The 58,397-nt window shown below is 42.2% G+C and overlaps 1 protein-coding gene across 2 annotated transcripts; it reads right to left on the bottom strand.

The window, feature by feature from the left end:
- Positions 1 to 3,007: 3,007 nt before the first annotated feature.
- snphb (syntaphilin b) lies at positions 3,008 to 44,513 on the bottom strand. 2 transcript variants are annotated; one of them, XM_034144659.1, is made up of 6 exons: positions 44,351 to 44,513; positions 16,248 to 16,365; positions 9,549 to 9,713; positions 8,924 to 9,031; positions 7,661 to 7,810; positions 3,008 to 6,766 (listed from the first exon to the last, which is right to left on the bottom strand). In XM_034144659.1, the coding sequence occupies exons 2-6, from the start codon at positions 16,295 to 16,297 to the stop codon at positions 4,771 to 4,773; spliced, it is 2,469 nt and encodes an 822-aa protein (XP_034000550.1). In that variant the 5' UTR covers positions 16,298 to 16,365; positions 44,351 to 44,513; the 3' UTR covers positions 3,008 to 4,770. The 2 variants fall into 2 exon arrangements, with proteins under 2 accessions (XP_034000550.1, XP_034000551.1); XM_034144660.1 differs by lacking the exon at positions 9,549 to 9,713.
- Positions 44,514 to 58,397: the final 13,884 nt, after the last annotated feature.

Below are 58,397 nucleotides of genomic sequence, written 5' to 3'. Positions count from 1 at the left end.
TGACTTGGTATAACCTCTGTTTACATTAACTATCATTACATAGGCTATGGAACACATACTCAGACAATCAGACAAGGAATAAAGCCTAACATGACAATACACATTCAAATATTGACCAATATAAAGAAGCCAAACACCCACCTCCCCCCAAAAATATTCAGCATCATTATGTGTTTTAGGATATACGTAGTATATAATCACTCAGTCTCCTCCTTCCACTCAAACTGTACACTGGCACCACCAACGCTACAGCAGGAAGGACATTTTGAACTGTGTCAAACTCAGGTTTATGGCCTCCTTGGCATTGCAATCATCTTTGAATGGGTTCTGATAAAGTGCGGTATGAGATTGATGGGAGGAAAGTCAGAATATAATTTTAATAAATAAATAAATTACACCCTGTAATCAACCCTTTTCTGGAACTGAAGCATTTATAACAATGGTTGGAATCCTACACAAGGACTGCGGGCCATAGTGTTATTCATTGAATAGGAAAATGTAGGGGCCAAAATGGCTCCAAGAATGTAATCAAGTTCAGGACAAGAGCCTGCAGACACAAAGATGTTACACAGGCCTGTAAGAAACACAGTATACATTAAACATAAAAAAAGCTATTGAATACAGAAGCAACCCAAAAAGGTATGTTTTAAAATCTTATATGCACAAGAGAAAAACATATATTATTTTTTTCATTGCTTTCTTGCATGCAGAAATTATCCCTTTGGTGCAAAATGAATGTTGTGTACAAGACAATGCCATGTGCACAATGTGTTGAATGATAATTGAGTATTTTGTGTATGCAATACATTGGATTAATAACTTGTGTGAACCAGAGGGGTGTTCTATGAAGTTATTCTGAAGAAATCTGACAAACCTACGGAAGGTCATTAGTGCCAATAATGTATTAAAGATTTTTTCATTTGTTTATACGTAGACTTTTATGAAAAGCCAATTGAGCAAATAAATGTGTTTCATGATATTGATATTGAAACAACAGTTTGGTCATGTTGACATGCTATATGTTTACACGTTAACACTAAAAATGATGGAAAGCCAGCAAAATTAATTTCCAGCAAAAGTTGCCTTTTTTCATTATTTTCCCAAAATAAATGTGTGATTTGACATCCAAAATTGTGTTAACACAGCTTGGTCATGTTATCATGCTCTATTTTTAAATAATAACGCTACAATGGTTATGAAAGGCCATTTGAGAAAAAACACCGTAGAGATTTTGATAACAGTCAAATGTGTCAACATGTTGAGTGTGATCCATACAAAAATGGATGACTTAATACATTGGGCAGATTTTCAACCCCTTATGATAGCACACCCCTCAGGTATATGTCTTGTTTGCACAACATATTAACTTACACAAAATCAAAATAGCACAAGATAAAAAAAACAGGGCTTTCGGGGATAATACAATAATAACAATGCACAACAGTTTAAAAAAACTCTTCAGACACATATATTACAATATAAGCAGCTAAAGTATAGACTGTTGTGCATAGAGGTAAATAAAGGGGATTGAGATGATTGCTGCACCCAACAACAAGCCTGAACTCCTAAACCTGGATTTCAATAAATACACCCTTTCTTCTTTACATCATCCTGCGTCCAATCAAAATGCGTCCAATCAAATTACATCAAACGCTGATGTAGTTCATTTACATGACTTCTATCATCATAGATTTGTTTCACAAAACATCAAAACACATTCTCACGGGAGTATATGGCTTTTTGTAAAACATGAAATAGTTTTAGCCTCCTAATCCATTTTAGCCCAGCAGATCATAAAGTCAGGAGATGGGAACACAACTCATGACAATGACAGTGATCTTGAGGTTCTGGATGAGCAAATATGGAAAAGTGGAAGTGGAGAAGAGGCATTCCTTTGTTTCTAAGGCATTACTTCAATCGTTTCATGGATCTCAATGCATTGCTAATGGCCGCTGCAAAAAACAAACACAGACAAGGCTTGTCATGATTGTCACTGACGTCTGACTATTACATCATTTGATCACATAGCATAAACACTGCTCATTCTCTACCAGTGTGTGTTTTTACATCAGCATTTAGACTTAAATGTCCATTATTTGTACGGCTTGTAGATACATATTGTGGTCAAGAGCTGAAATCAAAAAGCATGAATGAAAGGCAACTGCTTTACAGTATTCACAGAAATAATGGCATGTATTGTATTAATATTTTTAATAAAGATCTACCTGAATTTTCTGCATTATTTTAGCTACACACCTGTTTTATTTTTGCTCTAAACATGATCAGCACTATCTGATAAATGGCAGACCAACAAAACAATCAGTGGACACAACACTTTGGATACACATACAATCTCAAATTCAAGTAATTGCTTAAAATTCATAAAGTGAACAATAGTGCAAAATATGTCAACCAAAAAAACAAAAAAAGATTAATTCCGCTTATTTCCTCACTGAATAATTAAACAGTTCAGTTGGTGTCAGGCGATTCTTGCTGGTTGTATTGGGGCGAGTCTGACATTTGGACACGTTTTGATTATACAGTTACAGGCTGCTTATTTGCCCTTAGTACACATGAACAAAAGGATATGCACAAGATCAGCAAACATAAGACATTTCGGTACCACTTTACAATAAGACTGCCCTTATAAAGGGTTTACGAATAGTTTGTAATTCATTTATTAAATAGGTTGTGAACACTTTATAAATCATTAATAAGCTTTTATAAGACATGAGATAAACAGGGCACCTGTGACCGGTTGCTTGCCAAATAGTGAGCCCACATTTATCTGTACTGCTAAGCCTTATATTGGCTACCTAGCTTACTTCGTCTTCTTCATCAGCCAGCATCCTTGGTATCTGTTGCTCACTGAGTTGATTCTTGCTAAGTAGCCAATATAAGGCTTAGTCATCTTGCCAAATAGTGAGCCTGTGTTGATGTATGAAAACTATGTTAGAACTGGTTTAAAAATGGTTCTTAATGATTAATAAAGTGTTTACAACCTAATTCATAACCTAATTATCAACCCTTTATGAATCCTTTATAAGGGTAGTCTTATTGTAAAGTGGTACCGACATTTCAAATAAAATTCCTCACATTCAAACCAATTAAACACCCTGATCCTAAAGGTGATAACAACCTAGATATCTTTTGATTTTACATTTTGAGTTCACTAACATGTACTCTGTGTCCAGAAATGCTTTGCAGAATAATCTATTAAACAATGTTGATTTTATTCGCAGTGACTGACTAACTCTTGTACAGCGGACTTGAAATACATACTACCAGAGTGACAGTTAAACTACACCACGAGAGCATCAGGTTAGCAGGAATATACAGCACAGAGCACAGACTAAGCACAACTCACTTTATTCAGATCTACATCAAAGTGTCAAACTGAGTCAGTGAGTATCTACAAACAAGTGTCCGACCAAAGCAACCCAAATGGAGTTTATCTTATTTCTCAGTTCAGCTGAGTTTGCTTTGAATGCACGCTTCAGTGTATGACTGAGGACAGGTGAAATACACTTTAAAACGTAACGTCCATGTTGTTCCTAGTTACTCTCTCTTGTAGCCTGAATCCAAGAACAAAGCCATGAAGATAAATACAAGGAAAACAACGCAAAAATATTTTAAACTTCTGTTAGAGAATCTGGAAGGTGGATAGGACAGAGTAAGCTAGCTGTTCCCCCCTACTTCTGATCTTGTTGCTAAGCTAAGCTAACCGCCTGTGGGTTTTAGATTCATATTTAGAGTACGGATATGAGAGTGTCATTGATCTTCTCATCTAACTTGCGGCAAAAAAGCAAATAACATACTTCCAAAAGTGTCCAACTATTCTTTTAATGGTTGAGATGAACAGTTTAGGAGTTGAAACTGAGTAGCTACGCAGTCAATCATCCAGAGAGATGCTGTTCATGGAGAAGATAAACAGTAAAAACAATTGTTTATTTTTTTGTGTTCCTACCTAGTTTTTGCTTCAAATCTTTCTTTGGCCAAAATCATAACCCCCAACTCATTTCTGAGGCAGTTATTTTCCTCATTTCCTGTTCAAGACAAGTCTGTATTCAAGAAGTCCTCTGTCTTAATTTTGTCGACAGAAACAGTTAAAGCAGCAGTAATCTGTAGCAACAACATAATCGATCTGCCCTCTAACTGAGTTGAAGGTTCTTAACAGCATTGTTCTAGTTGTCTTTCTTGATAGTGATAGCTCAATGTTTTTGGTCTAGAGGTTGTCAAAGTAAAAAGAAAACTGTCTGCAGTCATACAGTAGGACATGTGTGACGACTGAATTAGAGTGGATCCTCCCTTCACTGGTCAGTGAGCGAAGTGTTGTACATGGACACATTTTTATACATACATAAGATCATTAGAACATTTGAATTTCGAGACAGCCTGGTAGATTGACAGATCGATGAACCTTGCATTTAAAAAGAAAACAATCAGCGTTCAAGCATAGATCATTCATTCTAATCAGCTCATTCAGTTTTGCAGGAGTCAGTAGTGTTAGCAGACATCTTGGTAGCAACAGCAAGGACCAGTGGGTGGGAGACGATAAGGATTAGGACCAAACAGAACAGACCTAACCAGTTAGAGGTCATAAATGCAGAATTCCTGTCCCGGATGTTCCCCTTAGCTGTTAACCTTGAAGAATGCAGGACAGGAAGTTGTTTCTACCACTTTCCTTACAGGTATCTTCCAACAAGTGAAGGACCCATACCCACACAGGAGAGGTTGTAGTTAAGGACCAGGACGGACCAGACTCTCCTCTTATATCTGTGATCCACCCATGTCTCCCCCGCCTGCAGGGTAGTGCCTCAACCCACCTCCCCTGCGCAGTGAGTGCAGCGCCACAGTGCAACAGCCTCGTAGCAGCGACCCGATATGATAAATGGGCTGTCCACCACGGGCGGGGCCGCGACAGAACCACGCCAGGGTTGGCACCACGGGGATAGCCACCGCCAGAAGATCAACCAGGAAGTGACGACTCCAGTAGCTTTTCACAATTGTCCCAGAGTCCGATGACTCGTCCTCCTTGGGTGTGGCTCCCCCTGTTGCGCCTTGTTCTTTAGCTTCATCTTCATCATTGTCCTCATCATGCAACTCCACCACAGTGACACCGGCGATCTCCTCTGAAGTGGATCTCCTCGGCTGTGAGGTGTGAGGCTGTTCTACGTCTGGTGTTAATCCTGAGCAACTGGGACTCAGTTCGGCGTTCTCTACCTGGGGTGATCCTGCTGCTAGACCAACTTCTTGCTGCCTATCTTCCATGCTGAGGTTTTCTAGTGTTGACCCAACCTGTCTGAATTCTTCACAGCTTCCTCCAAACTCACCCTGCATCCCTGCTGATGTTTCTGTTAAATCCTCTTCTGTTCCCTGAACTTCCAACTCATTCCCTCCCATTGAGCCCACTTGCGTCTGCTGCTCTTCTTCTGCCAATCTGACCACCGTTGTTTCCTCCCGTTGTTCCGTTGTCACAGCTTCCTTCTCTCTGTTCTCCTTGTCTTGCTTTTCCTCTTCCTCCACATCTTCTCCACAAAGAGGACTTTCCATGGAGCACGCTACAGTAGCGGACCTTGGTAAGGAAGGGACCGGTGGGGTTTTGGTGACCGGAATCGGCTCTGTGGCCGTACTCATCATTGTTGCGGTGGTTATTGAAGTTGTGGTGGTTATGGAGTCCAGATCCTCATCGCCCTCATCAGACATCCAGGTGGAGGTGGGGCTGCAGGCCTGGGAGCGGAATGTACGTTGCTCCGCTATGGTATCCAGATCAGAGGGGTAACCTGCCATTGCCGGGATGGGGCAGCTTTCGGTCTGAATGCCGGTCTCCCGCAAGGAGTGCAGGTAGAGGTGGTGGTGGGACAGGCAGGGATGGCTCCTACAGCCCGCTCCACCCAGACCACAACGAAGGGATGCCAGCCGCTCGCCCGTGCACAGCTTCTCATAGGTGGAGGAGTGCGGCATGGTGTGGGGAACAGAGTTGGACATATTGCGAGGGAAGGAGCGAGGCAAGGTATGGGAGAAGGTGTGAGGCAATGAGTTGGGCAGAGAATGGGGCAGAGGGTTGTGTAGAGTATGGGGCAGGGAGTTGGGCACAGAATGGGGCAGAGATTGGGAAAAGGTCTGTGCGTAGGAGTTGAGTAAAGATGCTGTTTCTTCAGAGAGGAATGCGGCCTCCAGCAGAAGGTCGGCCCGGCTGGTGACGTTGCTTTCCCCACAACACACAAAACCACTGTCCTGGGTGCCATCACCTGACAAACAAGGATAGTCCGGGCCATTGCCATTCCTGTCCCCAAGGGCTTGATCACTCAGCTTAGTGTAGGTGGAGCTCCTTGTCAAAGAACGGGCTGGAGAACAGTCGCAGGAACAAGACCCCCTTCCTCCTACTGCCGGTTTGGGTATTCCAGGACTTTCCCCTGATACAGATGCTGGTGCAGAACCTCCAACACGGGTCCGACTGCCTGGTATGGCTTCCCCCTCCTTGGCTAATCCAGCCTGGGCTAGCTCCATGTTGAGCAAAAGGTTCTCAAGCTTGTGGTTCTGAGTGTTGATGTCCTGAAAGTACTTCTGGACCCCTATGTCGCCGCTCAGCCCGCCAGCATCACTGAGCCTGTCGCGAACAGTGTCCACGGCCTGTTTGAGCTGCTGGATCTCCTGACGCGCATCCTTCAAAGCCAGTTGAGTCTCAACGCGGTGACATTCCTCCTCAACCCAGTCCTCCTGCATCTTGTAAAGCTGGCCCCTCAGGTCATCTATCTCTACGTCCCTAAGAAGGTGAAAGTGGAGAAAAGAAAGGGGCAAAGGGTTAGGGTTAGAACTTGGTATATAATATAAAAAAAAAGTCATACTATAAAAACGCGGATACAAGCGGCTGAGATGGGTTTTCTCCGCAGGGTGGCATGCGTCTCCCTTAGGGATAAGGTGAGAAGTTCAGTCATTCGGGAGAGTTGAACCGCTCCTCCTTCGCGTCGAAAGGAGCCAGTTGAGGTGGTTCGGGCACCTAGTAAGGATGGCACCTGGGCGCCTCCCTAGCAGTGGCGAGCCGTCAGGGCCCTCTAGGAGGGCCTAAGATATTCCACAAAAGAATATTTAAAACCATTAAAAAAATATATTGTTTTTTTAATATATTTATTTTAAATATTTTTCATTAGTTTTATTTTTCATTAGTTTTACCAAAATAACTTGATTTAATTGTATTTAAAATAACATTTCCAAAGAAATAAATCCTTTGAATCTGCCTATTCAGTTTCTGTTGGAATGTGAAGGGTTAAATGCTGTCTCTGCGAGTTACTGTGAAGATAGGAGCTGATTGGTGGTCCTGCTGGGGGGTGTCAGAGGGCCTAGGTATAAAAGTCACGGCTTGTCACTGCTCCCTAGGGAGGTGTTCCAGGCACGTCCAGCTGGGAAGAGACCAAGGGGTAGACCTAGGACCAGGTGGAGGGATTATATCTCTTCGCTGGCCTGGGGGCGCCTTGGAATCCCCCAGTCAGAGCTGGTTGATGTGGCCAGGGAAAGGAACGTTTGGGGCTCTCTGCTGGAACTGCTACCTCCGCGAGCCGACCACGGATAAGCGGGAGAAGATGGATGGATGGATGGATGGAAGACTATAAAAACGGACTTTCAGGGTTCTTTTTTAATAATCAGTTTCTCAGTATCTCACCTGTCTTGTAGAGTGTTGATGGTTTCCTTTAGCCTGGCCCGCAGGTGTCTGATACACACCTCTTTCTGCTGCAGCGGTGTGAGGTACTGCTCTGGTGGAGGGGGCCGGATGCCATGGTTGTCCGTACATGACGTGTATTTCTGGTGACGACTAGGACACAAGCATATGGAAGGTATTTTTCTAGGTTGACTTCAGTGACATGTTTATTCACAAGATGTAACCATCAAGACACTGCATGATATGTATATATCAACTATTTTAAAGTAGCTACCAAAATCCTACCACATTTTTTTTAATTTAATTTTATTAACAAATTATATTTAATTGTTTATTTGAGAATTTCTGGATTATTGATAAATGAAACTAACAATTCCAAACATGAATTGGACGTGGCCTACTTTTAAACTTGCATACATTTTTTTTATGGCTGTCACCTGGGGGGAAGCAGCCTTACATATGCTTAATATTTTAATAATATATAATCCTAATTGCATTGTTATTTTCTATTCTTTCTTTTTCTCTTTTCTCACTCTAAATATCCCCTCATATGGCTAAAGTATTCAAATTCAAAGGTTTTATTGTTTTATTGTTTATTTATAAGCTACAGTGTCGAAATGGCAATGAAATTATTCTGACCTGAGCTCCTCCAACAATGCAACATATATAATAAAATACTAAAATACAAAATAAAAATAAATAAAGATATTAGCCCAACAGTGGCTTGTTCCTTGTTTACATCTGAATCAAACAAACAAGTATAATTACCTCACTCACATTGCATTATGCAAACCTTCATTTGGACAATCAGTTTTTTCTGTTTAAGGAGCAAGACTTTGTTATCGACTACCAACTGAACTGTAAATTCAAAATGTCTGAAAGAGAACCTGTTGGTTTGTATCTGATAACCCACCTGTATTTCGTGTTTGTATTTGTAGATGTATTTTGTGTAATGTATATGGTACATGGACATGGAATTTTTGTCTTTTTGAATTAAAGAAGCAGATACTTTATAAAAAGCCTTTATTCAAAGCCTACAAACACTAAACAAAGTGCATATCTGTGTGTGATCTGTGATATCCATGTGAATAAAATAATTTAAACCAAACTTTGTTCACCAGCTACACTGTGTGCCAAACCAGGAAAGGAAATATCTAGAAATGTCTTATTTTTTGCTATTTAGATGTTAAGGGTAAAATGTAAAGCTCTAAAGCCTGATTATCAGGCTAACAAAACCAACCATGCCGACCATGCACATTGTCTTACCCTTTGGTGGGGCTGCACTCACTGCCTTTACAAGAGCCTGAGTTGCTGCTGCTGCTGAGGGGGGTGTTGCCATAGGGATCTCTATTGCTAGGCGCTGCCGGTGTCCGCCTGTTCAAAGTAAAAGAAAACATGTTAAGCTGTTCCAAGTTCACCATGAAACCACACCCTAAACAACTAGGTGACAGTGACTCCTGTGAGCTGTTGAGCAAAACCACAAATTAAAAGACACAAATGGTCCAATTGCATGCCAATACAACACGGAAATGCACAAATATGCAGACATAATACAAAGGCCAAAATCACTGCTAACAGACAACAGTTTAGAAACCAGGACACTCAGTCATTTTGGCACTAAAGAAAAAAGACACTCAATGATATAACAGAGAAGAAGAAGCATTCATCAAAATAAATGAAGTGATTTTACTAAATGTAAAAAAGGTATGAGAAGACAAAAGAAAAAAAGAAAAGAAGGAGGGAGTAACAGGGCACACGAGACATGATGCTGTGTAAACGATTGTCAAATGGTTTCCATGTTGTAACATCATGAGCTGTGCAGCTTCTCAACATTCCCATGCTTCAGAAAGTGAACACTGACAGTGAGGAAAGAAGGGGACTCAGAACAGACCGAGAGCGGGGGGTCGAGGGAGAGTTTGTTGCACGGCTGTGGCGATCAGGAGACTTGTTAGTCGGTGACTTGGACGATGCAAGGCTTTTTGTCTGGCGCATTGAGACCATATAGTCTGTCTCCATAGGAACGTAGTCTAGCTCTATGAACCTGCAGTAGTCAAACCTGGCCAGGCAGAGACAACAGGGTGTTAAATCACAGCAGGACAGCAGAGGACCAAACCACACTGACACAATGTGCATGCTTCCAATGTGTGCACACTATGGAGGTGAGGCAAAGCTGTCTGTCATATAGCATTCGGCTAATGCAGATGCTAAATGTCAACAAGCACTCAAACATTGACGGGGCCCAAGAGAGGGGCCACTCTAAAAGCATTGCAAAGGGAAAGACAGATAGTAGTGCTTTATTCATGGGGGCCACTCTCTTTGACTTTCCATATAAAATATGTATTTGATGCAATGATGACTTTAATGTAATAGAACACAAGCTAACACTCTGAATCCTCCATGAGCAGCAACAACAGCATTAGCACTTATTCAAGATCATTATACGTATTCCTTGACTCATTTATATGATACTTTACTACTAAACTTACTGTCACGGTCAAATAGCAAAATAAACAACAACATTTTATAGCATACTATACCATTACTTTTTTTCTGATAAATTCAACATACTTGTAGTTTTTTTTCATATTCTGAAATAATATACTACGTTGATTTTGTTCTGATAATTTTGATAAACTCTACTGGTGTATTCTGTTTTAAAAAATATATACTTGATATACTATGCTACATTGTTTTTTCTGATATTTTTCTTAAACTATACTATGACTTCTTGTTATTTCTGGTAATTTTTTGGATACTTTAGTGTGACATTTTTCAATATACCATGCCATTTTGTTTTTTCAACATGTTCGACATAGTATACTGTGTTTTCTTCTGATATTTTTTACATAATATACTTTGTTCTTTATTTGATGTTTTAAACATACTAAACTGTTCTTTCTGATATTGTCAACATACTATACCACAACTTTTTTACGACATTTTTTATGTTTTATGTTTTTTACATACTATATTATTATATGATATTTTTTAGATATTATGCTATGTTTTTTTTAAATGATATTCGAGTATATACTATGTCCTTTTTTATAAAAAATGTTGACATACTATACTCTGACATTTTCTCGTATTTTCGGCATACTATATTATGTCATTTTCCTACTATGTTGTATTTAATAAATAAATAAAAATCGATAATACCATGTTTTTGAATATTTCCAACATACTATACCTTGTAGTAATTTCTGATATTTTTGACGTACTATACTATGTCGTTTTTTATAAAGAAAATTCCGATAATACTACTATTACTTTTTGTCTGACATTTTTGACATACAATACTATGACATTTTTCCGAAATACCATACAATGTCGTTCTATTTTATAATTTCCATATGATATACTATGTCCTTTTTTCTTATATTTTTCACATACTATACTTTATTTTTTTAAATATATATTCAACATACTATACTATGACCTTTTTTCTTATATTATCGACTAAGTTGTTTTTTTTCTATTTTCGACAAACTATACTATTACTTATTTTTGACATTTAATACTATGACTATGAATAAAATACTTTTACATACTATACTATATCCTTTTTATCTGATAATTTGGACATACAAAACTACGACATTCTTTTCAACAAACTACTCTTCGTTATTTTCCCTAATTTTTCGACAGACTACACTATGTTGTATTCTGTGATATTTCCAACATATAATACTATGACCATTTTATATTATATATTAATCTTCTTTTACTCTTGGTAGGAATGCAAATAAGCATTTTTCCTAAAATGGCAATCTCTCTATCCATGTCTGACACTGCAAACACCTTTGAAAACATCACTTTATCAATCATGTCAAATCACATACTGTCTAAAATATAATGTTGAGAAACAGATGAATAATCACACATTTTCCACCATTAACTATTGCTTCCATCCTGCTATAGAAAATAAAGTGATATCAGTGTTAGCAGGAGAAGGAAGGACAGGGGATCTGTGATGTCAGGACATTTGTTAATGATAATTAATATTGTCACAATAAGTGATAATAATAACACATAATGAATGTTGTAAGACCAGGTTAATATAAGTTCATGACTGTTGCCCAATCACTGGCCTCAGGAAGGGTCAGGCGGGACCAATCAGAGCAGCCATGAGGGATTTTCACACAGGACCCGATAACTCCACACCACCACACTGAAGTCCAAACCATGGACACAGTTTCACCAAACAAGAGCCTCTGTGCTCAAACTGCAACCTGCTGGAGCTCTGCCCTGACAGAATGTGTTTTTTGTAAATTGTGTAATTTTTTTAATTATCATTATTTTTTATAATTTTTAATGCATGCTTCTTAGGTAACATTAAGCTGTCTTTGGCTCTTTTCTGCTGTAACAAAGTAAATGTTCCCTCTGTGGGACTAATAAAGGTATTCTGATTCTGATTCTTGATAAAGTTTTCTCTAAATTCTACAACTTCAAGTGAGACATTGTAACTTTTGAAAGACAAAATGAGGTACTCTTACCAATGGTAATATTTATAAGCAATGCGTTTTCCTGTTGCTAAATTCATTACTTAATGCGTTTTGCTCTTAATGCCTCTTGTGGTCCAGTAGGTACGGTCTGATTTTATTTAGCTAGATATTGCCGTATAAAAGGACAGAACTATGTTTCTGTCATGAAGACATATTTGTCTTCAGGACTTCTCTCCACATGAGACACTTTTACATTTGTTCTAGCATTTAGCTGCATTTTTTTTATCAACTATTTTACCAAAACCCCAATATTCCAAAGAATGTTAAATTTGACCAAAAGCTCATTTGTTTGACATCAATGGGGATGTTTATCATTTATTATGTGTTCCCAAGGCCCATTGCTCTGAAAATACACAACAAACCAAAGTGCATGACTAATGATTATTGAGAATGACTGCAAAGGCTTGACCTGCCCTATCCTTCCTACGATTGGTCCACCAAAGTTTTTAGCCTCATCCTACCATGTACTAGCCAATAACAGACAGAGTAGGGAGGGTCATGCCTTTGCCATTGTAGGAAAACAAATCTGTCATTCTGTAAAATAATTAGCCATCTGCTTCTGTTTGTAGTAGGCAGAATATCTATTTTAAGAGCAATGGGTCTTAAACAATGGGCATTTGTTTTGGGGTAACACACTGTGGGACAAATGGGCATTCGGTCCAATGGAACATCTTTAGGACAATTGTTGTTTTGGAATAATGGGCAGTCCTCAAATTCACTTCAGGAAGGAGGTTGTGTATCACAACCTTCGATCAAATGGTCAATCCAGGTTACACTTGACAGAATGACACAATGTAGTGTAATTCTTAATTCTTTGTCAAAACATGGAAATCAATTTGTTTTGGGGGCTAATCCAAGCTTCTAGCAAGAGTTGTGCTGAGTAAGCGTGTCCTGTGTGATTCAATAAGGGAGGGGGCCAGATATTGACTGCTCGGTTCTTCTTTGAAGATCAATATATGACAAAAGCCAAGACAGAACAGAAACAGGCAGAGGGAAGCGGCTGAAGCGATGAGGCGTTCATGGACCACAGTGTTTCAGGTCTGTCCTGTTCATCTGCTGGGGGGCAACCTGTGTCTGTGGAGGGGGGGTGACAGACTGGTGGAGGCTGGTGTGGGGGAGTGTTGCCCAGGAAAAGTGTTGGTTACTGTGGGTGGGTGGAGGAATATTCCTTTACACTGTGGTTTGTTCCTAGAAACAAGGACTTCAAGATTAAGGCAATGTCGGTGCCAACTTCCTGTGGTCAGACTTTCTAGTGTTCATATCAAACATGGTGCTGTCGGTTGAGCGGCTGTGGTGAACCAGTGTGTGCTTTCACAGCACAATGATGGCGATATTTCCACCGTGCATGTAGCCTAAACACAACTTCATGCTACGAAAAATGACATGGAATATTGACCAAATTGTGTTAGAAATTCTCCAATAGCCAATGCATAGGCTAGTGCTAATGGGGAATGAGGAACAATAGACTAGTGACTGGCTTTCCATTTTTCCTGGCCAGGATATAACAGACTTGGAGGTTAACACAATATGTGCAGGTATCAACTTCTAAGATGATTCTGAAAAGTGAGAGCTCCGACTGGGATCTCAGTATCACCATGTTTAAGTGAGAGTGGTAGCGAGGTGTTGCCAGTGGGCTTGGTCTTGTTTTAGTGGCTACATAGCATGCCAGTGCCAGTGCTACAGCTACAGCTAGGGGGCATGCTCTCTGAGACTGTAACTGAGGTGAGTCTCACGCAGGAGGCACAGGGATAGCCACCGGCGCCGAGGCCCCCGCGGCAGCCCCCCCTGACCCTGCCGCGGGCACCGGGACGGGCGAGGGCGCCAGTAACTGCTGCAGGCGGCGTTTGGGCTGCAACGCCCTCAGAGGGTTGAATCTGAGGAAAAGAGACGAAGAAAGAGAGGAGGACACCACAGCCACAGATTTAAGAGTGTGTACGTTACCATAACAACCAATGACCACCAGTTGCAGTTTAGGAGGGCATTTATCTGTCTATCTACCAATGCATAAATCAAAGGCTCGGACATTTGGATGAGACTCCTGATTAAAACACTTAGAACACAATCAGTATAAGTGCATTTTGGCAATTTTAATTGGCTTGTGATTCTTCAGCTTACCAGCCAATATCAATGCCAAATAGGCTCTCCATTTGATTTAAGTAGGGGACTGAATCAATGCTGTAACAATCACATATTGTGTACATTAGGTATAAAACATACATTCTGGTATTGCCGCGTTTGCACTGCAAAGAGGGAACATTTAGTCTGAGGCTTAATGGATGTGGAGAAAGTCATCACCGGTGCTTATAGACAAGGAAAGCTCAATAACACGGCCTTATCCGTTAACATGTGTCCAGTAAACAGGCTGCGGATGTCCAGTCGCTGGAGGAGAAAACACATAAATACACTCAATAAACTGGGCTCAGGTTGCAGTAGCTGTTCACTGTCAGTGTGTAGGAGGCGGCTCACTAAATACATCTCATTGACAGTAATTCCTCCACTCTTCCATGGGGATCATTAGAGCTAAACAAGAAAAAGTATAGACAATAACTACAGTTAAAGATGACACAACATAGAGGGAAAAAAACTGTTATAAATCATTTTTACACTAAATAAAAATATAAACGCAACACTTTTGTTTTTGCTCAGCAACTGCAACAACTGGGATGTTTTCAGCTTCCAGGAATTGTGTACAGATCCTTGCAACATGCGGCCGCGCATCATCATGCTGCAACATGAGGTGATGGTGGGGGATGAACGGTACAACAATGGGCCTCAGGATCTCCTCACGGTATCTCTGTGCATTCAAAATGCCATCAATAAAATGCACCTGTGTTCGTTGCCCATAACATACACCTGCCCCTACCATAACCCCACCGCCACCATGGGCCACTCGATTCACAACATTGACATCAGCAAACCGCTCAGCCACATGACGCCATACACGCTGTCTGCCATCTGCCCTACAGTGAAAACCAGGATTCCTCCGTGAAGAGGACATCTCTCCAAAGTGGTTTCTAACCTATTGCTGCATCAGCTGTCCGGGTGGTCTCAGACGATCTTGCAGGTGAAGATGCTGGATGTGGGGGTCCTGGGCTGATGTGGCTACACATGGTCTGCGGTTGTGAGGCCGGTTGGATGTACTGCCAAATTCACGGAAACGCCCTTTGAGACGGCTTATGGTATAGAAATTAACTTTCAATTCATGGCAACAGCTCTGGTGGACATTCCTGCAGTCAGCATGCCAATTGCACGCTCCCTCAAAACTTGAAACATCTGTGGCCTTGTGCTCTGTGATGAAAGTGCACATTTTAGAGTGGCCTTTTACCAGGCACACCTGTGCAATAAACATGCTGTCTAATCAGCATCTTGAAACGCCACGCCTGTGAGGTGGATGGATTATCTCGGCAATGGAGTAGTGCTCACTAACACAGATTTAGACAAATTTGTGAATAGAATATGAGAGAAATAGGCCTATTGTGTTCATAGAAAAAGTCTTAGGTCTGAGATTTCAGCTCATGAAAAATGGGAGCAAAAACAAAAGTGTTGCATTTTTATTTTGGTTCAGTGTATAAAAAGGACCTGGGCACCTCACACTGCAAAATGCGTTCATACTTAATGAAGCCGTATTATGCTTTTTGGGGTTTTCCCTTTCCTGTAGTGTTATATAGGTTATGTGCATGTAAATTGTCCTCAAAGGCTAAAATCCCCAAATTCCCTCAATTGAACCCCTTTGTTCATTTCCATAACACAGTGACATCACTATGTAACACTTGCGCTTCTTTTGGCAAGGCCTCCACCACATTGAACGTAATAGGCCAAGGGGTGGAACATCTCTAAGCGGTTGACCAATCACAACAGAGCCGGCCAGCTAACCAATCAGAGCAGACTGGGCTCTGGTTTCAGACAGAGGGTGAAAAGAGGTGCTGCAGCACAGTATGAGAAAAATAAGGAGCTTTCTGAACATTAAAGCATGCAGACATGTCCCAGTAGAGACACTACATACTAATATGAACCTGAAAATTAGCAGAATAGGGCACCTTTAATTCCCAAACACTGACATCATCTAACAGGAAATGGCTACCTACCGGCGAGAGCCCGACCCAGACCTCCGATTGGCTGGAGAAGGGGCAGACATGGAGCCGGAATGCCTCTTGCGTAACCTTTAGCTTCTTCTGTCCTCACTCCGTCTCTCTGTTCTGCAGCCTGTGGGAAACACACACCACATGACCAGTGAGTGACCACGCACGCACATGCACGCACGCACATGCACGCACGCACGCACGCACGCACACACACACACACACAGGATGAGTTTTGCTGACTGCCTCTGCATCAGGCTGCTGGTGCTGCTGACTCAAGCTGGCAAAAATAGCTCAGCATCCAATCACCTTCCAGCACTGTGTAAGCCCTGACCAATCATCACTCATCATCATCTCTGGCTGAGGACCAGTGAGAGTGACATCAGTGACATTCTCATCTGTGTGTGAGGCAGAGGGGAATACTCAGACTCCTTACTCAAGTAGAAGTAGATATACTATGGCCTTAAAATACTCCATTACAAGTTAAAGTCCTGAATTCTAAATGTTACTTAAGTCAAAGTAAAAAAGTATTATAGTCAGAAGGTAGTTAAGGTAAAAAAAAAAACCCCATGCTGCACAATGGCCCATTTCAGAAAAAGTACAGAAGTATTTTCAGCTATATGTACTAAAGCATTAACAGTGAAAACTTCTCAGTATGCAGTATTTTCAAAGTATTATATTATTATAGATATTATATTATCTTGTTTCTATACTTACAAATACAAGTCATGTCATTTTAAACTCATTAGATCAAATCATAAAATACACACTTGATTATTAGTACAATATTGCATCAGATCATTTGAGCATAAATGTCATTTTATATATAAAAATGAACTTGTAACTACTGTATGAGTGTTAAATAAATGTAGTAGAGTAGGCAAGGGCCTCTGAAATGTAGTGCAGTAGATAATAATCAAGTGAAGTACAACTATGTCAAAATAATAGTTCAGTAAGAGTAAATGTACTTAGTTGCGTTCCACCACTGGTGTTAGGACATTTCTGTGTGTCCACATTATAAGTAAGAGTTCCCATTTGCCTCTGAGTACTCAGACACACGTGGCTGTGTGGATCCAGGGAGATGAAGACACATAATCTCATAAACATTAATCCCCATCAGTGACCTGGCAGAGCTCAGCTGCATTATGTTGCTAGAAAGACCAAATGCAAATATGTTGCTGACACTCCTTGGTATTTGTGGTGAATGTAATGAATATCTGCAAGCATCAGAGCGAGAGAGGCACAGTCAGTGACAGAGAGAAGGAGCAGGCATATGGAAGGGAAGTGAGTATTCCCATCAATAATACATCAAACGCAATTTAGCGGCTCTTCTGTGCCAGGTGTGTGTGTTTGTGTGTGTGGTGTGTGTGTGTGTGTGTGTGTGTGTGGGATTATTGGGAATAAAGCCTTATAATATCATCTCTGTGCTTTGTCACATAAATGACAGATTATGAATTATTACAAAGCTACCTGCTGAATAACTTTAACCATATCCGAGCTCTGTTTAATGTATTTAGCATTGTTCAATAATTTCAGGTTTTTACAGCGTTAATGCTTTCAATGGATTCTTAAGGATTACGACTTGTAGTGTTTTTATACTTCTTAACTCAGTTGCATCCCCTTCTAGTCTGTGACACATTTACTAAATTGAGAAACACTTTTTACGAATATATATAAATTGATTCAAATATTTTTTTAATCAAAAATACTATTCAAAAGTGGTATTTACCCATGCAACATTTGGTGTTATTATTCTCTCTTATTTCTGAGAAGAGTTTTCACAGTTTCATGTCACGCATTCAGACAATGAATAAAGCCGGATCTGTGTGAGATACTGAGTGCAGAGCGAAAGGAAATGTTGACCGCCATTTTATTTTTAACATTCAGATGTTTAGAGCTCTATTCACTGCTGTGTATGATCATTACTTTCGTCCACATCAGACACTTTATTTGTTTTAATTTAACAATAAAGGGAAAGCATCAAACTGTTTGTTTTACAGATTACTTATGATAATGTGCAAATGAGATAAGTAAGAAACAATACACATAAATGATAGAAGTTACACAATGAAAAAATGTATAATATTAAATAATGTAGCTTTTACTGGGAAGGGATTCATAGAGAAGTACCTGTAATCAATTATTTTCTATTACCTGTACCTGTGCAGATTCTCATGAGCCATGATTCAGTGTTTTTATGTTTATTTTCTGACCTGTGAATATTTTTAGTATAATTCAAATGCACACACACTGTACGTATGAAAAAAACATTTTGTAAAAATAAAAATAAATATTTTTTTTTCTTTCATGAATGGCGATTTTACAACCATCCCCTACACAGAGTGGCTCTGTGTAGGGCTGCTGTCACAACAGATGACAGCGCATCACAGCACAGCATACAGGATTTATGAAGTTAGGCCTGTTACATAACACCATCCCCAACCACAGACAGCTGAGAGGCTGAGGCAAGCTGCTCCTGTGCTGACGAGAAGGAAACCCAGAGTTACAGGGAGGGGTGAGAGAAGGGAGAAAGTGTGGAAGAGAAGGAGACAACAACCAATGAGAGCAGAGGAGGAGGCAGCACGTTCAGAGACCTTGTGAAGAGGAGAGAGTGGAGAGAGCTGGAAGGAGTAAATGAGGAAGGGATATTCGATGCAAGGGACACACACACAGTCACACACAGTCACACACAGTCACACACACACACACACACACACAATGTGTCTGCAGCAGTGGAGACACTGAGGTCTCTCTTATGAAAGATAATGTGGTGTGTCCTTGCTTTCTATGATGATATGACCTGGACTAATCTCTGTAAAAACACAACTGTTCTGCACAGTTTGTGTGGGTTATGTGTGTCATTGCACCAAAAGCCCCCCCCCCAACATAGCAGACTGCAGTGCTAATGCAACTCACGACTTGAACCCCATGTCTAAGGCAGGTGGGGATGGGAGGGGGTGTGTATGTGTGTGTGGGAAAGTGTGACTCATACCAGCTATGCTCACAAGCCTTCATGATAATCTGTTCTCTCCCACCCCCCCATAGACAGAGGTTTACAGACTGCCGGGGGGTCTGCTGCATTGACTCACTGCTGTTAATCTAGGAGAGCCAGTCAAAACACAGCGTGTAGAAATAAGTATGTGTTCTGAGAGCTGCTGATCCAAAGCAGAGATATTTTCTTTACATGCTGAGGGCAAGTTCATGAAAGAAGAGTAGATTTTGCAGATGCTAAACCTGCACAAATATAGATAAAAGCTGAAATTCCCGATGCACCTGCAAAAGGTGGAATGCAGCGCTCACTTCCCTGCCTGGTGTCAAGGTGCTCCTGTCCTATTTGTATTTAAATTAGGCTTTATGGGTAGACTGTCATCAAATTGTTATGCAAATGAGCCTCATTGCAAAGACAGACGAATTCACAAACATCAGCACTAATAGCCAACATGCAGTTACATAGACATTATTAGCATCCATCCATAGAGAAATAGTGGTAAGTGAAGCCTATTTATAAGGATGAAGTAGCAGTTAGGTCATGACAAATAAATAAATAAAGCTTCCCAAGATCTCTTCTGAAAATATAGATGTGAAAAAAAAAATGTATCTATATATAAGTGGCTCTCTGACTCTCTCACAGCTTTATGGCCATGTTAGTGTTGGTGGTATTGTCATTCAGAGGGCAACATTGTGCTGAGTCATGGTGTTGTGGTGAGTGTACATCAGCGACCTGTCATTGGGTCCCTTGCTGACCAGTCGCATTAATTGTTTGGAGTTTACGTCACAGTAATGCAATTTGAGATTTTACACACAGCGCTTATCAGAAGGGGCCTCATTTCTAAACATGGCGTACGCTCAAAAGATGGCGTATGCCAATTTCTAAACAATCTTTGCGATTTATAAAAAACAAACTTGACGGGAAAATGTGCGGTCCTCCACGCACACTCTGACCCATGCGTACGCACAAAAACGGGAGATATGAGAAACTGTGACACCGTTGGCAGAAGGAAGAATGGACAGAAACATGTATAAAAAATACAATAAATAAAATGTTACCTCATGTATCATACAGTATATGAAGAATTAATTTGCAGAAATTGATTAATAGGGCGGTTATTGAATACCACCTCGAATAGGTTGTGTTAATGTTATGAAATGTATTCTCATAAATTATGCGGTAAGCAGAAGGACAGAATTACGTCTAAACTGTGGCCGTTTTGCATTTAGTTGTATAGATATGAGCATGGTTTTATACTATCATGTTTAATCATGTTTTATGCCGTTTGACTTGATAAGTCGCTCGTAAAACACAGGAGGTATGGAAACTAAGAACACCATATATTTGGTAAATTATACAGCTGATACAACACAACACATTTGTTGTGGGGATAGAGTTGCTAAAAAACATTTTTTTGTACATTCACAGAGGGCCAGCTATAGTAACTGAACGAGAGAGTAATGTCAAATGACAGTACAATTGACCAATCATATCTTCCCTCTAAATGGGTGGGCTTTATTTTCGCGGACTTTATGACAAGTTCCGCCCGCTGTGAGGTTTATGCATGTGTATAAAGTGGTGCAGTGACGCGTCCTAAAACCCGGAAGTAAGCTGCGCTCGGGTTCCCTCGACAGAAAAGCAATGGGATTTCTCATGGATGTAATAGCTCGAAATAAGGTCTGTGGAAAACGAACCTGTTAGATAAATGCACGTTTTGTTCAGCCGGATAATATCCACATGTCTACCCTACTTTTATTATTTTCGAATCATAAATCTAATCGATAGATTTATGATAGATAGATTTATGATTAGCATAAGTTCGTTCATGATGGCTCATGTCAGTGATAGTGATGACATCGTTGCGAAATTAGTAACCGAGTCATTTTCAAGATTGAGTTACAATGATAAACTGGAGTGGCAAAGGATCAGCTGCATGACCCCGCCATCAAGTGCTTCATCCAAAAGGACAGGAGGATGGACTTTGTGTTTAAAGGTCCCATGTCATGCTTTTCCGGTTATTACCCGTCCCCTTGTGTGTTATGAAGGTTTTTATGCATGTAAACGGTCTGCAGAGTCAAAAACCCTCAAAGTACACCCTGTAGCGAGTAAAACTCTAACACAGAAAATACCTCCCCAAAACGCCTCGTTGGAGATTTCTCATGTTCTTCCTGGGCATCGTGACGTCTGGATACCCAGTAGCCACGCCCAGAGCTATGACGCGATACGGTCATGCGGTACACTGAACCAAATGGACCAATCCGCGGAGCCATTACGTTAAGCCCCCGCTGATTGGTCCAAATTGACCAATCCACGGACTTCCTCACACACACACACTCAGTGCAGGCAGCTCTGCTGATTTCTCCTCCCTGGCTGCAGGCTGATAACAGACAGTTGGGATCGCGGCAAAATTCTCTCTGCAGACCCATTCTCACAGCGTTTATCAACCTTTTTCTTACTCAATATCAAGCCACACTTATTGTTTTTACTTCGGCTGTGAGTTTGTGTGTGCTCAGGATGAGTTTGGCTGTGTATCGCTATGTATCCTAAACAAGGAAACCTCCACGGAGCTCAGCGCGATTCACAACGTCCCAACCAATCAGAGCACACTGTGCTCACAGGGAGGGTGGGGGCTAGCTATTGGAGCTACAACGAGCCGTTAAAGGCAGAGAGTGAAATTCAGTGAATACACGTAGTTTACAGAGATGCTGTATGAGAAACCAATGTGAGTTTGGAAAATTGCACAATATAAATCTATTCTAGTAGACCTCAACAATGGAATTATGATCATTGGAAATGGCCATGACATGGGACCTTTAAGTGATTTGATCATCAAAGGTAGGCCTAAGTCATTTTCAATGTGGGCCGCCGTGCCGACTTAATTCATTTTTAATTGTTACTTGGCTGTGGGTGCCCTGTTATGATAGGTGTTTATATAAATGGTGTTGTTTTGTGTGGTAGAGGGTAGCTGTCATTGATGCGTTTTGCACCCCGGGCCGCTGTTTTGATATTCCGCTGAAGTATACGCTGTGACGTAATAACTCTTCTTTTTTTTCGAGGGAAGGGGGGGGTCAGAGGGCCTAGGTATAAAAGTCACGGCTCGCCACTGTATATACATATATCATATATAAATGTTTGATAATATATTATATTATGTTATTTCAAGATGGAAAAATTATCTTTTTGATAATATATAAAAGTATATCATATTAATATATAATATATAATTTTTGGAAAATATATTATATATCAAATATAACAATCAAAACGAAATAAGTAGTAGTAAGTATTAGGGCTATACTGGCACTTGTTAGCATTAACTTTAATTCATTCAAAAAGAACAAAAGACAATATTTTACTTTACCTGATGTGGCGTGAAAATATCTTATAATATATTCTTCTTACCTTCTTATTCTTCTATTTCTCTTCTTATTCTTCTCATCCTCCTTCTCATTCGTCTTTGCTCAGACCCCCCGGTATACCCTCGTTACATCCAATAAGTGTGCAAATACCGTACAGCCAATCACAATGGGTGACGCTGTCCAGGTTGCTAGGCGGCAGTGTTATGGTGACGCAAACAGGAAGTCCTCCGTAAGCCTTTCGTAGACCGCTCGGTTTGCTGTTCCTTCACTTTATTTTTATATTTATATACATTTGTTCTTAGCGTGAGGAAAGGCATGTGTGGCGTGAGTGCGTGAGATATGTGTTAATTGCGTGACTCTCACGCTCAATGCGGCAGCCCTGGGTAATGATATATTTGAAAAGTACATAATCTATCTGTGATTATAATTATTAATACTCTATAAATGAGGAGCTCTTCATTAGCTCATAAAATACTTTCTGAGTAGTGACATACAGCCTGTGTTCCCCTGGCCTGAGAAGGTTAGCTACGTTAGCTCGTAGCATTTATATTTCTGTACAGTGTCTTAAACTCCATAAGAAGCTTTCCTCTCATTTAAATTATACATGCAGCGCTGCATCTCTCAGAGGCAAACAGTCTCTAACCGAGGAGATGATGGTGATGAGTCACTCTCACATCTGGATATTCTGCACAATTAGCAACCTACTGTATATTAGCATGCTTCGTGCTACTCTAGCTACTATGAATACTCACACAAGATAAGGTGAACGTTTATTTGTGAAACTGACTTGTTCTGTCATAAAATATCTTGTTGACTTATATTATATTGTGTGTAGGGAGCTTAGCTGAAATCAGATGATTAAAACAAATGGAAAAATATTTGCAGCCTGTGTTGGAGACCATGTTTGTTTGTTAGTAGTTGCCCGGTTTAGTCCCTGTAGTCCACAGGATGACACGTGGGATTCCTGTGTTTCAACACAGTGCTCCGTTAGTTTCAGATAAAAGTAATTAATTTATTGTATGAGATAATCTGTGGTTGAAAGGTTCTTGTGGTGTTTTAGAAAAATATAAAACACATTGAACCAGTTCTACAGAACTGGTTCAACGTGTTTTATATTTATGTATTATCGTCCTCTCAATATCTTCCTCTCCTTGGGTAAGAAATAATAATCAGCATATGCATTTCAAAAAGAAAAATCAGTCAAATAACACAAGTTACCACTATATTGCTAATGTTGAAAACTAGAATGGCTCTCAGAAAGAGCAGGACTCTGCTAAAGCCGATGGTGCATTTTTGGTTCTTACTTGAGGGCGCTTTAACTAACAATGTACGAGCTAGGAACAAATATTTCGGATTATTTTGACATCACATGAATGCAGCAAAGATTCCCTATATGGCAATGTTTGACAAAGTTAAACATAATTTGTGTTTCTGACCTGTGATTAATTTCTGCTCAAAAACTTTACTGGTTCTTCTTTGGTCCAATTTACACCCTTCCATCGAGTTTCATGAAAATTAGAAAGCTAGTAGAAAAACCTTGCCAAAATCAAAGACGAAAAATGTAGAGCATAGGGTATACTGATAACAAAAACAATGGGCCTCTTAAGTGTCCATAAAAGTAAATGACAGTGTGACCAGGGGCCTCATTTATAAAGCCTTGCGTAGGATTCACGTGGGAAGGTTGCTTACGTAGGACAAAGCAAATAAATACGCACAGACATTTTTCGATTTATAAAACACTGCGCACGCACGTCCTACGCCGGCTTCCCTTTATAAATCACAATCAACTCGAAATGCGGCACAGCTTTTGCGGGCTTCACATAACGCCCATATTTGCCTATAAATAGTAAAAGAAACGCCCGTATTAATATAAATTTTGACTGACTGCATGAAGAAGATCGCAGGAACTGACGACAGAACAGCTAAAAAAGACTTTTCACACCGATTCAGATGTTGGTTCTTTTGGGAAGGTGGAGACAAATTATATTGTTTGGTGGATGCAGTTTGAACCAGAGAGTAGCAGCATGGAGGTCGGATCGTCACCAAAATAAATAAATAAGTGGTCCGAAAAAAGTTAATGACAAAATACACATAACCTTCCTCAGGCAGTGTGTCAGTGTGTTTGTGCCTGGGACAGTGATGAGAAACTGTCAGAAATCATCGGGGAATCCCTGCGGAGTGGAGTCAATTAATTTTAATTTTTTTATTTGGTGGTTTGTGTTCCAGCTGTCAATCAGCTGTGCGCAGCATCTCCACTGCAGCCTGTGCGTCTTAACCCCCCCCGCAGCAACTCTATCCACCACTTAAATTAAATGTGTGGTGTTGTATCAGCTGCCAAATCTACCAAATATATGGTGTTCTTAGTTTCCATACCTCCTGTGTTTTATGAGCGACTTCTCAAGTCTTAGCAAACGGCATAAAACATGATTAAACATGATAGTATAAACCATGCTCGTATCTATACAACCTATAGAAAAGCAAAACGGCATCAGTTTAGACGTAATTCTGTCCTTCTGCATACCGCATCATTTATGAGAATACATGTCATAACATTAAGACAACATATTCGAGGTGGTTTTAAATAACATATCCGTATTTATTTATTTCTCCAAGTTATGTTTTTGTGTGCACTGAGGAGTCTCAAACAGGCGTCTGTTTAATCATTTTAAGATTGGCTTTAATCAATTTTTGCAAATTAATTCTACATATATAATACATGAGAGGTAACATTCTATTTATGGTATTATTTCCACATATTTCTCTCCATTCTTCGTTCTGCCAACGGTTTCGCAGTTTCTTGTCTCTCCCGTTTTTGTGCGTACCGCGTACGGATGGGTCAGAGTTTGCGTGGAGGACCGCACATTTTCCCGTCAAGTTTGTTTTTTATAAATCGCAAACATTGCTTAGAAACTGGCGTACGCCATCTTTTGAGCGTACGCACCGTTTATAAATGAGGCCCCATGACCCATGATTTATTTTAATATCTGCAATTTTCTTACTATAAACCTTCAAATTGTCTTCTGTGAAAGAGTTCTACTTCATAAGCTTTCCCTTGTTTGTGGTTTTAGCCGCAGACTTGGCTCATAAATATATGACACAGGATCTTTATCATCACTTATCAGAGCAAAGCGTTTCCCTAATGCTCCTCTGTTTCCCTCCTACAGTGGTGTAGGCCAGTGGAAACTCTGATAAGATTGTGATGTATAACAGCAGTCTGACTGACAGCATCCTCAATAATACTTTTAGTCTCAACACTACTGTGAGCACACAAAATCATTAGCCTATATTTCAAATTGTCAAGCTCAAAACAGCTTCATATAAGATGTGTTTTACAAAAAAGGTATAGGTTTTACTGAGAACACCAATGCAAGACCAAAATGTGTCATCAAGTTTACATTTTCAGTCCTAAATTGTATCCCTGTATATAGAGCCTGGCCTTGATTTATTACTATATTAGTTATTCCGTTTTGATGCATCTTGATGTATAACTGGCCCATATGACACTAATGGAACTGTATGCTGCTATTTATCAGAAGTGAGGTGGTTAACTAGGCGTGCATTTGTTAGTACGACCACAAAAGTCTCTTGAAGCTTGATTTTTTGAAAATATACAAGAATTGTTTTGAAAGAAAGAGTCTCATTATGATCAATTATACTGAGCGCTTCACTCTGTGGGGGCAGCAGCCATCTTCCATGGTGTGGTCTGCTCGGGCAAACACAAAAACAAACACAGACTGCGACACCACTGTTGTGCAATAACACTTGTGTGCAATAAATTGGAAATGTATTACGAATGTTACTTCTTAATTGACATTTTTAAATATTATGTGCATGCCCTTTCTAATGTTTAATTTTTGTTGTCTCTATCTTCACCTTTGCCGTAACAATGTAATTACCCCTCTGCGAGACGAATAAAGGTATTCTGATGCTGATTATTCCCCCATGAGACAGGAGGGCACTTGGTCGCATTTGGTTGGCTATACGTAAAAAGTAGAGAAGTAGCCTGGCTAACGTTCATAAATATAATGCACATCCAGTACATCCCCTCGTCAAATTGGTTTAGTTGTAAGGAACATGTGATCATAACGTCGAGTATTGGATTTTACATTTCCATTTATTAACTTCCTGCAAGAAGACATAACTTTTTTTAAGAGAGAATTGCAATGCATCTAATGTCAAGGACACCAGACTGCGGCTCAACTCAATCATTACATTGTTCAGCAGCACAAAGTAGTCCCTGGCCACAATTTGCCACTTACAGTTAAACCATAACCAACTTATAGTTTGGCTGCACGTTGCTGCAGAATAGAAACAGCAACAACTCGCGCTGAGCTCGGAGTGGCCTTTGCAGCTTTCCGTAGCATGGCAGCTCACCTTTAGCTGCATTTCGCTGCTGCAGGGGTAAATCGAAGTTGCCTCTAGCACAAGTGTCTATCCACCATCAGCTACAAGGGGCAACTAATGAGACACAACAGCATTGCCATTCAGTTCTGTCAAACGTCTGGACAGAAAAAGCTCCCAGGTAAAGCCCACTGCTATCATTTTCGCTTTTTTGCAACTCTGACACAACATTTCACTGTGAACATACGACATGTGCAATGCAGGTTGTGTTTGAGAAATTGTCAAGCAACCAAAATCACTGGCTTGAGAGTAAACATAATTGAGGGTTAAAGGTAGGGTAGGTAAGTTTGAGAAACCGGCTCGAGATACACTTTTTGTTATATTCCATGGAATGCTCTTAACATCCCGATAGCAATGAATATCTTAAGTGCTTTGACAAAAAATCCATAAAAAAATGTCCTCTGTGGAAGCCGTAGTACTGTAAAAAGCACGACCAATCATTTTAGCCGGCCCGGCTAAAATAACTGGATGGCCTACCTGCCTGTCAGCCTTCCATCTGTGCACAAACTTATCTCGTGCCCTCATTGGTCATGTGCAAGTTCGTGTGTGTTGGAGGAGGGGCTCTATTAGGAAGTGGCAGATTTTCTCCGGTTGTGTATTTTCAAATTCTAGCGATCTCGAGCCGGTTTCTCAAACTTACCTACCCTACCTTTAATGTATGAAGCACATATACAAACCTGCTTTCTACCACTATGACTCTTTGCTATGGAGTGCAAATGATGCTGGTATATATACACTGACATTCAGACAGCCTTCACCGCAATTGTGGAAGTCACATTAGCTACACTTCTAATGGAAAACATAAAGAGCAGACTGGAGAGCAGAAATATAAGCAGCTTCTCTCCTTCAAGCCTCTGTCGCTCCGTGGACATGAGTGTAGTTCAAGAATAAAAGTATGAGGAAGAAATATCTGAAGATACAAAATTATACTCACTCATTCATCCAATCTCCCCTCTGTAAATGCAGGATGGCTTCAACGTTCAGTAAACAGTGACTTTTGGTTTTCACAGATCTAGCCAATCCTGCAGAGTCACTCTGCTGCTGCAGAGCATGCAGAGCAGCTTTGCTAAGATCCAGCAGAGCACAGCAATAAAACCACAGCACAGCTTCACCGGACCATCAATCACCATCACATTCAACACAAAGGGTGAATACGTAAAAGGGGGATGTGATGTAACATATTTTAATAAAAGTTGAACTTCAATCAGGGCTTTGGTCTTGATTTTGTTGTTTTATTTGGCCATTAAAGGGTTTCTTTTGCAGATTTCTTACTTATAAACAAACTGGATTAGAACATGATTTAGCCCTCATTTGGCTGTAAAGCACATTAGCTAGAATCCCTCAGAAGTTACACTTTCTGCGCTTAATCAGGTCAAACGCTCAAAATATCTTACACTATGGCTTTGTTATTAGTGAGCCAAGCAGCAGCGATTAAACGGTGCCGGAGCTCTGCAGCCTGAGTGATCATGCTAATAGCCCGTGTGAACTATGGTTCTCAGAGGCAACACAAGCAGAGAGCATTGAGGAAACAGGAAATCAATCGATCACGTTAGTGCCATGTGGGAGGAGACTGAACACTACACACATCTCTTTCATTCTGTCTACATTCAGGATGGAGATGCAATGATAGACTTTTCAATCAGTAGATCATTTAAACTTCTTTTGAATGCTAAGAAAGTATTTTATCCTTAAGAAAGTGTTGGACCATATACAGATTCAGCAGAAATGGGGCAGGATTAGCTTTTAGAATTGTGTTTTTGTCAATAGGACTAATACAAGACAATAATTCCATGTCTTTCAGCTTTTCTTTGGTCTTTGCAAACTCCTGAGAAAAAGATCTGTCTCTTTGGCTTAAAGGTTCCACTTATGTTCACCAGTTAATCTTTAACATTTACTGTTAATGTGGATGATAAAAAAAAGGTAAACTGAACCAAAACAGTAAAGTTGTGGAGTGAAAAATCTAAACAACAAGGCAAGCTCAAAGACACTAAAGTTACACCAGTGACCCATATTATATTTAATGAAAATACAATTATTGAGTATTGCGATTGGAGAGTTTGGAGTTTAAATGTAAGGAAAGCTTTAGGCTGCAACAACATAAATAATTTGCCACTAACTATGGTTGCATGACTTCTTGAATGTGAAAGGATTTGCTCAAAGAGATGAACCACATAGAATCATCCCCCTGCTATGCAGTTCCTCTCAGCTCTCCAAACCTTAAAGCAGCAGCAGGCTTCCTGTATATTCCTCAGCATCAAACAGACACATATACAGTAGAGAGACTAGCTGGGGAGGAAATCTCTAACCCTTTGATACACAACATGGGTCAAAAGTGACCCGAGTGAGTTTTAATTGTAAATATCTTTGCAACGAATTACTTTAACAAATCAAAATTCCAGGTATTCCTCAATTAACTTGTTTATGATCATCACACATCATTATTTTCATTCTCCCTTTCTTAATTTAGGAACTAGAACAGTTTTTGTATTTCTACATCAGGTTTACATACATGTGTCAAAAATGACCCATGTATGCAAGTGTGATAAAAATTAAAGAAATACATACTATAATAATAATTATTTTAGCAGTGATTTGGACCAAAAATTCATTATGGAATTTGATGGAAAGCTTTTATTTGTAAACGATTGCCGTTTACCGTGGACTACTTTTCACATGCCAAACTTGTCACAACTCAACAGGCTGCTTTTGCATGACTGATTCATGTAAGTCTTATTTTACACTTCTTTTACTTAAAGGTGGGGTAGGTACGTTTGAGAAACCGGCTCGAGATACACTTTTTGTTATATTCCATGGAATGCTCTGAACATCCCGATAGCAATGAATATCTTAAGTGCTTTGACAAAAAATTCATAAAAAAATGTCATCTGTGGAAGCCGTAGTACTGTAAAAAGCACGGCTAAAATAACTGGATGGCCGACCTGCCTGTCAGCCTTCCATCTGTGCACAAACTTATCTCGTGCCCTCATTGGTCATGTGCGCGTTTGTGTGTGTTGGAGGAGGGGCTCTGTAAGGAAGTGGCAGATTTGTTCCGGCTGTGTATTTTCAAATTCTAGCACACTCGAGCTGGTTTCTCCAAAATTACCTACCCCACCTTTAAGGAGATATTTGATATCTTGTGAAAGATAACTGTACATCATATTTGAACATTACCTTGTCATCCATTACCCTGTGAGGAAGAGAGTTCATGTCTATGTCCAATTAAACAGAAGGAACTGGCCAAATGCTGCTCGTGTACGATTATTATATATCGCAACATCATGGAAAACGTCTTCGCCAGTATCCCTCTGGCTGAAAAGCTCCTTGAGAAGAACCTGACCATTGTGGAGACCCTTTGCCAGAACAAGACGGACATACCGCCTGTCATGAGGCCATCCAAATTGAGGGAGAAGCATAGAATAAGAATTTGGATTCAGTGGCAACATGACCATGGTGAACTATGTGCAAAAGAAGGGGAAGGCTGTTGTCCTCCTGAGCACCATGCATGATGACAGAGCAGTGGATGACAACGGGGGGTTACGTATTGTAACCCTAGTTCTATAAGCACAGGCGGAGCCCTCTACTGGACTCTATGGGTACTACTCTCATCAATGATACGCGAGCGTTCACACACTGAAGTTGTATAAAACGTAGCCGGCCAATCAGGGCGAGCCTACCTGAATGCGCGTGCATATAAGGCAGCTACACCTCCTGACTGTCATCCTACACCCTCTTCAGCGAGCGGCATAGGAAAGACAGGGCCCCTAGGTAGAGCTCCACCTGTGCTTATAGAACTAGGGTTACAATACATAACCCCCCGTTCTATCTCACACAGGATATGGGTACAGTGTGTGGAGCCCCGATGGATAAACGCCCTGTCGCCCTACAACATCGACCCACCACACTGCCCCTGACCGGCCTTTGGTTAACAGCCACCGCACCCCAACTTCCTATCATCCGGTTGTGACTGTGGAGAAGTCGGGGCCGCAGCTTACTTGGCTGGGTAGAGCCTAATTGGTCTGAATAAGCCCATAGCTCCACCCTGCAGGTGCCAGCGCAAGTGACTATACACTGCGCACTACGTTTCCCAGGTCCCTAAGGAGCATGGGGAGAACGTAAGTGTACTATGTCCCCCACACTCACACACGCTTACCTTGTGTAGAGTGTGCATGGACCGTAGTGGGGAAGGCAGGCGGGGAGAGTCTTCCAGCCCTGTATGGGGCTTACTGCGCACCATGTTTCCCGGGTCCCTAAGGAGCATGGGAAAACATAAGTGCATTATGTCCAAGGGGGGTCAGATACAGCCAACTGACCCACAGCCCCCCCCCCCTGCACCAGTCCTGTGTTGCCCCAGCAAGCACAGACGATGAAAAGACACAAACAGAAACAGCCGTTCAGTGCGCCTAATGGAAGCCGTGTGCCCTACATAACATGCCAGCGCACAAACTGGGCAGAGGAGGTGCAATTCAGCCTCCCTGTCCCCAGTATGGGGTGGAAGACTAAAGCCGTCTAATTGTATAGCCCTCGACCTGAACGAACTCCTTAGGTTCGTGAGAACAAAGGAGGGGTTCGGTCTGAGTGTCGCCCCGCTACGGTCACCCCGAATCAAAAGGCAACTCGGGTGCACCGACAGAGTGGTCAGCTCGCACACTCTCTTGGCTGAAGTCAAGGCAAGCAGCAAAGCTGTTTACAATGATAGCACCTTCAGGGAGGAGAGCTCCAGAGGCTCAAATGGTTCTGTGACCAAAGCCTCGAGCACCAACGGCAGATCCCATTGCGGGGTGGAGACATGCACCACTGGGCGCTGTCTCCTGACCCCCTGCAAAAAAACGCGCCATAAGCGGTTGACTAAAGGCTGACCGGCCGCCAAATCCCTCATGGCAGGACAAGATGGCTGCTGCATACACTTTAATTGTGGAATGAACAAGACCCCTGTCCACCAGTATCTGTAAATAGGACAGAATAGAGCCCAACGTACAGGATAGAGGCTCTAGACTCCTTTCTTCACACCACCGCTGGAATCCCAACCACTTCGTCCAGTAACAGGCTGTGGTGGATCCTGCTCTTGCTGCCTGGATAGTCTGAATAACCTTGTCAGACAGTCCACCCCGTCTCAGCCTGTCCCTCTCCAAGCCTGGAGAGGTTGGCCCAGAGTGGGTAACGCCACCTGCTTCCTGAGACAACGCCCCCCAGACCTGAGGAACCGTCCAGGGCTGGCCCACCATCATCTGTGTCACCTCCGCGTACCACGGCGCCGAGCGGCGACCTGGGCCTACCAGGATGACTGACAATCGTTCTCGTCTCACCCTCTACAGGAGGGGGAGAATGAGACGCAGCGGTGGAAAGGCGTGGAGTAGCTTTCTTGGCCATGGCTCGGGTGCAAACGCGTCCACCCCCAAAGGTGGATTGTCCTGCCGAGCCAGGAAAAACCATAGGGTACAGTGGCTGTTGCGCAGGTTGGCGAACAGGTCCACCTCCGCTTTCCCGAACTGGGCCCAGATCATCCATTTGTTTGGCAGGGGCCCGCCTCTCGACATGAGGTCGGCCCCCCTGTTCTCCCGCCCCGGGATGTGGAGGGCCTTCAGAGACAACACATTCTCTGAGGCCCACAACCACAGGTTCTCCGCTGTGCTCAACAAGGTGGCGGAGCGGACTCCGCCCTGCCTGTTGATGTACGCCACTGTGGTGCGGTTGTCGCTCCTCACCAGCACATGTGGTGCTGTCAGAGGCCAGCCACCACCTATAGCTCTCTCTAGGCAGGTCCCCCCCCATCCTGTCACGGATGCATCTGTGAACACCGCAGATGCTTTGGGGACCCCCAGTATCGGAGGTTGCCCTCCACTGAGGGGGGGATGGTCACCAGACGTTGTTTGTGCCTCTTGGGATCTAAATGAAGGCCGGCAAACCACCTCTGCAGGCGACGCATATGCAGTAACCCCAGCGGTACCACGAGGTGAGCAGCCGCCATGAGACCCAGAGTCTGCATGATGGTCAAAGCCGTCACCGTTGCCCCCTGTCGCAGTCTGCAAACTACCCGAAGCAGGGATGGCTGTCTGCTCTCTGACAGGGTGGCACATAGTCTGCCTGCATCGAGCAAAATCCCCAGATACTCCACCTGCTGGTGAGGTATGGGACTGCTCTCCTTCCAATTGACCGCAAAACCCAACTTGGTTAGGTGTAGGATCAATTGGGCTGTGTGGAACATTTCCCATTCCCTGGACCTGGCCATGACTATGAGGTCGTCCAGATAAAAGAAAACCCTCATGCCATGGTCGCGAAGCGGCTGAAGCGCTGTGGCCACACATTTGCTGAACGTGCGTGGGGATAGGAAGTAGCCGTCTGTTGTACTCGTAGGCTATCCCCTGGAAGGCAAAACGCAAATACTTTCTGTGTTTTGGAGCAATTTCAACATGAAAGTAAGCGTCCTTCAGGTCGATGGTTGTGAACCAATCGCCCGGCTGCACTAGTTCCAGTAATTGTTTTATGGTTAACATATGGAACTTTTTGCAGGCAATGTGCTGATTCAGGCTGCGAAGATCCAGAATGGGTCTGAATTCTCCTGTCTTCTTGGGAACCAGGAAGTACATGGAGTAAAGCCCCTTTTCTCTGTCCTGAGAGTGCACAACAGACCAGTGTTGTAGTCAAGTCACCAATTCACGAGTCCAAGTCACTCTCGAGTCCCCACTTTTCGAGTCCGAGTCCAAGTTCGAGTCACCTAGGGAGAGTTGGAGTCGAGTCCGAGTCCAAGTCCGAGTCACCCAAAGAGTGTCCGAGTCGAGTCCGAGTCATCATTACCTGTGTTCGAGTCCGAGTCCAAGTCAGAGTCACCTAAGGAGTGTCCGAGTCGAGTCCGAGTCATCATTACCTGTGTTTGAGTCCGAGTCCAAGTCCGAGTCACCCAAGAAGAGTCCAAGTCAAGTCAGAGTCACAAGTCTTCATGTATTAATCTTAGTGGATATATTTGTTGAAATGTAGCTATAGCTCCTCTACATTGCTTTTATCCTGTCATGTTATACTAATGTACTAATGTATGTCAGGTAGCTCCGCTGTCTTGGTGCTGTTAGACCTGACAGCTGCCTTTGACACTGTGGACCATAGCATCCTGTTGTCACGGCTTGAACAGTCCGCTGGCATCACAGGCTCTGCCCTTACATGGTTCAGGTCCTACCTGACAGACCGTAGCTTCTCGGTACAGCTAGGTGCCTTCTCCTCTGCCAAAGCCCCTCTTACCTGTGGGGTTCCCCAAGGCTCGATTCTGGGCCCCATCCTTTTTCTACTGTACATACTGCCCCTAGGTTCAATTCTCACAAAACATAATATTCCCTTCCACTGCTACGCCGACGATGTACAGATATATCTGCCTCTAAAAGCAAATGTCAAACACTCACTACAGCAGTTGATGGACTGCTTAACAGAGATAAAATCCTGGCTGAGCAAAAACGTTCTCAACCTCAACGAGAGCAAGACTGAGGTCATCTTTTTTGGACCCCAACCTCCAGCCTCTCCGGTTGATATTCTGGGCTCTCTCAAAAAAAAACATCCTCCCCTCGGTCATGAACCTTGGAGTGACCTTCACTAGCACTTTTAAATTCGACAAGCAGGTCAGCACTGTAGTCAAATCCTGCTTTTTTTAAATAAGACTATTGGCCAAAAGCAAGTCGTATTTATCTTTTAATGACTTAGAAAGGGTTATTAACGCCTTTGTTACCTCAAGACTGGACTATTGCAACGCTCTGTATGTGGGTATGGACCAGGCCTCAATTAAACGCCTGCAGCTAGTCCAAAACGCAGCTGCACGTTTGCTGACTGGCCACAAAAAGCGTGACCACATCACCCCAATTCTGGCCTCACTACACTGGCTTCCAGTTTGGTTCAGAATTGATTTTAAAATCCTTTATTTGTTTTTAAAGCACTAAATGGGCTGGCTCCGGCCTATATAGCTGAACTCCTCCAGCACTTTTCCTTGTGTTTTATTTTTATTTTTTATATATATCTGTTGTAATTTATTGTCTTTTATTGTGATTGTAGTAATGTGTTTTTATTACATGTACAGCACTTTGGCTCGACCAAAAATTGCTTTTAAATGTGCTTTATAAATAAAACTTGATTTGATTTGATTTTGAATGTGTCCATTGAACTGCTGTGAAGCGAGTTTGACTACAATTCTTGTAATAGGTGCTATACAAATATAAAGCTTATTAATAATATTCATATTAATATTATTATTATTATTTATATTATTGTAAATGACCTTCTAACTATATTTAAAATTAGTTACCTTTTAGAGAAGTGATTATATTTGTTATATGGTAAAGTTTTCGTTTTGCACTTTTATTTTGATAGTAATAAGATCGGGACTCTTATTTTGAAGGAACTTTTACCGGAAGTCAATGGACAACGGAGCAGTGTAAACACACATGTATAATGACGGATAGATAACGAATAAATTAACATATACTAAATAGTTACATTGGGTTTTTAGCACCTGGCTGATAAGGGCAGAAGCGTTGGTAATGATTGTATAAAAGCAAGGGTGTGCAATAAACAGATACCATCAGTTGGAGAGTGACCATCATTCAGCCGGGGACACTACAATTATTATAGTGAATGTTTAAATTCTATCAATAAAGATTAAGCCCCAGAAAGCACATGGCTACTTAGCATGCAAAATGTCGACATTCTGCATGTTAAGTAGCCATGTGCTTTCGTGTTATCGGCTGAATCTTTATTTATTGATTAGATCACATTACTCGGATGATAGTGTTCAAGACAGCCTATATGTCTGAACTCGATCCTTAGAGTAATGTGTTATGGAGCCTTCTCTTCAATCTTTTTTCCTCATAACGAGCATTTTGCGCTGCTCTTTCCCAATGTGGAAGCAGAATGTGTGAAAGCATACAGCACAATGTGGGGTGTGTCTCTGGACATCTCTAGACTGGAATAGCGGGGGCCCAGTACGTGAACTCGCCTCGCAGGTGCACACGCCAGGATAGAGGACATCAGACTCCAGAGAAAACTTGCTCAAGTCCGAGTCCAAGTCGGAGCGTCAATGTACAAGTCGAGTCCGAGTCATCGTGGGCAAGAATTCACAAGTCCAAGTCCGAGTCGCGTCAATCTGTGCGCGAGTCCGAGTCGAGTCACGAGTCACCGTGCGCGAGAATTCACGAGTCCAAGTCCGAGTCGCGTCAATCAGTGCGCGAGTCCGAGTCGAGTCACGAGTCCCGCAAATCGGCACTCGAGTCCGAGTCCAGGACTCGAGTACTCCATCTCTGCAACAGACACAGCCTGTTTTTGCAACAGGGCCTGAATCTCTGTTGAAAGGAAACCTATCTCCTCCTGGGATGATAGATTTGCCTCTATTATGCCCCTGAATGGAGGAGGGACGCTGCAAAAACTGGAGTGAGTAACCCAGTTTCAGTGTCCTGTCCATCCACTCCGTCAGTACACAGCTGAGCTTCCATTCCCCATAAAACTGTGTTAGGGGACATGCAAGCAGCTGTGGAGCCGCAGCTAAGAAGCTGTGGTACTCTCTGGTGGCCCACTCCGCCGCCAATCCTTCCATAAAAGGAAGTTTGGCCCATGGGGGGCTGACACAGAAAGGGCCGATTTTCTACTGAGGTCCTTGAATACACCGCGGCACGCTCTCGCGGGGCCGCGCGCTCAAGGTTCAAGGTTCTTTATTGTCAAACTAACATAGCTACAGAGTAATTATGTCGTTGAAAATCTTATGTCACAGGCTTCTCCAACAATACAACATAATAATAATACAGATAGTAAAAGTAATACAAAAAGAAAAATAGTTCTAAAATAAAGTGAGTATGTGGAATAGTGCAGTACGAGTCTAGATGTGACCCGCTCTATCGAAATCAGTCGGAAGTCGTAACGGCTCATTTAAAAATAAACGTGGATTTGCGTAAAAAACAATTTTTTCGGGGTTCGGGTGTTTTGTTTGATTTTAAATAAACAAAGTCTTGGCTTTCAGAATATGAAACTTTTATTTCCAAAATCACACGATAAATACATTTGTGAAGCTTGTGAAGGGAAGATGACAGGCACCTCTCGCTCGCAATCTGCTCTTCCGTAGCGCAGCTCCCCCTCCCTCCGGCTGAAATTATGAATGTAAGGCATATAGTAATCATAGATAACACGGCAGGGTCCGTTACAGTTTGTTTTCATCTGATTTCAATTAAACAAAGTCTTGGCTTTCAGAATATTAAACTTGTTTCGGCAAATTTAGATGATAAATACAACTATGAAGCTTGTAACGGCATATTTACAAGCGGAGAACGGAGTAATTTAACGTCACAGCAAGCATAACAACAGCCGGTGTTTCTCGTGAGTGTTTTCCCCGGGAAACAAACACAATATACACAAACGCAAAAATACACAAACACACACACACACACATTCACACACACACTCGCAAGCTTCCCCCAGACCAGTAATCCAAACAGAAATATTTTCCCTCCGGACTATTTTTGATCATTTGCTCCGCTAATAATCAATCAGATCGATGGATTCCAGAGAAGAGGAAACTTTGAAGGCCTTTTTCTCAAAATGATGACTCGGTGACAGTCATTATATAATGTGACATATTTTGCTTAATATTTGGAGTACAAAAACAATATTGATATCATTAGAAAGCTAGGAATCTCCTCTTTCCAACAGTGTATACAACTCAAAATGTGTCTTCGGGTCAATGCGACTGATTTCGATAGAGCAGGTCACATATACAAGTTATTGGAATGATATATATTGGATATTAGATATATATTACTAATTAGCAGATTAATGTTTTGGAATTGTTTCAGCAGTTCAATTGTTTAACAGTCTCACTGCCCGCGGGAAGAAACTGTCTCAGAATCTTTTTGTTTATGCCAGGATGCTGCGGTAACGTCTGCCAGACGGCAACAGAAAGAATAGTTTGTGGCTGGGGTGATGGGGGTCGTTGATAATCCGTAGGGATTTCTTCCTGAGCCGCTGGGAGTAAAGGTCCTCCATGGATGGCAGCTCCGTCCTGGTGATGTACTGTGCAGTTTTCACCACCCTCTGTAAAGCCTTACGATTGAGGTCGGTGCAGCTGCCGTACCAGGCCGTGATGCAGCCAGTCAGGATACTCTCTATGGTGCACCTGTAGAAGTTGCAGAGTATCCTGGAATCCATTTTGAACCTCCTCAGCCTACGGAGGAAGAAGAGCCGCTGTCGAGCTTTCTTGGTGATGGTGGTGGTGTGAAGAGTCCATGTCAGGTCCTCAGTGATGTGGACCCCAAGGAACCTGAAGCTGCTGACTCTCTCCACCGTAGTCCCATTGATGGCGATGGGGGCGTGTCCCTCTCCCTGCTGCTTCCTGTAATCCACAATCAGCTCTTTTGTTTTGCTGATGTTGAGATGGAGGTTGTTATCCTGGCACCAAGATGTCAGGTTTTCGACCTCCTCTCTGTACGCCGTCTCGTCGTCGTCTGTGATCTGGCCGATGACGGTAGTGTCATCAGCAAACCTCACGATGGTGTTGGAGCTGTGTGTGGCCACGCAGTCGTGAGTGAACAGGGAGTAGAGGAGAGGGCTGAGCACGCAGCCTTGAGGGGCACCGGTGTTGAGAATCAGGGTGGAGGATGTGATGTTTCCCACCCACACTGCCTGGGGTCTGCCCGTCAGGAAGTTCAGGATCCAGTCACAGAGGGCGCTGTTGAGCCCGAGCTCTCTGAGCTTGATGGCCAGCTTGGAGGGCACAATGGTATTGAATGCTGAACTGTAGTCAATGAACAGCATTCTCACATATGTGTTCCTGTTCTTCGGGTCCAGGTGTGAGAGGGCAGTGTGGATGGTGAGGGCTATGGCGTCGTCTGTGGACCTGTTTGCTCTGTAGGCAAACTGCAGGGGGTCCAGAGAGTCAGGGAGGGAGGAGGTGATGAATGATTTGACTAACCGCTCAAAGCACTTCATTATGATGGAGGTGAGTGCTACTGGGCGGTAGTCGTTGGGGCAGGTGATTATTGTCTTTTTGGGGACAGGAACGATAGTGGAGTGTTTAAGACATGTGGGGACTACAGACTGCAGCAGGGACCTGTTGAAGATGTCTGTGAACACCTCTGCCAGCTGAACTGCACACACCCTGAGAACACGGCCAGGGATGCCATCAGGTCCAGGAGCCTTGTGTGGGTTAACCCTTTTAAAGGATTTACACACATCTGCCCTGTTTAAAACAAAAGGGCAGGGCTCTGGCTCCTGGTCCCTCTGTACCTCCACAGCCTGGCTGCTCTCAAAGCGTGCAAAAAAACTGTTCAGCTCATCTGGGAGAGATGCGCACACTCCCGCAGCACCCCCCGGTGCTCCGTCATAATGCCGTCTTCACACAGACGGTGAATGCATTAATCGGAGCTATTACACTAGGCGAGGTGTGTTTTCTGACAACAACACGCTGGCCCTAATGTCCCTGCACCCGCATAGCGCTTTGATAGATAGATAGATAGATCGTACTTTATTGATCCCAAATTGGGAAATTGTTTTTGTTACAGCAGCATAAAAGGCATTTTACAATAAAACAAAACTTGACAGCACTTCCAGCGGTTTATCACACTCACATGCGCGCGCCCACTGGCTGCCTCCTTTACTGGAGTTTACAACTGCGTAGTGAGTAACCCAGTCGTAGTATCCTGTCCACCCATTCTGTCAGTACACAGCTGAGCTTCCATTCCCCATAAAACTGTGTTTTAGGGGACATGCAAGGAGCTGTGGAGCCACAGCTAAGAAGCTGTGGTACTCTCTGGTGGCCCTCCTCCGCCAAACGAAACGAAGGCTGGCTACGCCGGGCGGACCGGGCCGTAGAACCCCAGGCGGAGGCGGCTCACCGGTTTCGGGGGCAGTGGTGGGGGAGCGGTAGCCCTACACGCTCTGCCGCCATGGTCATCACCAGGGGGAAGTCCTGGCGGACAGACCTGGGCGGTGGACTTCCATGGACGCCGGACCCGGAAGTGCCCGCCAACGAGAAGTCCTCATCATCCTCCTCCCCGGAAAACGGAGCTATCCGCCCCGCTGAAATGGCACCGCCTCGGCCATATCCTGGTCCCCCAAACACTCGAAGCAGAGGTGGTGGGGATCGGCGCCCGCTATTATGCCAGGGCACGAAGGACAGGCCCGGGTCTCTAGAAGTGGCGACTCCATGAAGGTATGATAACTTCTTTCTTCTTCTTTCAAACGTTTTACTTTTCTCTGTCAGGTGTTGTCCTGCTCGCTGTAGAGAAAAGGATGACAGTCAGGAGGTGTAGCTGCCTTATATGCGCGCGCATTCAGGTAGGCTCGCCCTGATTGGCCGGCTACGTTTATACAACTTCAGTGTGTGAAAGCTTGCGTATCATTGATGAGAATAGTACCCATAGAGTCCAGTAGAGGGCGGAGCATGTGTGAGATAGAACAGTGTAAAGAAGAAACCAGAAGTGATCCAGTACTATAACAAAAGCAAATCAGGAGTGGACACAATGGATCAGATGGTTCGCACCTACACATGCAAGCTGAGAACACAGAGGTGGCACAGGCTGAGGGGCATAGTGCGTACAAATGGCTAAAGCTCTGCTGACTCAAACCAGCTCTGGCATTAATATATATTAATATCGGCACCAAAACTGTGGGAGCTTCATGGGTTTTCATGGCAGAGCAGCTGCATCAAGCCTTACATCACCAAGCACAATGCCAAGTGTTGGATGGAGTGGTGTAAAGCACCACTGGACTCTGTAGCAGTGGAAACGTGTTCTGTGGAGTGGCCAATCACGCTTCTCCATCTGTCCTCTGATGGACGAGTCTGGGTTTGGTGAATGCCAGGAGAACGTTACCTGCCTGACTGCGTTGTGCCAACTGTAAAGTTGGTCGGAGGAGGGATAATGCTATGGTTGTTTTTCTGGGGTTGGCCTAGGCCCCTTAGTTCCAGTGAAGGGGAATCTTAATGCTTCATCTTACCAAGTCATTTTGGACAATTCTATGCTTCCAACTTTGTGGAAACAGTTTGGGGAAGGCCCTTTTCTGTTCCAGCATGACTGTGCCCCACAAAGCAAGGTCCATAAAGGCATGGTTGGGTGAGTTTGGTGTGGAAGAACTTGACTGGCCCGCACAGAGCCCTGACCTCAGCCCCATTGAACACCTTTGGGATGAACTAGAACGGAGATTGCGAGCCCGACCCTCTCTTCCAACATCAGTGTCTGACCTCACAAATGCTCTTCTGGATGAATGGGCAAAAGTTCCCACAAACACACTCCAAAATCTTGTAGAAAGCCTTCCCAGAAGAGTGGAAGCTGTTATAGCTGCAAAGGGGGACCAACTTCATATTAATGCATAATAATTTGGAAAGGGATGTCATAGAAGGTCCTGTAGGTGTAATGTGTATATGTGGCCCAATGCTTTTGTCTATATAGTGAATAAAGAGACGCATGGAGAGCACGCCCCACCTCCAAAAGCACATTACAGGGGCAATGGAAAGATGTGGGCTAAAAATACTAAATGCACACACCACCCAGCCACATGTACTGTTTGGTCCAAATCAGTCCTAAAATAATTATTTATAACATAATTATTATTATTATAGTATGCTTTTTTATCATTTTTATCACACTTGCGTACATGGGTCATTTTTGATCAAAAACAAGATATTAAATGAATACTTGGAATATTAAATAATTAAATTAATTGATTTCCAAAAATATAGCTAAGAAACAGTCAGCCATGCATGAAATAACATTGTATGTCAATACGGGTCATTTTTTACCCATGTTGTCCCTTAGAAGGGTTTTCATAGCTTGTGTACATGCATATATTCTCTGTACCTGTACGTTACATTATGAACTAATGCACAATCCTGCACAAAACTCCACTGCCCTTTCACTTAAATGTATTTGTATTTGATTGACTTCTAATAATTGCATGGAAATCTGATCAACACAGCAGGTAACAAACCAGTTATTTCAGCAAAAAATCTGAGAGAGTGTTGGATTGGCATTCATCAGGTGGCCAGACATACAGATCTGAATGATCCCCAAATCTGCTGCATGGCAACTTCATACTTCCCATGTCAACAAAAAGGTAACAATATGCACATTTAGTTTGTTCACCTTGAGGCTTGTTTTCAATGGCCTCAAGGAACCAAATCTGTAAATCAGGATAAAATACTTCTGCACTTTAAACTAGGAAAGCATTTAAAAACCCCAAGGACCAACTGGTTGTATAACATGTTTAACTTATCCCTAAAGTCAGGGTTCATGTGAGGAACAACAAACAAAGGATCACTTTTCCAGACATTTCTCTGATCTTTTTTCACTGTTTGACCACAGCCTCAAACTCTTCAATTTAAAAAAGGGGGGGGGTCACTCTTTAAATGCCCTGCTCACACCTCAAGGACATATACAACCAAGGGAAGCAGGTTCTACTTTTCTTTAAAGGGAAAAGTTGGTAATAAATATGAGAACCACTTGCCTCCATGGAGGATAAGTCAACTATCCAATTAGGCTTACTGCTATTTTTATAGATCTGATGCACACAGCCACACGTTCCTCTCCCTCACAGCTACGCAGCTATTAGCGACTGAGATTGAAGGTGAAACTGTTTGGCCTAAAGCTATTCATTTAATGGCTAGGATGCTTATCCTTGAGGGTTGCAGGGAGATGGAGCCGACCAGATGACAATGGGCGAGAGGGGGTGGGGGGGCACCTTGACAAGTCGCCAGTCAATCACAGAGCTGACACATAGAACCAGACAGCCATTCACACTCCCACCTACAAGGACTGTGGTGAAAATTAAACTGCATGTCTCAGGAGGATACTGGAGCACCTGCAGGAAACACCAGCAGGCATTGGGGAGAACTTGCATAAGATGGAAACATTTTGTTTTGTTTATCCCTGCAGGAAAAGCAGCCAAATAGTTAATTGTTGTGATTAGAATGCAACCAATAGCTCATAAAGGAGGCTTATGGATGGACTGCACTCAGGAGGAAAACAACAAGCAGGAGTCTTTTGAAATTTAGCACAAATAAAGACCTGAAATTAAGTGTTGCATATCTTCCTGTGAGACCCTTACCCTCTGCAGGATCAATAATTCAGTGTGGTTAGATTTATCACATGGCAAAATTGAAGATTTCCCCACCATGGGCGCATTGAGCAAACACCATGCTGTGAAAACAAATGCAAAGTCACCATGGCGACGGTCACTCGACCACTTGTGTGGAATGTGAGCAGGAGGAGAGCTGCCATTGGCTGAGGGTGGAGGCGCCTGCTGCTGACAAGATGGCCATGCTGCAAAGGACAAAAGTGTTCTGTAACAAAGGACAGCACAACACGGAGCTTTGTCTCCACAGTAAAGACATAGAGTGTCCGCTCTGCTCACTCTCACATTTTACACACTGCACAGACTGTATGTGGGCTCATTAATAAGTAAAGGTTCATATGCATGGTTCAAGGGGCACATTACCTGGGGCAAAAGAGGCTAAAACTAGTTTAAAGTTACAAAACATTATTATAATAGGGACTCACAACAACTGTAAAAATACTTAAAAAGAGGAATCCTTTTACATGTCAGTGTTGCCTCATAGTCAATCCATTTCCGTGCACCTTTCTGTATCCATATGCATTACATCTGACAATATTTGGGCATTTTAGGGCACAGGAGAATAAGATTATAAGGCCATTAGTCAGTATTAAATGTCAAAATAGGGCATGTGTCTACCCAGAAATAAATGGATATAGTGTACAACAGGCTTTACTACTCAATATGAAAGTAAATCCAATCAGCACTGAGCTAACCCCACACAGCCTCCTGGGAATTGGATAAAGCTTGATGTTATTGCAGTATTCAGTCTGCAACATTTGAAAGCCTCACACAAAAGAGCTGTGCCTCTGTTTTCTGTCAGGTGGCACCTGTGTTCCTGAAAAACAGAACTGCTTCAAGGTCAAACTGCAGCACCATGGAAACCTGTCACGACTCCCTGGCTGCAAACATGGATGTCACTCTCTTTGGGTTGAGGACACAGTGATCGGTCTCTCCATACAGAGCCACAGGAAGGAGTCAGGGGCGTTACCGTTCACCATATGATTAAATGTGTACCCCGGTATGACGTTGACATCGATGCACAACATGGACGTGACGCAAACATCTGCCGGAGCGCACTGCGCAGCGTCACTCAGCTGCACCAAAATAAACACACACAGCAGAAAACAGCTGCAACCTTGCCGTATACGGTCCAAACAAACAACAAAACTGCACACGTTCCTGCACACTTACTCCATTTGTGTATATTCTAGTGCGTCAAGGATATTCCAAATCGTTGACGCACCATACTCTCCGCGTCCAGCGACACTGAAGGTTTCAATGACAAGCCCAGGCCTTACCTGTGCCCCTTTCCCCGTGGTGACGTTAGTCCTTCTGCGCTTCCATCGCCTCGCTTCTCATGGTCTCCCTGCGGTTGTTCCTCCGCTGGTGGAGCGCTGATGCTGGCTCACACACCCGGGGAGAAGGGGAGGAGAGGAGAGGGGGGGCCGGGCCAGGGGGATGCAGGAGGTGCGCTGTATGGCTGCCGCGTGAGGGTGAGGATGGGCACAAGAGCGTTTCATATGGATAGACATCTGCGTCACGTTACGTCAGATTTTTAAAAGGGGCACTACTCCTTTTTTTCTTTAAATGTATACATTGTATTAATATGGTGAACATGTGATGTCATCAATGATAAAGTGTCCATAGACAAATATAGTATATTTTAGATGACAGTGAGAACAGCCAGTGGAATGTCTATCTTTCCATTTGACTTGTTATTCTGGCTGCTACGTCACTCAGTAATAGTGCATCAATCACTGCAATACAAACATTACATACAATTTCAACAGCTGTATGTGTTCACTGAGCTCTTATGCTGCTACTTATTTAAAAACATGGATGTGTATTTCTTTACTAACGTGTGCTTGTCTCTGTATTCAGCATGTTAGCTTACACTTTATTGTTTTGCCTTTTATCTGCATTGCAACATTTTCTGATAACATTATGTTATGAGTTCATGGGAACATTTTGTTTCAGAGATAAGCACATTACAGTAATCAAGATATTTTGAAGAAAAATAACTTTCGGTATTCCATTCATTGTTTATGGACGTATCTCCAGGCTTAATAGTCATGACATCACAATGTTATTTTTAGCCACAATTGGTCTCATACAGCACACTTATTTTAACTAGAGAATGCAATTCCTGAAGAAATTGCTTGTGGGAATGCTTTATGCTGAAAAGCTGACGCTAAACTGCTATGCTGAAATGTAATGTGTAAGAAGAAAGTGAAGAATTTAGATTGAAATGATACATGAACACTGGGGGCTTGAATGTGTGATGAGAGAAGAAAAGAAAGTAAAAAGGCTTGGAAAAGCAGCAGAATATTTGAAATGCAAACTTTTGAACTAACTTGATGGCGAATGATCTGTCGCCATGCCAACGGCATTTGATGACATCCCATAATACGCTTAGATGCGTTGATGGCTGTGTTACCAAACCTGTGAAGTTTTGGGCCATTTGGAGCATTTTCACTGAAGTTATGAGAAAACCGTGTTTCATGGCGGGCATTGTGTTGCCATGGCATGTCCCGTAGATGTCTTCACGGCTGTACTGTTTGCACACATGTGAAGTTTTAGCACTTTTTGACAATTTTCATAGGAGTTATATCGACATCATGTTTTATTGCAAGGGATGCGTTGCCATGGCAACAGCTTTTGAGGAAAACTCACTAATGGTATATAGACATGTTGAGGGCTGGACCATTAACTGTCATCTGAAGTCTGGTGGTGTTTGGATCATTTGCATAGGTATCACGACAACATCGTGTTTTATGGCGAGGGATGCGTTTCCATGGAAACAGCCTATGGTGAGATCTCAGATTTGGCGTAGGGCTGTTGAGGCATGGACCGGTGATATACAAGCAAAGTTTGGGGACGATTGGACCGTGTCCATTGGAGTTACAGCGACATCGTGTTTCATGGCGAGGCATGGACCGGTATGGCAGAGAGAGAGAGAGAGAGAGAGAGAGAGAGAGAGAGAGAGAGAGAGAGAGAGAGAGAGAGAGAGAGAGAGAGAGAGAGAGAGAGAGAGAGAGAGAGAGAGAGAGAGAGAGAGAGAGAGAGAGAGAGAGAGAGAGAGAGAGAGAGAGAGAGAGTGATGACATCATCGTGTTCCATTACACAGGTGTTTATAGTTGAGCTAACGAGCTATGAAGAGATCAAAGGTTTGCATTGTTCTGAATGAGAGATAAACCTCTTACATGTGAAAGTTTTGTGGAAGAACGATAACAGATATCTGTGAAATTTCAAAATGTGAAGCATGTCAAGGAAGTTGAGTATCTGAAGTGTAATTTTTGTGTGCTTTCGGGATAATAATGTGGCCTTTTTGGCAGTTTAACTAAAGGTGTGCGGCTGCTGCTGTGAGGAAATATCTGCCTGAAATTACAATGGGCTTTAATGGAGACATGTTGAACGTTTTTGGACGGAAAAACCAATACAAAAATAAATAAAATAAATTATACATTTAAATAAATAATATCAAAATAATAAATACCAATAAACAAGATCAACAAATATTTTGGAGCGCACTTCCACAAGCTACTAAACATATATAAATATGATAAATACAAATAAATGAGACCAAAATAAATTAGATCAAATATGTTGCAGTGCACTGTCACAACCTAGCAAAGCAAAATAATTGTTTTTTTCGATTATGTTGTTTTCGTAATTGTGGCTGGCCAAAATCGTAATTGCGATTAAAATACGATTAATTGCACAGCCCTAATATGAAGGCACATTTCAAGATTTCTTACCCTCTAGCTGTGACATCACGCACTCTAGTTAATGTTAAAATCTGAAGAAAACCTCTTTAACAAGGTCTGAACAATGTTTAATATCTCTAAAAGTAAGAATCAGATTTAAAAGTTGTGTTACACAAATAATGTCAGAAAGATGTGTAACATTTTAAAGTTGGAATGAGGTTTCTGAGTGAAAGTATGAATGAACAGTTAGTAGTTGAAGTCGCATGAAGATTTGTTGAAGTCTGAAGAATATCTCCATTGACTTCAATGTTAAAGATTTGATGAATTATGGGATGTATCTCTGGAATTATGAAAGTTATGAATGATAAAAGTAATAGCAGTCGATTCCCGACCGAGCTGAACGTTTTGATGTTTGAACGGAGTTTCTGCGATGTTGAATGTGGGAGGAGAAGACGGACAAAATAATTGGACGGAATAATAATAACTCGTTTGTCCGTAGCATAACATATAGTGGGAATGCTGTATCAGCATTCCCACTATATGTTAAATAATGTACACACCACTAAATAACTGGTGTGTACATTATTTATTTAACCTGTTAAGCACCAAGCCTGTTTTTCATGTTTCAGGCTCGAAAATGACATGCCCAAAACAAATGACTACAACTTAACTTCTAAAAGGGTTATATGAATAATTTCTTTTATCAAAGCAAGGTTACATCTGTGAGTTGGATGTAGAAGTGTCAGAATCAATATAGATGTTTTTTATTTTAAAGAAAATTCAGATTTTACATAGTAAAAAACTGTAAATTATAGTGTCCGTCCAAAAATTCTTTTTTACTTATAGTGAAAACTACCCTTGGATGATGGGTTAGTAGACTAAAAGCTTTAGGAATCCAAAGTACAACATATAATAAGTACCCTGTATCAAGATTGATGCAAAACAAGTGACATTTGACCTTTTTAGAGAGGTTTAGCCAAAACCACTCCACCTGAGTGGAGTGGTTTTGGCTGATTGGCTGATGGTGATTTGGGTGAAAATGTTTTTTTTTCCATATCTCTGGCCCGCCTTGGTCGATTTGGATGGTTGACACCTCTATCTGACCGTTAGAGCCAATAGAATCAAAGGAGGAGTCCCCCACACACACACGTTGTGAAGAGAAGAGGTGGGGGCTTCGCACATGTAATTTAGCATCAGAGTGGACCTATCTCTAGCTCTGACATTTGGAAACGAAAAAGCAGTTTTATTGCTTATGGATTATCAGAAATCATTTCAAAGAGGACACAGACACATTGGATTAACCTATGGATTAACTGCAGCATCGTTTTTTTATCGTTTTAATGCCATTGAAGACCAGTTTTGACCAAGGTAAGCCATGTTAGCGTTTCTAGCTACCTAGCTCCACATGTTCTGATGTACGCTTTCGTTTATAGCGTCGCAAATGTTTATCACTGAGTGTTGAGGTTTTTTACACAGATTCTGTGTCTCCAGGAGATGCTAATCGATGGGTTGGCTGTGCATCTAGGATAAGTAATAAGGGAGTTATGAGTGAGTTTAGGTGCCGTTTTAGGTTACATTTCTTCGCTCGTGGGTAATTCAGAGGCTGAGTGTTAGCATTGTGGTTTTTTTTTTGATTTTTTTTTTTAAAAGATCAGTTAGCTGAGTTTCTTCCTGTTACATGATATAAAACATGAATAGTTTATTAAATATTAAGATTCCTTAGACGTTGTTTCCTGCAAATGACGCGTTTATCCGCGCGGTCCCGGGGGGGCGGTGCGTAACAGGTTAACAAATAGAAAATAGTGTCATTTTTAAAGAACCTCCATGTAATGTGACCCAGGCTGCTTGAATCCTCTTATTTTTCATTTCCTCGCTCCTCGGTCCTCTGTATCACCGGAAGTTGATTTGTCTGCGCCATCCATAGACTGTATATGAATGGACGTAGTGTCCGTGACGTCACCCATAGGATTCTGCAGAGTTACTGAGAAGCCTAAAGTAGGCGGATTCGGCCACTGCCGTCTCGACAGTGAAGTCAGAGTCTAACTGCCGCCTGCTCCAGCCTGATCCAAATAAGGGCAAAGAGGCGAAGCCGAGGCGGGGCCTGCTGCCACTGAGCTGGAAGCTCCAGAGCTAGCTGAGGCTACTAAGCTAAGCTAACATGCTCCCCGTCTGCACACTACCGTCGCATTTTACGTTTCTAAGGTAAGCGGACATGAAACTATTCCGCAAAACTATAAATAATAATCTAAGTTATTGAGTTTTTAGGATAATACTTCAGAATCTTAAAATCCCTTAACATTTGTATACAATTGTGCTAAATTCAACACTGGAATCAAGCAAATATTAATATGTTTGCATGACATTAGTTATTTATATTTTGCTATCACTTAATTATACGTTTAATTAAGTCAAGCTAAGGTACATGTGATGGTAGCTAGTTAGTGCCCCTACCTGTGATGCCTCCTACAAACAGCATTATAACCAGGCTGTATCATTAACACTATACGTAACAGTTCTAGATCCTTGACTTTAGACCAGGGGTCGGCAACCCCTGGCACGCGTGCCACCGTTGGCATGCGGCACCGTAACCAGTGGCACGCTAGGAATAAGTGGAATAAGTGTGCAAAATATTTAAATGTAGGACCGCCGCCAGAGCACGTCTCCCCGTTACGTGTAGAAAGAAGCCATGCACGCAACGCAGCCCCGCTCTCTTTATCTCCAGGCGATTTGCTGCTGCTTTCCACTGTGGTGTAGTGCTGATCGTTTCACCACGGAGGAACGCACTGCTGCCGCGCCGGCACTTCACAAATTGTAGTACCCATAATGAGCTGTTTTGGGGGAAATGTTGAAGTGCTTTCTCATCTGCATGCTAAATTACCTCTTTCACAGCAATTGGCAGATATGCGCGACGTGTTATTTACGGTAAATTGATTTACGACTCCAGCCCAAAAAATTGTTTTAATCAGTGATGGAGCAGGCCCGGTAGACAATGGCAGGTCCGCTACCTAAGAAATCTAAAATATATGTTCGGACATTCCAGCCCTCGTGGACAGAAGAGTGGGGTTTTGTGTTTCAGAAGGACCGTGCTGTGTGTACTTTATGTCTGGAAAATGTTGTTTGCCGGACGTCAAGTGTCAAACGGCATTTTGAGACCAAACACAAGACAACTTTCAAGGATGAGGCAGACAAGGCTGAATCCATCAAACGTGCCGTGTCTGGTTATGGGAAACAGGCAAACACTCTCAAAGCCTTTGCCACTGCTAACAATGATTCTACTGAAGCAAGCTATCGCATTGCACATTGCATCGCGAAGCATGGAAAGCCATTCACTGACGGTGAATATATTAAGGAAGCTTTCCTCTGTAGCTCAGAGGTTTTGTTTAATTCCTTACCAAACAAAGAGACAATAAAATCAAGAATAAAAGCAATCCCAGTGTCAGCCAGATCTGTTGAACAACGCATCGAGGAACTGGCAGAAAACGTTTGCGCGCAGCAGACAGCTGGTTTGAAAGAAGCCACGGTATTCAGCGTTGCACTGGATGAGAGCGTGGACGTGAACGACATACCACGCTTGGCAGTCATGGTAAGATATTGTGATTCGACTGTAAGAGAAGAGCTCTGCTGCTTAAAACCAATGCCTGAAACAACAAAAGGTGAGGACATAGCCAAAGTGTTTATGGAGCATTTTGAGGAGCGAGGGATTGACATAAGCAAGATTTTTGCAGTGACAACAGATGGCGCTCCCGCCATGGTCGGGCGAAACAAGGGAGCGGTCACATTAATTGAGAAACAAGTCGGTCACCCCATCATGAGACTCCACTGCATTATACACCAAGAAAACCTCTGTGCAAAGATGTCAAATGCAGATCTTAACGAGGTCGTGGCCACAGTGGTGAAGATTGTTAACTTCATAGTTAAGCGATCTGCTCTGACACACCGACAGTTCCAATCCCTGCTGGAGGAAATGGACAGCTCATTCAAAGATCTCCCTCTCCAGTTGGGTGGCTAAGCTGTGGAAAAGTTTTGGAGCAGTTTGTTGGCTGCTTTGATGCCATAAAGGCCTTCCTGGCTGAAAAAGGCCAAGACTTTCCAGAGCTCGAGGACGAGAAATGGGTTGTGAAACTTATGTTTCTCACAGATATAACTGGACACCTCAACGAGCTCAATTTGAAACTGCAAGGCGCAGGTCAAACTGTTTTGGACATGTTTGACACATGGAAGGCTTTTGTTGGAAAGCTGGCAGTTTTTTCAGATGACGTGGCCACCTCCACTTTCCGCTACTTCACCCACTTGAGGGAGCTGTCCACGCAGCACAGCATCAGCACCGCTGAAATATGCAAATACATCAGCGAGCTGAAGTCAGAGTTCACAACACGATTCGGGGAATTTCAGAAGTATGGACCCATGTTCTCTTTCTTGATCAAACCCGACAGCTTTGATGGACATGAACTGGATGTATCTGTGATAGACTGGCTGGATACACAGGACATGATAATGCAGCTGATTGAGCTGAAGAGTTCAACACTGTGGATGACGAAGTTTGCGGAGTTGCGGAAACAGCTGGAAACCACGGCAAGACATGATCACAGCACTTGCATCTTCACCTGTTGGATATCTCTACCGGAGAAGTTCAGCTGTGTCAGGAAAATTGCATTGGCTTTGCTGACAGTCTTTGGCTCAACATATCTCTGTGAGCAGATATTCTCGCACATGAAGAGCGTGCTCAGCCCCTCCCGCAGTCGTTTGACAACTGACCACTCTGAAGCTTGTGTGCAACTTAAAGTGACAAAATACGATCCGCAGATAATGGAACTCAGCAAAGGAAAGCAGGGCCAGGGATCACATTGACTGTTATTTGTAGCACACATGACTCTGTTTATGTGTAGCACACATGGCTTTGCCTAATGGAGCTCTTTGTCCCGGTCTCTTTTTTCTTCTTCGATGTGGATATTTTCAAAAGCAATAGCAGCATTGTTATATAGTGCTCATATTTCAGTTTGTTACATTTAATTTTTTAACATTTGCTGCCCTTGCAAAACTTTGTATATGAAGGAGTCGCATTGAAAGCAGTATGCTGAAATGGCAACTGTGCATATAATTTGTTACCACAGGGCTTAAAACAAATTACATACTAAAAACGATTTGTTAAGTTTATTGCTGAAGCATTGTTGTATAGTGCTCATATATAATTTCAATGTTCTGATTATGGGAGAAAAATGTTTATTAAAAATGTTGCTATGTAGGTTGCCTATATGGATGGAATAAAATCCGATGGAGATAAAAAAAATGGAAGTGGTGTCATAATTAAAGTTAATGTTGATATGGCACACTAAGGGCCGCCCCTCCCCCTCGCGGAGGGAGCCTCATCTGATGTGCAAATGCAGCGCACCTTTATGCCCTTATGCGGATATATGTGCACAAGAGTCCGGTGTGCGAGGAAAATGATTTCCCCCCCCCCCCCGCCAGCCCTGGGCACGCTGATTAACAAGAACATTTAAAAATGGCACGTCATATCAAAAAGGTTGCCGACCCCTGCTTTAGACAAACAATTCAAAACACAAAATCAACTAAATGTATTTAAAGACCAATCTTTATTTGAAGGTGCCTCTTAACCTGAGATATTAGTTATACAGTAATAGTATTGACAATCTAAAAAAACTGAGCAACTCAACAGTCAACTTTATATTTCTTATTGTCTAAAGCATTTATTATTTTCATTTCCCCCCTCTCATATTCAGTCTGGACGGATTGAGACAGCGTGGTGTCCAGAGAGCTGCAGACGTCCTGTCTGTTGGTTTGGCCGGAGAGGACTGAGGGTCTTTCCTCAGCGAGGAGGACCAGGCCTGATGGAGAAGCCCATGCTGGGCATAGCTGATACCAACTGCACAGGCCTAGTCTGTCACTTTATTTGACTAAATGTGTTTACTTATACATTTAATAGGTTTACACCTTCTGTCTATAATGTGCTTTTTATTCACAGTGCACTGAGATTTGTGACAAACTGTAAAGCATTAACCCATCACTGTACCCTGTATGCAAGGGCAGGTTTGCTTTCACTATCTGTACGGAGGCTCAGTCACTGGTACATTTTTATATACAAAGCCATGTTAGGGAAACTTCCATCCTACATCTGCTCCCTGATCTCACGGCGAATTGTAAGTGGCTACTGCCTGAGATCGCATGCTGTGGTTTTATTAAATGTGCCAACTGCTAGGACTGTCTTAGGGAAGATAGCATTTAGATGCGCAGCTCCTTTGTCTTGGAATAGTCTGCAATTGAAATGGAAACTGAGCAATCTGGTGCCACTAAATGTTTTTAAAGCTCGGTTGGATGCTACTCAATCGGAAGCTGTTGGTACCTGTTCATGTGGATAGTTATGTAAATTGTAATCCCTGTAATGATGCTGTAAGATGTCCTTTTTGTTGTTCTGTTTATGTTTTTATGTTTCATGTGGAACCTACTTGAGCAGGTCTCCCTTGAAAAAGAGTTCAATGATCTCAATGGGATACACCTGGATAAATAAAGGTTTGAAATGAAATGAAATGAAAAACATTTTTGATTAACTTTTGGTTCACATTTCAATAAATTGAATTTGTATTTGCACTCCTTTTGTCCATTATTCTTACTGAAAATGTTAGATTACACATTCACATCTGACTGAAGATTGGCACCATTTATTTGTGACGTTGCAAACTCTGCGGTACAAGGCACAGGTGTTGTGAAGCTCATAAAGTGAGGCAAATAGAAATAATCAGCTGGTGGAGTGTAATTTTCCTCTTGGATGTTCTTCTTGACCCTCAGAGAAGGAGAACATGTTGAATCGTGTCTTTCAGGCATGTCCTTTCATAACAAAAATTACAGGAAACATAAAACATATTATTGCAGAACAAGTGTGTTATTTATGAAAGAGGTGTGTTTGTGTGTTTAGGGGCTTTAGATATAATTATTTTTTAATTGTAATGTTTTTTTTTATTTCAACAGTGAGCTACAAAGATGAACAGTATGAAGTTCATCAACATTGAAATATATTTTATTATCAATATAATATTTAACTGTTATCAAAACTTAGTGCAACTGTAGAAGCTTGCTCTGTTCGGTTGTCTCACTGAAAGAATAACTTTTACCACGTTTTCTACAGACAATATTGAGAGATAAATAGTAGCAGTTCTCACTATGTGTTAAATAATCTTTGCCTTCAATACATTAAATTAGAAAGCTGACAAAAAAGTAATATTGCTTGTTAACATCTAAATGTAACCTTTTGCATGGAAAATAACCTCAACTTAACTGATGTGTAGGTGATCTAGTATTTAGTATTGTTTAATGGAATGTATATCAGTGTATTAAAGTCAATACTTCATTTATTTAAACCAATATCTTTCTTGATTCTTTGTACAGTATGAAAAAAAGAGTCATTGTACCTGTGCTGAAGTTCACTGCTGTTTTTTTCTGTTCTACTTGTATCTTCATGGTTGACTGCCCTCAATAGGCGCGTTCACACCAAGTACTTTTCCCACAATAGTTCATGAGAACTTAAGTTCATGAGAGCTCTTTTAGTTCTGATGAACTAAAGCAGATCGCGTTCACACCAAAATGAGTTCCTGGGGGTGGATTAGGCAAATGAACCGCTGACGTCACTTCTTCTTCTTCTGCTTTGGGTTTACTGGCAGGCCACAAACAACTTCACGGCGAGTACAGTAGGTGGCGGTATGCACCTTAAAGTTGCAATCCGCCAAAAAACCGAGAGAAAAAGAAGAAGAAAAACCTCCCGCGCCCACTTGCTGTAAATGAGGCGTCTGTTTACCTTCCGACCTCAGACATGAGCTTCGTCTGAGTTATTTAAGCAAACACAAATACAGATCGTCGACCAGTCAAATCCAATAGCAATGCTGATTCGGAAGCGAAGGCGGTTAACCTGTTACGCACGGCCCGCCCGGTACCGGGCGGATAAACGCGTCATTTGCAGGAAACAACGTCTAAGGAATCTTAATATTGAATAAAACTATGAATGTTTTATATCCATGTAACGGGAAGAAACTCAGCTAACTGATATTTTTTTTTTTTTTCCTCCAAAAAACCCCCACAATGCTACCACTCAGCCTCTGAATTATCCACGAGCGAAAAAATGTAACCTAAAACGGCACTTAAACTCACTCATAACTTCCTTATTACTTATCCTAGATGCACAGCCAACCACTCGTTTATGGTGTCCTGGAGACACTGAATCTAGTGGTGCCCTCCTCAACACTCAGTGATAAACATTTGCGACGCTATAAATGAAAGCATACATCATAACATGTGGAGCTAAGCAGCTAGAAACGCTAACATGGCTTACCTTGGTCAAAACTGGTCCTCAATGGCATTAAAACGATAAAAAAACGATGCTGCAGTTAATCCACAGGTTCATCCTATGTATCTGTGCCTTCTTTGAAATTATTTCTGATAATCCATAAGCAATAAAACTGCTTTTTAGTTTCCAAATTCCAGAAGGAGAGATTCTTCCAATCTGCTTTCGATTTCCAGACGCGCAGCCCCCACCTTTTCTCTTTACAATGAGTGTGTATGTGGGCCTCCCCCTTCGATTCTATTGGCTCTAACGATCAGAAAGGTGTGTCAACGATCAAAATCGAGCAAGGGGGGCCAGAGATATAGAAAAAAACCCATTTTCACCCAAATCACCTCAGAGGTGGGGTGGTTTTGGCTAAACCTCTCTAAAAAGGTCAAACGTCACTTGTTTTGCATCAATCTTGATACAGGGTACTTATTATATGTTGTACTTTGGATTCCTAAAGCTTTTAGTCTACTAACCCATCATCCAAGGGTAGTTTTCACTATATGTAAAAAAAAAATTTGGACGGACACTATAATTTACAGTTTTTTACTATGTAAAATCTGAATTTTCTTTAAAATAAAAAACATTTATATTGATTCTGACACTTCTACATCCAACTCACAGATGTAACCTTGCTTTGATAAAATAAATTATTCATATAACCCTTTTAGAAGTTAAGTTGTAGTCATTTGTTTTGGGCATGTCATTTTCGAGCCTGAAACATGAAAAACAGGCTAGGTGCTTAACAGGTTAAGAAGGATTGACAAAAGGATTGGACGACGACATGCACGCGCTACGCTACGTGTGAAATGAATAAACTGTGCCAGGTGTGTCGTATGCACACTAAATAGGCTCAGCAGCTAACACACCTTTATTATATATCCTCCTGAGAACTGCATCCGTCTCCCATGAACCCTACAGAAACCTACGTGTTAGTTGTGGCCCATAGTGGCCTCCATTTGTGTCGTGTAAAATGGGGGAAATCAAAAGTTAGCAAATCCCCATGTCATGTTCATAAAAACATTTAGTTTTAGGTCAAATCATTATTACACTGCTCTGAAACTCACTACACTAACTCCTAAGATGTTCCCTTACTATAATGAATAAAAAATATTGAACTCACAACACTGGTAATAACAAACTTAACCATTTCTCTTTCTATAAATAAATAGTGCTTGTGTTGGACGCCATTTTGAAATACAATGAAATTATCTTTTTGAAAGCCACAATAAATAAAGCTTCGCCAGTTTATAACCGATGAAACATGATGGTATCAGAATAATCACTTACATGTGATGTATAGGAAGCTACACAGGTCACTGTAAAGATAAAGTGTCAGAGTAGAAATAAGCAAGCTTAGTTACATGAAATGTAATGAAAAATGTAAGATACAGGCTCCGTTTAATCGCCATGTAGGTTCTCTTTTATTGCACACTCAAGACAATATCAATAACAGCATCACGCTGTCCCAGGTGTGTCATATGCATGTAAATAGAAGTTAACATTTTCAATATCAAATAAAGTGTCAGTAGTATCAAAACATATATATATATATATATATATAATAACAATAGATAGGCTCAGCAGCAGACACACCTTAGTGCAAAGTGAAGTGTCAGTATTAATAACAGTGGCATATATATAATCTAGGGCTGTCAAGTTAACGCGTTAATAACGCGTTAACGCAAAAAAAAATTAACGCCACTAATTATTTTAACGCGATTAACGCATGTGTATTTTTTGTCCTCGGCCGCCGTAGTTTCAGAGCGCATCGAGTGTAAAATACCATCGACAAGCTGATGCTGACAGCCTCGCTCCTGCCGCCCGCTTGTGGCAGACCACACTTCCACGCTCACCGGCAGGCCCGGACTGGCCATCGGGAGGACCGGGAGGGAGTGTGTATGTGTGGCGCGACTCGCACGAGCGAGGCACACCTTACGTGTTGTTGTTGTTAGCATCTGGTGCTAGCTAGCTGCGCTAACGGATATAAGGAGCTGTTTCAATGACATTTCGCCGACAACTGCGCCGAGCACTTGACTTTATGCAGGTAGCCAGACAGTGGGACATTGTACGAAAAGTCAGCACACTCAGCACGGATCGTACGCGCAACATGATTGCAGCGTCCAGGCAGCTCCCATTCGAGCATATATGCCTTGAGCTGCACATAGCTCCAACGATTCATCACAGTGTCTCCACACACACACACACACACACACACACACACACACACACACACACACACACACACACACACACACACACACACACACACACACACACACACACACACACACACACACACACACACACACACACACACACACACACACACACACACACACACACACACACACACACACACACACACACACAGTATTATTGTATGAAAGAGGTTCCAGGTTGAATTGAGGCAAATATTTGTAATGTTCAGGTTGTTGTGTTTAATATTCATGAGAATATTTGTCATTGTTCAAATGATAATAAACAAACATATAAAGCATATTTGTCCACTCATATGTTGATAAGAGTATTACAAACTTGAAAGATATCCCTCTAAGGTACATTTAGAACAGATAAAAAATGTGCGATTAATTTGCGATTAATCGCGATTAACTATGGACAATCATGCGATTAATCGCGATTAAATATTTTAATCGACTGACAGCCCTAATATAATCACAATAATACAAAATTAACTGTCCCAGGTGTAGGCAATTTGGGGTGAAGTGTCTTGCCCAGGGACACAACGACATGCTGACTGCAGTGGGGTTTGAACCTGTGCTCCCCTGATCTGAACACCAATGCACCAGACCACTGCACCACACGCCTCCCAACAAGTCATTGTACAGTTTATCAACGACGACAAGTTTTTCTTAATTTTTTTATTGAAGGCCTGTTGTATTTAATCAGCTCGCTTTGCACTGCCAGAAGCCCAGCCTGAAAGATATTTTGTTGCTCCACCTGGCGCGCCGACACCTCCACCTGGCGCGCCGCCGAGTCAGCATGGCGCTGCATCACCATGAGCAGCTGGTCGTCCGATTCCTGGGCCTTGTGTGAATGCAGCAGCCGTTCGTCGTGCATCTCCTTCGCACGCAGGTCCTCATTCTCCTTGCTGACCATGGTACGGCAGTACATCGCCATGATGGTGTCAAGGAAGCTGTCATCCCGTGCCCGCTTTCCTAAGGTGAAATAAGCAAGATACAAGATCAGTTTAATCGCAACAACGAGACAACATTGTCCAACATTGGACATGGTGCAGGCAGGGACAGTGTACAAAATGCAGGTGTAAAGTAGAAGATAAGATAG

This window comes from Trematomus bernacchii, unplaced genomic scaffold (genome assembly GCF_902827165.1).
Source record: "Trematomus bernacchii unplaced genomic scaffold, fTreBer1.1, whole genome shotgun sequence".
Classification (NCBI taxonomy): Eukaryota; Metazoa; Chordata; class Actinopteri; order Perciformes; family Nototheniidae; genus Trematomus; species Trematomus bernacchii.
This window is presented reverse-complemented; position numbering and strand designations above follow the sequence as displayed.

Bases quoted from the DNA above. Each gene is read 5' to 3' on its own strand.
- snphb (XM_034144659.1), bottom strand. From the start codon at position 16,297: ATGTCTGCCCCTTCTCCAGCCAATCGGAGGTCTGGGTCGGGCTCTCGC. The intron at 9,714-16,247 runs GTAGGTAGCCAT...CTGCCTGGCCAG, and splicing joins TCTGGGTCGGGCTCTCGCCG to GTTTGACTACTGCAGGTTCA. The intron at 9,032-9,548 runs GTCTGTTCTGAG...TACTTTGAACAG, and splicing joins CCCTCGACCCCCCGCTCTCG to GCGGACACCGGCAGCGCCTA.